We start from the raw sequence: 60,948 nt of genomic DNA, 5'->3' as shown, positions 1-60,948 counted from the left end.
AATATGCTACATTTGTTACAGATATCATTACTGCTAAAGGAGGCCGAGGAGTAACTAAACATCTGACACAATGAGCAAGAAAGTGCAGGAGGGACAGGTGAAGTAGCCATGGTGCTAACGGGTCGGCTACGAGCTAAGCTAGCGAAACAGTACAGAGACAGTGAGTGAATACTATAAATTAGGTAGTGAGTACACAGAAAGTGTGCTTCGGATGAAGCACGTGAAGATTATACTGTGACAAAAGAATGTATTTAAAAGTTGTTAATTAAACTGCTAAGCAAATAAGCTACTCAGAAACACCACTGTGTTTGAGCAGGAACAGGAAGCGATACTATACCACAGAGCGAGCGAGCGAACACCAAGTGACAGCGCCACCCGACAACTTTCCTCTGATTGGCTGCTCCTCGTAAACAGATTTAAAAGGATTCTGTGTAAATGCCCACAGCAAAAGTGACACGAGGAGACTTTAACTAGCAGTCCTTTTATTTCCTTTCAAACATGAACAACATGGACTACACACACAGTCCAGCATCAGTGGAAGTTATATAAGAGTACTTGAAGAAGAAAAATCATAGTTTTCACTGTTTCACTCCAGCGTATCAAAAACAAAGCGTATAGTCAGAAAAATATTGAATTACAAAACTCAAAAAAGCAAAGTGTTTTCCTTTGCCTCCTTCTAAGACTGGGCTGCAGGACTAGCTCAAAACTCTAGAGTCTAAAGGTTGACACAGTAAGAGAAGAGAAAAGGATAGCAAAAAGGAGACTCCAAAACCTGAGTCGAGAATAGAAAAATAAAGCTTTGTTTCGCCTAAAGATTGCCGTTTGCCTCATCAACACGCTCAGCAGGCTGACTACAGCAAAGACCGGGTAACACAAACTCTACTCGCAGTAATACGGGATTATATAGTTTCAGTATGGCTTCTCAGTTACAGACACAGAAACACACAAAACACACACAGACAAGATTTTTATAGTGCCACAAACGACCTGCTCGGGCCTTAAAAGCATCTGGAACTGTTCGGTGTAAGCAGTCAGAATAAGCACGATAAAGGTGAGTGTTTGTGCTCCTCTCAAAGGTCACACGCTTCGTGACGGGCTTCGGTTCATTAAAGGGGCATCTGCTTAAATGTAAACTCCTTCAGCTAAGCTCTGGCTGTGTTTATTAGGGGTGCAACGATACTCGTATCATATTGAACCGTTCATACAGTGCTTTCGGTTCGGTACGCATGCGTATAGAACAATACAATTTTTTTCTATTTTATTTTATCAACTTTCCTTCTGACGATGCTGTCTGTGTTGAGCGCTCAGTGGATCTGCGCTCGACTACTCCGCCTAGGCTGCACTGTCGAGCGCAGATCCACTGAGTGCAGCGCAAGCTAGCAGACAGAAGCTAAGCTCCTTGCAACCTGGCAAATTGAACCTCCCCCACCCTCATTCAGATCTGGCGTTTGGAACTATTTTGGTCTTCATGTGACGTATGACCCTGAAGGTAAGCGCGTCATGGACTAAAGTAAAACAGTATGTCGGATGTGCCACACAATGCTCAATTACATTGGTGGGAACTAGTGTGTTAGCGCAGTTAGCTCGTTAACGTGTTGGCCGTCCAGCCCCACGCACGGGGCGATCCGCGGTAGCTCGTTAACGGAGATTTGCCGTGTTGTGGCGTTAACGTCATTTCAGATTAACGCTGACAGCACTAGTGGGAACACAACGAATATGACTGCACATTTACTCCGACATCATCCTCGTGCAAAGACAAGTGGAAGCAGACAAAAACAACAAGCACGCATGCTACAAACTTTAGCCGAGTCATTTAGACAGCCGTTAGCACATGATTCTCCTTATGGGGACCTGATATGTTTAATATGCTGCTGAGAATATAGCCCAGAAGAAGCGTATAGTAGAGCTTTTATTTTGGAAAGAGACGTTTCTCTGTAATAAACTCTCTTTTCCAAAGAGGAGTGATTTCTCCATCAGATAGATTTATTATTTATTACTTTGTTGTTTCAGCAACATTAAATTTAAAAACTGTACTTTTGAGTTAAAATATATATTTATAATTTTAATAAATGACAAATTAAAAAGGCATGAACATTTTTTGTATCGAAAAAATATCGAACCGTGAATTTTGTGTATCGTTGCACCCCTAGTGTTTATGCAAGTGGAGTGGGTTTAAAAAAAGAAGAATTCTAGCTTTGAGGTTAGTTGTGAATATTTCCCAAATCCTGTCCAGCTAGCCCTAAAGTGATGCTGTGGCCTGTGTAGCATGTTTCCCCTGTTACAGTAGGTCTGGTTAAGGCAGCTGTGCGTCGAGCCTCATGTCGAACCACAGTCGTTATGGTTACCTGTGGTCCTGCAGCCGCGTATTTACACCAGTACACGATGACAGTGACACAGTACAAACTTCCTGCAATAGATGACGTCCTTCTTAAGCAGTGCAGTCACAATGTTATGTCCCTCTGAACCAGTCCGTGCTTTAAAACAGTGTCTGTGTGCAATGACACGCTCCCCTGCGCCGTGCCCCCTACACCAGTGCATAATCAAACTGACCCCTCTCTAGCCCCTCCTTGTGGTCAGTCCAGGATGATGCAGGCATGCGGCTGTAGGGGTCCAGAAGGATCCTGAAGCATCTGACCAGCAGGAAGACCAAGAAGAGCATGAGGAGGCCTACAAAGGCCAAAGCGGTACGCTGCTCCGTGTCCACCCCGACCAAGGCCAGAGGAGGGCTGCTGCTGCCACCGCCATGATTGCCGGTGAGGGAGGAGCTGGCTGGGGACAGCAGCAACTCGTAGTCAAGCGTGGGCACATCGTTCATCCTCCACGGGGCCCGAAGACAGGGCTTACACACTGACTGGATGGTTGGTGTGTTGGGTGGAGGTGCGGAGAAGGAAGGGAAGGCGTTCATTTAGGAAAGTTTTTAATACTGCAGACCCTGTTTATTTATTTTTAGAAGAATACCGAGCGAGAGGACCGCACAGCGTTCGTCTACGATGAGCGCAGTCCCATGGTCGCCACTTTATTGGATCAAATGTAGGCCAGTCAGAGTGACATGACCCAGACAGCTTTGACTCGCATGTGTTCTGACAGTGTGTCAAACACACACTTTTCAATTAATAAGGACTATTTTTTGTGTAACACATTTGCCTAAAAAGCCTAATGACGCTCAGCCGTTCCTATTTCAGCGCCTGCCCTCCGGCGCTCATGTTTTTAGCGTATTTATCGGAGCCACACCAGCTCTCATTCTCATTCTCACAGAGCAGACAGGATGTGACACCGCCTCCCGCTAACGCAAACGTCACTGATGGCGGTCAAGGTCAGCGTGCTCTAAGGGGGTTAATAGCGCGCAGATGGACTTCTAACACCAAGTTGGGTTCAGCTGTTTCAGTGCGTCTCCGTGTTGTGACGCTAAAGTGAAACGCAGACACGAGCGGCGCTCTAAAGCACCTGCAGCGGCCGGCAGCCCGGTGTGTGCGCGTCTGTGTGGGCACATGTGTGTCTGTGGAGCTAATCAGAGTGGGAGGTCAGCTGCTCAGTGGCCCTGAATATAAAACAATGCATAACCTTTCCTGAAGCTGTCTGCTAAATGCTAAGTTTTCCCTTCGACCGGCTGGAGCGTGATAAGTGGGTCAGAGCTGTCAAACGCTGACGCCACTCCTTTCCGGCGCCTCCTTCTGGGGTGATCGCTTCAGAAAAACGCCCTTCTTGACAAGCAGAGAAGCAGCGAGAGGTAGAAAATGTTTCTCTGATGCGTTAGGCTGTCGGTCACAAATGAAGAGCGTCTTCGTTCAGCAGATTGGCAGAATCTTTTTATGGGCTCGTTCCACTCCTCGGCCAAGCGACGTGAGATTGTCCGGATTAAGCTGAGCAGCCACTCCCACACCTGAAAGAAACGCCAAAGAAAGCCACCTGGTTAGAACATTGCTCCTCGTCTCTATAGGCTTAAAATCATGATATTCAAATTTGCACCAACAGGATGCTCCGTTTTTAATGTGAAGCATAACAAGATGAAGTCATTTTCCCACAGTGTGATTATTACAACCCTGTGCTTAATAAGCAGCAGTGACATAAACCATCTGTGAGGAGAACACAGCACCAGCTTCCCTATAATGACTCTCATTAGGACTCTGATTACGCTGCCATCACAGCCACATTAGCAGTAATGAATGCACGATTATAAACACCGATACCACGCTGCCTCGCCCATATTCGTCGGTGCACTGTTACACCAGCACTTTCATTCACAATGTGCTGAGGAGCCTCATCAATAATCTAAAATCTCCTGCAGCCGACCAGGTTTCAAATCATTGAGGAAAGATGAGACGAAAGCTTTTTACCTGCTCACCTGTGATGGGCGGCGGCTACGCTATTGGCTTAAATAAACATGATACCAAGAGAGGAGGGGTCACGTGTGGTTATTGAAATTGTCATTTAAGGGATTAAGAATTGTGCATTTCTGCACAGAACATTATGGCTGCGTTAGAGAAGAAAAACAAGCGAGCGACTCGGTGCACAGCGAGTCAAACAGGAGTGTAGGAGGAGCGAAAGATGGATGAACAGAGCAGGAGTTCCTGTGGCGAACAGGCAGCAGTACAGAGGAGAGGTTTGCTGGCACAGACCGGTCTGACTCTCCTCTGCGTGACGATGGCAGGACGCCTTTGCCGTGCGTCTCTCTGTGTGTTCAGTTTAAAGGTTTTCTATCTGCTGCTTCATCAGCCTGCTGCCCCAGACCGGCAGCACTGACACACTCGGGAGGCGCTCACGCCGTGAATGAACGTGCACGTCCGTGCGTGTACGAAACAGAGCTGCTGCTCCAGATTTTTGGCCTTTGAGTGACGCGATCAGCAAAAGTCCTGAAAACCTTGAAACGATTTCAAAGACGATGTGAACGGACGGCGCCACACATCTGAAACGCGGGAGAAGCTTTGAAACGGTCGTTACAGTTTTACAAATGTTGGAACTGGTTTATAATCCTGATGCGCTCGATCAGCCAGGCGAGGAAATCCCCGAACGTGGATTCATCTGGACGTCTTCAGCGTTTCGTAGGAGAAAAGTTCACAGACGCAACGTTTTTCGATATTCATATCAACACCTCTCAGTTTATTTGTGGCTCACTTATACAAACCACTTAACATACTTGGTGTATTTTGATGCCACTCAGAGGTGGGGCTGTTACACTGACTGCTGTCTAAACTGAAAAGACTCATTTCAAAGCTTTTGATGTCGCGGGTCAGTGCTTCTATAATGTATTTATAACGTACAGCATTTATATCTAACACGCAGCAGCAGCAGATTTCCAGCAGCATGATGACCTTCAACCAGCACGAGCAGCTGAATACACTCAAAAAATGACTATTTGCCCTCGTAAACATGAAGCAATCGTTCTGAGTAAAATGTCACTGAAATATAGGAAATCAAAGGTTGAGTCAGTCAAATAATTCATCTTTAAGGTAACTCTGCTGGATTGATAAACATTCAGTTTACATCAAGTTGGATTGGATAAATTTCCATTTTACTTTGTTTACACGTAAACGTTTTTCAGTTTCTTAAAGTCAACATTTTGGGCTTAAACATGTTTTTGTCATTTATTGTTCTGAAATAACTAGACAGCTGTTAGTAGAGACTGTAATTTTCATCATAAATATAATAACATGACCTGTTAATGACATAAATAACGTTTTTTGGTAGGAGGTCTGGGTAAAGCATATTATTGGAGCTTTTGTAGAAACGGGTGAGATCCAAGGTGAATGTAACAAGTTGCAATAAAGTAGCAGACAAACATCAGATGTCCAATGAAAGTGACTCTAATCCAGTAAAGTACTTGTTACATTGTTATTTATAGTAAGTGATAAAATTCAAATGTCATTAATCACATCGATGACTAAATGTAGACAAACAGAAAACTGCTGCAGTTTCACTAACGGCCACTTGAGACGCTGAAAGCAAGTCAACCCCGACAGACTTTAACCAGCTAACATGACCAACATGTTCTGATGACGTCAAAATATGTTTAGTGTCTCTGTAGCTTTCGTTTCCTGTAATAACAACTGTGCAGGGACACAACTCACTGCTACCTCTTTGAGCATTTTTCTACACAATAATCTGACACTTCCTGTAAGGCAAACTGTACTGACAGTCTGGTCTGTGCTCAGTGTTAACCTGCAGCACTGTTTATCAGTCCGTTAGCGCAGATCAGCAGGTATCAGCGCTGAAGCTATCCAAGCAAGCTAATGTTAGCTGATAGCTTAGCATTCCAGGCTCTCATCCAAAGCTAAATAATAACAACGTGAAGACGTCACAGCAGCTGGACTCCTGCATGGAAAAAGTCCAACATACAACCACAAATACACACGTGTATCATTCTGCTGCAGTTTAGGTGCATAAAAATATGCACGAATAAATATTATCGTGCATATTGTACCGTGTGTATATAGTACACGTTACCTTTGTATTTGATTCATTTTTGCACTTTTTTTTGTACCCTGTCTTTATTATTTTTTTAATTTTGCAATTTTTATTGGTTTCTAATAAATGTCTAATGGACTTTTTCTTCCTCGGCCTTGTGCTGCTGTAATTATTGAATTTACCCAGTGAAAGATTAATAAAGTCTATTTATTAAAGGCATGTAAAGTCTTACTTTAAACCTGAACGTGCATGCATGTAACTTACAAATAACCTCTTCATCTGATTCTAATCACTAAGTATTTGGTGAAAAAGAATTTTTTAATAAAAACAATTTATTGTATTTGAAATAGTGAAATTTATCATATCAGACAGCAGGTACCCGACTGCTCCTCTGTGGCTAATTTATATCGATTTATTCAAGCAATGAGCTGGACCGAAGAACGTGAGTGTAAAACATACAGGATACAGGAAAGTCGATTTTTTTGGCCACATTACTGTAGATAAGGTTTCAGTGTGTGTGTGTGTGTGTGTGTGTGTGTGTGTGTGTGTGTGTGTGTGTGTGTGTGTGTGTGTGTGTATATAAGTCATTGGGAGGTAGAGGGAGGACAGACAGAGATTGCTCAGCTTATTTTCCTCCTCGTTAAGTCTCACTCCCACCATCACACACACACACACACACACACACACACACACACACACACACTCGCGCACACACACACACGCGCGCACACACGTCCATCAGCCTCGTCTCGCTTTAGCTCTCGCCCACTCCATCTCTCCTCCAGGCAGTGACGAGACCCCTGAGATGAAGAGGAATGAAACGGACATTCGTCAGTCTTCGTCAAAAAGCCGTTAAACGCACACCTCTCTCACACAGACACACAAAGAGTGCACCGGCAAAAACAGACACTGCAACAGTGGGCAGACTCTTGTTCTCTTTAGCACCACTCAGACGAACACAGCATGCGTAGGATGAGGACACAGACAGACACTAGGGGGAAATATCTACAGCAAAACTATGACTCGTATAAAACTTGGAGTATTAGGCGGCCACACAAATGGGCGTCTGCGTTAGTGTCTCCAGCCACCACATCATCAGCTCTCTCTCTGTGTAATGTGGTGGTGAAGATAAAAGCAGGAGGCGATCGTGCTCAAGAGTTCGCCAGAAGGTTGCCGGTTCGAGCCCCGACAGTCTCGGTCGTTGTGTCCTTGGACAGACGCTTCACCCGTTGCCTACTGGTGGTGGTCAGAGGGCCCGGTGGCGCCAGTGTCCGGCAGCCTCGCCTCTGTCAGTGCGCCCCAGGGTGGCTGTGGCTACAATGTAGCTGCATCACCAGTGTGTGAATGTGTGGATGACTGGATGTAAAGCGCTGCACAAATACAAACATTTACTGTAGATTCAGTATTTAGATGAATAAAGACAAAATTAGTTACATTTTTATAAAAGGTGGCGAAGCAGCTGAATGCTGAACACAAGTACACGTTTAGTATCACGGAAGAATTCATAACTTTTCATATACTGATTATATTTTGGTCTCTTTGGACAGCAAAGGCAAACCTGCGGAGCCTTTCTGTAAGAATGAATCAGAAATGACGAGATTTTCTTCGCCCTGTGGTCTCCATCATCTTTCGGCTGCCGCTCTCCGCCCACGATACCCACTCTCATGCAAATTTCACACCCAAACCCAGCATCGACTTTTCAGCCGACACGAGTTGCACAGACCACAACCGTCCTATCGCTTCATGTACACAGATAGCCAGCCGTGCACGGCTCTAAAGGTTCAGTGCAGAGACAGCCTTGATTTGTCATTATTTATAGCCCGAGTAAAGCCACTCTCTAAAAGTAATTAGACTTTAGAAACAAAGAAAGGGAGGAGAGGGAGCGAAAGCGAGAGAGATGGTAAATGTTCCCAGCCACAGCCTGCTGGGAATTGAATTAACCCTTTCCAATTTGCTTCTTATGAAGATAAAGTGGAGCTGAAGAAAAGGCAAAGGGGAGCTGCTGAGATCCACCAGCTCAGGTGGGCATCCCCACTCCATCACTGCTGTTTCCATCAGAAAAACATATCTGCCTATAAACTGCACACATGCATATATCCAAAGAGCTGGAGGCCCTGAAGCACTGATGAGACACTGGTTTGGGGAACTTTTATATGTGCGCGACTGTCTCTCTTCATTTGTCGCCTAAGGGAGTTTACAATTGGCTAATGAGGACGACAGGGACCAGGTCACCTTGCATTGTGTACAACAACAAAAGTACTTCAAAAAAAATCCACCTTAACGATCTCGGACGCGTCTGCTTGAACCTGGAGTTCACAGCAGCTCCGGTCTCTTGTACATATGCAAGCAGACTAACATTTAATGACCCGCACACGACGGTCTGACAGGTATTTTTAGCATTTAAACAGCACAGAGCGTCTGTGCAGCTGTTGCACTCTTGGCCAGCACATAGCCCGTCATAATTGGGCTGGCAGACAGTCAGTGGCTACAGTAACGGTGATAAAGTCGGCCAATTAAATATTCCGCTGTTCCGACGCAGCCATTCGTTCGGCTCCGTGGACACACTTTGATGAGAAGGTGTGTATGTGTGTGCGAGGATGGATATAAAGACACAAAGTGAGAGAGAGCATCCTGTTCTTTTACTGAGTGGACATGCAAATGAGACAGCAGTGCACTCAGACTGCTGACCTCTGGAAACTAAAAGGTAGATGCAAATAACAGAGAGCGCAACACTTCATACTGAGGGAGCTGTCAGTCCACAGACACGTGCAGATACGTGCTCCCACACAGGAAACGTTCTTGGTGATGGTTCATGTGAAACCTTTGATGTAGTGAACCAGGAGAAACAAGGGATGAAGAAACAGGCAAAGACAAATGGAGCTGTGCACAGACGAGGGAGCAAAGGGGCAAAAACAGTTCTGTGATTCTCAGCAGCAGCTGAACAAATCCATCTTCAAAGCTGCGATCTATCATTTTATCACAGCACAGATGAGCACCAAGTCTCGTTTCTCTATCAGCATATTTAGGCCTGAAGGTCACCCCTGCATCAACAGTGAAATAACACAATATTCTTCATCACTGTTGATTCGTTTTTATTTTTAAAGACAGGTCTTCTGCGCTCGAGCACGGCGAGGCTTAAACCCCCGAGAGGCTCGTGTGCTGTGCACTGACCTGCGTGTTACTCCAAAGAAGTGGGATCTAGTCTACTGACATTAGGGGGAGGGGCCTGCTATGTACTTAGTGTCCGGCGTGCTGCGTCCTCTCTCCGGGATGTTCGTGTCACTCTGACAGCCTGAAGCTCCGTCTGACTGTCAACAGGGAATATTTTGAAGGAGTCGATCCTGTGGCTCAGTGAAGGAACGGGCTGGAAGTCCTGCTGTGATCTGGATCCTTTAAACATTCATTTGTGCAGATGTGAGGCGTTAACCGATACACATTCATACCAAATCAAGCTCTACAGACATGAACGGTGCATATTTACTGATAATGCCCATTATAGTCTACGTGTCCCGTCCACCTTTGACAAAATCGTGCACAACAACCCGCAATATAGATGTTGTTTCATGGTTATAATGCAGATCCAACTCTGAGCTGTAACAATGGTATGTTATGGGCTCTACATAACATATGGCTGTAGTTACTGTGACATCAACCACTGATTACTTCCTGTTTTAAAGCAGTGATTTTAGTACTGGGGCTGGGCCATATCATACCGTTCATGGTGATACCGGTGTAATGTTGGGCAACCATAAGAAAATGAAATATCGCGACAGAATATCGAGAGCGTCCTGACAGCAAACATCTGCACCTGGTTTGGGAACAGCACCAAGCAGGACAGACGAGATCTGCAAAGAGTGGTGCGCTCAGCCGAACGCATCATTCAATCAGAGCTCCCTGACCTGCTGTCCATCTACACCAAGCGGTGCAAGTCCAAAGCTAAGAAGATCATGATGGACCTCTCCCATCCCAACAATGGACTCTTCTCACTGTTGAGGTCTGGGAAGCGCTTCCGCTCCCTTAAGGCCAAAACTGAGAGAATGAGGAGGAGCTTCTTCCCCCAGGCTATTCGGGCCCTGAACCAGGTGTAGGACTGGACTCACACACACATCACCACACATTTCCTATAATTTATAAATCTTTATAATCTCTTTCTGCTATTTGCACATTTTTTACTGTAAGTTAATTTGTAAATTTTGTAGTAACCTGTAAATTGTAAATACTGTAAAACTTTTTTCTGTCATTTAATGGTCGGGCATCGTACAGCTACAAGCATTTCACCCCCATGTCATACTGTGTATGGTTGTGTGAGTGTGACAAATAAAATTAGAATTTGAATATGGGTAAAATGCGCGTGCGCAGTGCCTTTGTTTACATACGCACATGGCGGCGGCAGAACGAGAAGAGCGAAAGCGGATCATTGAATGAAACAGATGAACCTGAACTGGTTTGTAAAAATGCAGCTTCACTGGTGTGGAACTGGTTTAGCTTTCGTCCGTCAGATACACAACAAAGCACTATTTTTGGTAGCGCATGCTAGCGGGCCGTCGTTATTACCGTGTTGTTTGGAAAATACGGCGCACTTAAAATCAATCCTTTGATTTTTCTGAAAGTCGACAGAGCCCCTTATAATCCCGTGTGCCTTATGTATGAACTCTGGTTGTGTTTACTGACCTCGAAACGATTTTATGTGCACGGCGCTCGAAAATCTGTCAGATGTTTCAGGACGACTTTGCTAAGCTACGAAGCCGCACCCTTGATGGATTGTCGGAGCATTACGGCTATCGTAGGCGGAGCCTCGCGGAGTGATACGTACTGTGCTTCAACATAATGTTACCGTATTGTGTGCGTTTAACCTCTTTTTAAGTTTTGTGGATATTATACATGGTTATGCTGAGGATATGTCGGCCAGTTTCCACTGGAAATGCCTTTTGGTTAAACTGTCAGCAACGAATTTGCATTTGCACTGTTACATTTTATATAACTTTAATGCAGATAAAAAACAGCTGCTTGTTTAAGTGAAAATACAATGATGTTGTTCTTTTTTTTGCACTAATAAAGTTGTGGAGTTGTAAAGTATTTTGTCGTGTCAATTATATTGTCAGTTATATCGTTATCGCAAATTTTCAAACGTATATCGTGATAAATATTTTTGGTCATATTGCCCTGCTCTATTTAGTACTATGGTCAATGCTAGGTGATGTTTCGGAGGTTAGTACCCGGCAGAGTTCTTGGACGGGTTGTCATTACGGTTAACTAATCAAGTATTATTTGTGATACAATCCAATTAGAAATGCTGCGACAGAGACAAACGGCAAAAAACACAATCAAGAGCTGAAGTTCAGTGATGTGAATTAGCTGAAGTGATGGTGGGCAGCAGCTAGCACCTACAGCCACCTTCACACACACTTATTACTCAAAGGTCCAATTCCTGCTAACTTACAATCCATCCAACCATCCATTGACTTAACTGCTTATCCTACTCAGGGACATGTTGGGGCTGCAGCCTGTTGCTGTTGTCATCACGCAAAACACAAGTTTAACAAAACATGCTCCATAGAAAAGTGAGGAAGGGAAAATCATCTATAGAGACCGTCTATTCAATTTGATTTATCCAGCGCCACGACAACAGTCGCCTCAAGGCGCTTTATACTGTAAGGTCGACCCTACGATAATACATAGAGAGAAAAACCCAACAATCATATGACCCCCTATGAGCAGCACTTTGGCGACAGTGGGAAGGAAAAACTCCCTTTTAACAGGAAGAAACCTCCAGCAGAACCAGGCTCAGGGAGGGGCGGGGCCATCTGCTGTGATTGGTTGGGGTGAGAGAAGGAAGACAGGATAAAGACATGCTGTGGAAGAGAGACAGAGGTTAATAACAGATATGATTCAATGCAGAGAGGTCTGTGGTGAGTGACGGAGGCGACTGAAGTCTAATGACACTGTAAATGTCTTATTTTTTCTATATATGGGATTAACTACAAAATAAAGAAATTCTAGGACGTGCAAAGCCTAATAAGTTACTTTGTAACACGGGACATACTGTACAGATGGTTTATGTACAATATATGTACAAATACCTTTAATGCATGAGGAAAACACCTTAAAAGTGAACACTTAGTAAACGCCACTGTTTTCAACTACAGTTTCTGAAAGCTGGACATAAATACACCACTTTCCAGATTAGTGGGGATAAGCCTTGTATTTTATGGACTGTTTCACTGGAATTAATTAAATTTAAATATTAAAACACAGCTCAAGAAATGTAAAATATCAGTCCTACAGGGAAGGAATAAAACAATAGGAAAATCATGAGATTTATTAGCTTAAAAATATATTCCCAACTTTCCGGTGTTTTTGTGTGCTAATGGAAAGCGTTACACAGACAGAGTTGAAATATTTGGCCATGATTTCAGAGCATAAAAGACCTTTGTTTGGATATTAAGAGCATTACATGGTGTAATCAGTGTTTTATTGCCCTCCTCCACTGCTACATAAGGTTACTGTAAAATAAATGTCATAGAAAATATTAGCAGCTATAAAAGTATTACTAAAAACCCCAGAAAGATTAAATGCACACACTCACAGAGTGAATTTTATTTGACCAAGTCGTGACTCTCTAAGCTATAAATGTCATTTTCTCCTATTTATGAGACCTTTGGGGGTTCAAAGCAAAGAGACTCCTGAGAACACGTCTACCTCACCGATGCAGGTGTGCTGACAGGACGCTCCTGTTCACCTCCGCAGCTCTAAACAGGTCGAACCAGTCAGTGTGAATAAATGTCAGCCCAATCATATCTGCCTGGATCCTATGTTTAATTCACAAATCACAGACATGAAATATTCACACAATGATGAGGATGAAAGGAGACCAGTTCACAAGTTTGAGCAGATCAGCAGTGGGTGGACAAAGGCTCGTGAGTGGGCTTCTTAAACATTTTTTTATTAATTTAGAGAAAGGATAAGAGGATGAGAGATAAGTCGAAGAACATACAGCAGCTCACCTTGAAAGACCTCACAGAGAGAGCTGGAGGTGAAGTGAGGAGTGGTCAGACAAATGATGAGGAAAGAGAAAAGCAGGAAGGTGGCGGCGCCGATATCTGTGACTCAAGTCTGCAAGTTCACACAGAGCAGAGGTGTGTAGCTAACAGGGGGGGGGGGGGGGGGGAATCTGCAGGTAAGAAATGTGAAGGAGGTGAAAGAAGGGAAAAGCAAACAGATGAGGTGGAAGGTGTGCGAGTGCATGTGAGGAGCAGCATGGAGATGTCAGCACTCTTACAGCCAGAAGGCAGCACTTTCCTCCCATCACAGCCTTTCTGTCAAGCCCACTGGGACAGAACAGAACCTGTGCCAGCCAGTCAGCCGGCCCAGGGTGACGGCCATATATTTTACATGCCCTGCCCACACGACACTTGCTCAGATCCAAGGTGAGAAAGGGCTGAGAGTCAGCATAAAGAAGAAAGAGGCAAAAACTTTCTCCCGGACAGTAAAAGGAAAAGACCCTGAAAGTCAGAGTCCGGACGTAAAACAATGCTTTTCAGTCAACGAGGGAATAAAAACTAGCGGCCCCCACCCAACGCCGTGAAAGAATATCAGGGTGAAATGTTCAGCAAATCTGGTCTGCCTTTAAATAATGAGAGGAGTTTTAACTAGTGAGCAAAGTGCTGATTCAAACTGTGAAGCTGAAATAACTTTGCCCAGCAGGGTGCACACGGCTCTGATCCCCGGAGACAAAAGAAGCCCCGAGCCGGAGTCCTCAGCACAGAAGAGTCAAAGCAAAGCCTCGGACATCTGCTGAAGTGACGCTACGCTGTCCTGATCTGATTACCGAGCTAACAGTGAGCTGGGGCGTGGGGTCTTAAGCCTCCCAAATACCTGGGGCAGAAGAAAGGACAGCTTATGTGCACAGCGTGCATCATGAGCCATCGGCAGAGTCACTCCAGTAAGTGAACTGGTCTCCCTTTCTCTAACAGAATCGTGTGGGGGAGTTTGTGTCAGTGCTTCGAGCTGAAGCAGAGCAAATAAATCCCAGAGTCAGATACAGAAGGCTGATAAGTTATGGGCTTGATGAATATTTGATGGCTGTTCTTCAACGAGGAATCCAAGCCGGCCACGTCACTCTTACTGGTTAACGTTGAAGACCTACAGCGACTTTGCTGCATCTCCTCTGACACACATTTCTACCTTCCTGCTGGTTTTGCAGAAGATGTTTATGCTCACTGTGCTGTGGTGCTACATGATTAGGGCTGCCATGATTAGTCGACTAGTCACGATTACGTCGACTATCAAAATCGTCGATGACTGATTTAATAGTCGACGCGTCGTTTGAAGCTTTGTAAGATCCCAAAAGACGCAGGAATAAGTAGCAGGATTTAAGAGTGTAATAACGGACTGAAACAGAAGATGGCAGCACTGCATGTACAAAGATGCCAGCTGCCGTTAAACCCCGAAGAAGAAGAAGAAACTGTCCCAGAATTCATAGCGCGGCCCAGCTCAGTTTCCAACAATGGCGGCAGCTAGTTAGTTTTAATATTACTCTTATTATTCTTTCTGAGTCACAAAATAAACGTTTAACATATTTTCAGGCGAGAATGTAGCTGTGTAAACCTCAAATATCTGCTCAGTTTATCAAGACACCACATATTTTCAAAAGCGCTCCGACGTTTTCGGAGACGTCTGTTAGCCACTAGCTCGATAGCTAGCCGGGGGCTAGGCTAACTAGAGCCGTGAGAACACCGGACTCCCGGCTAATCGTCTTCAATCAATCAATCAATCTTTATTTATAAAGCACTTTTCATACAAAAAAAAAAAAATGTAGCACAAATGCTTTACATGGTTAAAAGCAGCCCCCCCCCCCCCACACACACACACACGCGCACACTTAAAAAGTAAAATTGGACTGGGTACGCATGAGCCAAGTGAGGAAACACTATCATGGGGAGCCGTCTGCACCGGAAGCCGGTCACAGACCGCAGCCTCCAGGCTGGGCACACAGCAGGAGGGAGGCAAAGAAGCCCCCCAGCCAGGCTGAGAGGACCCCCAGAGCCCCAGCAGCCACGGTCGATCACAGCCCCGGTGCAGAGAAAGCCCTCCGAGGAAACACTGGAGATATGACACAATAGGATATATACTGGGTAAAAAGATAAAATAAATAAGAACGGGATACAATATAAATATAAATAGAGTAAGAAGATTAAAAAATGAATAAGAATAAAATCAATAAATATTAGGTAAAACCTAAATTAACAATAGAATAACAGGATAGAATAAATAAGCGTAAAATAAATAAACGTTAAGTAAAAACCCACTGCTGTCTTTCGCTACTCAGGTTAAACATGATATATAAGTCACTTAGATAACTTAAAAATCTTATTGTTTGGCTTTTTTCAGTATTTTATTTGTTCCTGAGTAAATCGGTTTGGCTGAGATTAAAGAGATGCTCAAGAATATTCCGGTGTCCTGTTATATTTTAGATAGCAAGGAGCAGACAGCTGAGTTTATTAAATTCCACTGAAACAATCTGCAAATTTCATTAAAATTTAATAAACTATCATCTTGTCTTTATTTTTAGTTAGCACATACCTTAAACACTTAAAGCTGTAAGCTAATGATAGTTATATAAGAGCAGATGCTGCTGGTGCAATAAGCTGTACGTTTTACGTCCAATGGATGATGATCTGATTAGTCGACTAATCGCAAAAATAATCGGTGACTAGTCGACTATCAAAATAATCGTTTGTGGCAGCCCTATACATGATGTACAGTTCAAATGAATCATGCTTAGTGTAACATACAGGTGATTCAGGTTCACAGGAAGAAGTCGTTTCAGGAGTGAAATTAAAATGATGCAGCAAAGACACGCGAGCGACTTCGTCTCCTTATTCGGCCGATTTTAAACGAGGACCAAACAACGTAAGAAAGCAGCCACCCTGGTGAGCAACAGAGAGTAAATGATGTCAAAGCTAATAACAGTGACTGGCAGTGACACAGTGAGACACTAACGTGCTCCATGCTGTAGATCCTGACAGGTGAGGACGACGGGCTTAAACCCACCTGGGTTCTCTCTTTTCTTTCCATCGCTCGATGTCATTACTCGATGACTGTGGCGCTCAGCGTTACTACGCTGTGTTTTTATCTGAACTGGTAAACTGAGAGTAGCCACAGACCATTACTTCAGATTAATTTCTCCCTTTTTTTGTAAATTCCTCTTCATCCAAACTGAACGCTGCGTACAAACTCAACTCTTCCAGGTAAAAATCTTACGGTTTGCCTGCATATTCAGTCTGTATACAGGAGGAGAAAGCAATCCATGGCTCTCGATTGTCATGTTTGCTTTGCATGAAGGTGCCCTGCAAGCAAAACCAGAGAAAAAGTCTAAAAGCTGCAGTGCAGCGAGATACCAATGGAGTATTTAAGAAAAACAAAATGAAATATGTAACCATGCATTACAGCACGATGTCTGTCTGTACTTTAGACAAATGAAGCTGTACTTTGCTCACTGATATGCAGCCGCCAGCACAGTGTAGACACTGGAGAGTCTTTTTATTGGTTCTATTTTAAGCCAAGACAATTAAATAGCTCTTTTTGGGGTATCACTTACATTTTAATCTGAAAGCTCCAACGGGTCTCCAAAGCAGCGAACCTCTCTGCTCAGCAACCACCATCAGATACCCAAACTTGGACTCCTGATTACAGTTAGCGAGGCACGGTAAATTATTCAGCAGTTGTCACTGTAACAGGAGACAATACGGATGGAAGAAGCCAAGGAGGCTGTGGAGCATCCAATGGCTGACACAGATTTATACTTTGATAAGTTAACGATACGGTGCAGGACAGGCCAAAACCCACACGGGACTCAAGCTGCACGATAGCTGCACAGAGCCGATCAGCGTGCAGATGGATGGATTTCAAATATACGATGAAACCAACGTCTATTTTTATTCTGACCAACGTTGAAATGACCCCAGTTCTGCCATTTGTGTAGGATGTATGCACCTGTGCCATCATTGTCCTACCTGCTGTCCTGCAGGGCACTCAGGGAAACAACAACAGCCCATTTCAGCAGGATCATTCAGTCCATAGTTCCTGAAGCTGGCTCTCACCGGGCTACGAGCAGAGAATGAATTCTGTCTTTCAAGAGGACAGTCAGAGTAATTTCATGGTACATTGGGCCATAGGATGTTTTTTTCAAGCATATCCAGGTGAGCAGGTCACGTGGTTACTGATATAACGTTACCTTCTTAAAACTGCAAAAACTACTCTGCCTTATAAACATTTTTACGACATTTCCAGCAGATGAAACAATCAGACGATGATGGAAACGATGCAGCAGCGTCGGTGTTTGCAGGTTGGGTCGTGCGACCCTTCGATCTTCAGCCCTATTTATTCCCAAACCTACAGGAGCCTTTACTGCTGCTCTCTGGCAGAAACAGTGATCAGCTAACAGCTTTGGCAGGCTGAGCTCCAGGAGGACAGAGCAGAGAAAGTTTTGTCACAAACGATCGTCTGCGGACTTTTGAACTTGGAGCCTCGAGCGACACGACGACACACGGCAGTCTCGCACGAAGGCGTGAACATTTGAGCTGTGATTACTTAAATGATCGCTGCCTGCCTGCTGTTTTCAGTCATCACAGAGCTGCGTGCTCGCAGATCTCCGCCCGTCATACGACACCAACCTGATTCAGGTGCGCAGTCCGTGCGTCCGCTGCGTCCAGACAGCTGCAGCTACAAACTTTAGGATGTGCTCGGCTCTCCTCCTCCTGCACCTCCGCTCGTTCCTCCTCCTGCTGCTGCTGCTGAGAGTCGCTTTGCTGCGAGACTGGAGGCAGGCAGCGGCTCTTAAAGCTCCCCACCCACTCCGGCCTCCCGCAGGGCGAGCAGCCAATCACAAATGTGGTCTCAGCACAATAATACAAAGACGATTCATACGTGAGACAAGTTTGTCGTAAAGAAACACTTGAATGTGTCACAAGGAGAACATGAGAGCAAAGACCTGATCTGATCACTCAAACACAGACCGACGCAGGTGCAGGTGTGAAGCTCGTTATTTGTATGGAAACTGATAAATATTAGTAATAAGTCGGTGTTTATGTTTGCCTGTCAAATCACAAACCACTCTGCTGCTGAAGGACCAACAGAGATGCTCAGCTGAGCCAGTATGGAAGTTATCAAGTGCCAAACTTTGTTTAAACTACTTGACTGAGATCGAAAGCAAAAATCAATTTATAGCCACGTGAATCCTTTATTTTTTTTATTTCATGCTCCAGTACAAAAGTGATTCAGGCTCTTTCTGGTACCTTAAAGTCATCGGCAGCGTCCGGGGGGGATGAACACACAGCAGTCAGTGCAGTTCACTAAAGACTCGGGATTCCTCCCACAGGAAGACAAATCACGCCTCACTTTTGTTTTCTGAAGCCTTTTAACAGCCACGATGGTTTCCTTTCATTCTGTCACACTAATCCTTCCTCAGGTTCTTATTCTTACCAAAGCCAGTCTGATCCTCATGCTTCCACTGCTCTTCCAGTTTCAGGCTTCCAGGTCGGGGAGCCACCTGCTGCCAGGAGCTGCCGATGCCAGGCACAATGCCCACGTCCACAGGAGAGCAGGTCATGGCAGGTGGGAAGTTGGGACGAAGAGGCAGCAAATGTTACTTTACCATCTAGAGATGGATTTCTTTTCTGGTCCTGAGAGTTTATTTCTTTGCATCTTGGCAAACATGTAACCAACAAATAGGGGTGGGGGAAAAATGGATACTGTGTAGCATCGTGATATTTTGTTTGTAATAATGTATGGATACAGGGACAGCAGAAATCGATACTTTGTTACAAAAAGGTTTTTGTGCTCTGACTTCAGAGCATGTTGATCCTTTTTCTGAGCAAGAATCCTGACATTCCTTCACTGTCCAAATGTGTTTAATAAACATGACAGTTTACTTATTTTAATTTAAGACATGTTTTATTTTAATTAAGTTTAAAACTTTTTTATTTAATGTAAAATTATATTTTGTTTTAATTTACTTTCAAATTCTTCAGTTGCTGAAGGGGCTGCATAGTTTTCATAAACTGCATAGTTCAGAATAGCTATAATTGTACCAGATGGTTGATTCAGTTAAGTTGGACTAGACTGTAATACAAACCGTTCAGTTTGTCAACAATAAAACTGAAATGAGAGAAAGACTGAGTGTGAGACTTTGATATTAGAGAAAATGATGATTGATAAAGTTTACCTTTATGTACAGAATCTGAATATCGCAAAATATTTTTAAAAAGTGCAATAATATCGTATCGTGCGTTAAGTATTGTGATAATATCGTATCGTGGGATGTATGGTGATTCCCACCTCTACCAACAAAAAGGCGAAATGTGAAAATGTGCCCGTTTGTAAAGCACTGATAAACCAACCAAAGCTGAGGTTTAATGACTTTTTAAAAAAATCATTTCCTCTGATTAATATCCGCGATTTCTGTGCAGATGCCACCAAAACACAGGAAGGCCACGTTACAGAAACACGGTTCATCCGTGATGCTGGGAACATGTGGCCGACACAGAGCAGCTCACCTATTATCGCTGTGCTAATTTTAATGAAAGCAATTTTCTCTTGGAACAAAATGGCAGCTTCACATTAGGGGCTGTGAAACGTCCGCGTATGTTCGAGCGAGTGTTTGTCCCCCGTGGAGTGGCTGTGTGGGTGAGAGCGAGGACATTATGAATGTGGAGTGTGTCATTTTCCTGGGTGTGTGTGTGTGGGAGTGGGGACCTTTGATTGGAGCTAGAGAGCCCACATGTGTCATCCTGACTAGACTCTGACAGCTGAATAAATGTTTCTGTCCCATCTTTTTAACACAAGTTATTAATGCAAAAAAAATCTGCAGGCTAAGAAGTTCTATAGAAGCAAATTCTTGATGCTCTCGGTTAAATAAAACAAATCCTTGCAGGATTTAAGGGACCCTTGCAGAGCCTCTGTGTGCGAGGGAAGTGCCATCATTTCTACTTCTCTGTCTGTGAATGTCATTTAGGGTCCATGTATGTGTGGGTGGAGGGGCAGGCGGCCATGACTAATCAATACGCCTGATAATGAGATCTGAGCGGTGTCGTTGCGGCGGCCCCTTGGGCGAGTAACGCCTCCTGTACCGTAAAGAGCATCGTTGTCTCCTTCTCCTCCGACAGAGCACACAGCTCATTAACCTTTGGATTGGCACAACACCGACCAGACGCCGTTTACAACTCCCCGGGTGCTGTTCGCATTTATGGTTTGGCAAATAAAGCTTTTTCTTGTGTTGGAGGATATGTTGGTGTTTCTTAAATGGTCTGAAAAAGATGACGTGTCTGCTTTTTTGGGCTGCGGCTCGCAGGTTTTATCAGCTTTGTGCCGTATGGAAAGTTACTGTTGAGCTGGAGCGTTCGGCTGCATGTGATGCGCAGCAGATTCATCAGTTTAGAGACGTAGCGTGACGGGTTACAGTGGCGTGTTGGGCTGTAGGAGACCGAGGTGTGATCACGACGGGCAGAAATGAAAATTAACGTGATATTTAGGGTTGCATCACACTTTGTAGAGACACATGTGGCTGCAAACAAACTGAGCAGCTGTGATGACACAGTGTGTGTGTGTGTTTGGGAAATTCCACCCAAGCCGTGAAAGATTTCTCCTCATCCCTGCAGACAGGTGTCACTCAGGGCTCGTGGGTGTAACACGCATAAAAAGCGGCTGCTTTGAAAGTGAACGTGGGAGAGAGAACAGGGTGTGTGAAAGTCACAAAAACCTCTGGGAATCAGACTGTTTTGTAGCCACTGACCTTCAGAGCCGTGTCACTTCCCCTGTGGGGTGCTATTGTGTGTGTATGTGTGTGTGTGCACTTTACTGTGTGTTTGGCTGATTGATCACCACAGAGGAACCTTGATGACATCACAGATAAAGAGGTGCATTTGCAGCCGTGTGCCAGTTCCTCGAAATATTTCGAAGCAGCGTTATGAGGAGCTGAATGTGGGATTCAGCTAAATGCACAAACATTAATTGAAATTCGGTGAAGACTCTTCAGTGGATGAAGAACATTTCTGTATCAGCACATTTCCTCCTTTCTTCACCATCTCTGGACACATATTAGAAAAAAGCTGAGGTTATGCATCGATTTACATTAAGCATCAGTGTGGAGCTTCAAACAGAATCAGACACTCTGAACAAAATCACATCAGTTTTACTGGCTTTGCTGATTTGTGCAAATATTCAGCTCTGAGTCAACGAGGCTCAGAGCTGGAAAGCTGGTTTTTTAAATGTGTGTGTGTACAGTAGGCGTTTGTCTTTGTGTGTCCTCTGCTGAGAGCAGAGACTCTTTCCCCGGTGGTTTCCTTCAAGCTCCAGGGGAGGTGATTGGTGGACGCGGTTTAATCGTCCCCTTTCAGTCCTGGTTAGGGGGCAACATTCATCATACAACCTCACCCTGGCACTGGGACAATCCTGTAGTCCTTACAGAGTCAGGTGTGTGCGCGCACACACACACACACACACACACACGCACGCACATCAATCCCCAACCAGCTGAACTTCTTGGTCCGTTTGATTCTCTATTTTTCTTTAATTAAAGTGTGTCAGGGTTTCAGTGTCTGTGTTGTGACTCGATAACAAGCAGCTCACATGTAAACAGCAGCTTCACAGTTATTTGTATCATTTTATTCACTTCATCTGTTTTTGATTCAATCAATAATCTGAATTTTGAGCCACAAAATGCTTTAAATTTGTTTTTGGGGTTTTTCTTCCCCTGCTGTCGGTCGTGGCTGTTCCACAGACCTGTGAACATCAGTGCATCACATCCAGTACATGCAGCACGTACAGCTTTCATGTCAGGTCTACATCAATACCTAAGGAAGCCCATCACTCTCCTGTTACCTTGATGAGAGGTTATCACAGCCCCTGACCTCGGTGCGAACACTGTGAGGGCTTATTTTGAGAGAGCTGCGTGGTTAAATGCACGGCCTCAGCTATTCATAAGAGCTTTAATTATGCATGGATGTTCAATAGCAGTAAACAATCCCCGTGCAGAGTGAGAAAGCAAGTCCCCAGTAAAAGACTTTTTAACTGCTCGATGCGATTCGGAGCCCGAGGACATTCATTTCTGCCAGACGTAAATGATTGATGACCGTTTGATATCAGCTCTGGAAATTAAGTGTAAAGCTGTAAAGGTCTGATCACGCAGCAGCACGGCGACTGCAGGAGTTTGTCAGAGCGGGCTGCCAAAATCATTTTGTACCGCTACTCACGGCGTAATTTTACTTCTCTGAGAACAAGAGAGGGGGGAGCGGGAGCGGTGGGAGGGGGGCTGAATTAAATTAAAAGGAGAGGACACTTGGTTCAGATAACATAGTGTGATGGAGCCAGTTGACTGATGATGCACCGTTTCAAATTCTCTCCACGCGATTAACATCATCAGGATTCATTCTGGCCACATTTACAGTGATTGATCATTGCTGTAAATTAATGAAACAAATAATAAATATATTAGTAACGAGTGAAGGATAAGCCTCGCCAGAAAGGCAACCAGCCATGTTGCTGCAATGCATCAACTTCAAATTCGCTATTTGCATTTTTTTTACATGTAAGGACATTGCAAACACACACACACACACACACACACACGAATCTTGTCAGCACCCAGTTTATTTTCCTGTGGAGACTCGTGGACTTGATGCGTCCTGCTTAACCCGTCACTGCTCAACTTAAAAGCCAATGAGTCCATCAGACAGCGAAGGCCAGGAATCAGCCTCCTCCCGTCCATGAGGTGAGATGAAATATTAACGATGGTGCAGAATTTCTCTGATATCAGTAAAGAGATCAGGTTTTGATCAGTGCAGGATTCCCTCAGCAGAAGAAAGAGAGCTTGCAGCCTTTAAAAGACGTGCTCAGGTTTTTGCTGCAGTCTCTATGCAGAGCTCTACCGACTGCAAGAAACTTCAACTTCACTCACTGCAATGACATCATCTCAAAAAAAGCTATTACTTGAAGTCAGCTAATGAAAGGGGAACTTTTCATGTAATTACCATTCTTAAAGTTGATGCTGTAGCCGAGGACGTTAACGATCATTTATTAATACATTTTGTTCGTTTCGTGAGTCATACAAACCCTTCATACATTATTAAACTTACTTACAAATCAAGTTCAGTCCATTTTTGCGACTTGAAGTCAAAAACATTTCCGAGCACTTCTCAGCTGCCCACCTCCGTGACTCATTCGTGACACCGGCGACTCAGGAGGGAGCTCTGCTGTTCACACAGGAAGAGAAAAGCCTACACGCCGTTTAGAAAGTTCTCTTTCAATGTGACATCTTCAGGTGATTTATAGAGAGCCAGAGAGGAACGAATGCTGGCATTAATCTCACCCACCTCTGCTACAGGAATGTCGTCAGAGGAGGAAGCGTCACTGCCACAGTGAGCTGCATAGGGTGGCAGTACACACACATACTGTTGTTATAGAAACAGTTTCCAGCAGCTTAAGTAAAAAAAGAAAAAGTTTTTGACACTGATGAAGCCGTCGTGTCCCCGACCGGACGGATGTCGCTCTGCCAGGTTTGAAAATCGATCAACCTTGGTTTAGCTTCTGCTCTTTGAACCGTGACAAATGTGAACTGTGACAAAGTCACTTAGCTCTGCGTCTTATCTGTCTAATCATCTCCTCTTCTTCACCCCTCTTGTGTCATCTGCACTCCTTATCTCTCCTCCTCTCTCCTCCCCGTCCTCCTCACGCCTTCAGCAGCCAAAACCTCATCAAATCTCTCTTCTTTTTAATCTGGTGGTGAGATCATAAATGTATAGATTATCAATTATTTGAACACATGATTACAATGATTACAAAAAAGCTGGGATAGAATAAAAGCAGAATAAATTTATCTGGAAATCTCATAGGTCCACATTTTAATCACAACAGAGCACAAAAACATATCAAATGTTTAAGCTTTGGGAACTTTAGGTAAAAGAGTCACTTTTTAAAATAATTGGATGGCATCTCAAAAAAGTTGGGACACAGCCATGTTTAGCACCGCGTTTCTTAACAACAGTCCATAAATGTCTGAACTGTGGAGACCAGCTGCTGCTGTCCTGGGTCTTTATCGTTGTTTAAACTGAACTGCAGGCCGAGACTCTTCTCCTGCGAGGCCATGCTGTTGTAACACATGCAGTGTGTGGTTTAACATGGTCTTGCTGAAATAATTCAATTCAATTCAATTTTATTTATATAGCGCCAAATCACAACAAAAGTCGCCTCAAGGCGCTTCATAGATACAGAGAAAAACCCAACAATCATATGACCCCCTATGAGCAGCACTTTGGCGACAGTGGGAAGGAAAAACTCCCTTTTAACAGGAAGAAACCTCCAGCAGAACCAGGCTCAGGGAGGGGCGGGGCCATCTGCTGTGATTGGTTGGGGTGAGAGAAGGAAGACAGGATAAAGACATGCTGTGGAAGAGAGACAGAGATTAATAACAGATATGATTCAATACAGAGAGGTCTGTTAACACATAGTGAGTGAGAAAGGTGACTGGAAAGGAAAAACTCAATGCATCATGGGAATCCCCCGGCAGCCTACATCTATTGCAGCATAACTAAGGGAGGATTCAGGGTCACCTGGTCCAGCCCTAACTATATGCTTTAGCAAAAAGGAAAGTTTGAAGCCTAATCTTGAAAGTAGAGATAGTGTCTGTCTCCTGAATCCAAACTGGAAGCTGGTTCCACAGAAGAGGGGCCTGAAAACTGAAGGCTCTGCCTCCCATTCTACTTTTAAATACTCTAGGAACAACAAGTGTTGTATGTATGCAAGGCCTTCCATGAAACAGACGTCATCTGCAAAGGAGCATCCAGACCTGTATATGCCTTTCAGCACTGATGGTTTGCAGATGTGCGAGCCACCAGCTCCACAGGCAACGCTGCGCTGCCATCAGAGACGCAGGCGTCTGAGCTGAGTGCTCACATTAGGCCCAAAGGTCGTCTTTAGTTTGAAGGATACCGATTTCCACTTTGCCTCAGTGCGTTTTAAAAAAGCTGCGATGTTCCTGCATCATGTTCATATCTGACAGAGCCTTACACTTTTCACAGTCTTCTCAATTTTACATTGGTCACAATTTTTAGAGCCATTTGCTTCCAGCTCACAGTTTTTATACAACGGTCAGTTTACTCACTTTGATCCTTTGATATGTTTTCTATATTCTGTTGTGAATAAGATGTAGACTGTATAAAGTGTTATGTAAACCCAACTTTCATTGGGTTTGTATGAGCTGACAGGAGCACGCGAGTGGATGCTACGTCGTAATAATTCAGCACTGGATTTGTTTAACATTATTCTGATGCTTTTACGTTAAAGCGTCACATTTAAATATGTGGATGAACCTCTTTAAACAAACTGTAGTTAACTGCTGGATCTGATGTAGCCTACAACCTGAGAAAAGACAGTAAATATACTTGGATTAAAGACCTATGTGCTCGTGAGCGACTTCACGGGAGAATTAGCCTTTATCTTCAGGCACACAGCACCTGCTCGAGGAGGACAGTTTGCTCCACTTGTTTTATGAGAAAACTCAGAGATGTGGAGCCACAGAGGAAAGTTACATGCTTGGTTAACCTTAAATATTCCTTACAGCTTTTCAGCTGAAGCCTCTTTTTTTAAATGTCCCTGCAGGGATATTTTTAAAGGTCACAGAGCAGTTGGTAAAAGTATTTAGTAACATAAGTTATTTTGTAAGAGACAGAGATGCACACAGAGCGACACACGTGTTCAATGCTTTACCAAATGTATGTGTTCCTACACTTCGTATGATCTTTTCATTTAAAGCTGTTTGCTTGTTGGGAAGCTCCTGCAGTGCTTTGCAGACACATGTAAGCCGATACTGAACAAAGTGATAAAAACTCAGTTTTAGAGTTTCTTTGCCAAGAATGCTGGAAAAACAGCTCGATCCAACAGCTGCACACTGTCAGCCATATTTCAGTACCTCTGAACCTAAGCTCGTTAAAGCACGGCCGCTGAAATAGGGAGAAAAGTAGAACTAATTAGCGCCCCAAAGGCAGAAGGGGCTCTTGTATGAATGAACACTTTATTTCCATTTAAAAAAATATATGTTTATTGTTATAATTGATTGAATAAGTCAATTGGGTTAAAGAACCTTGATGCCACAAATACAAGAGCTTCTGTGACGCCACTTTCACCCCTTACATATGAATGAAAATGGTTTGGTCCACCCTGGACAAACAGACCCTGTAAAACTGTATTTTGTAAAGCACAGGTCATTTATTCTAGAGAGAGAGCAGACTGAGAGAAGTCACCTGTTAATAAATGTCTTTCAAAAGAAAGGTAATTATAGCTCAGCTAACAGGCTAGCAATAGGTTAGCTATCAGCTATTAGCTAACCTCTGATAGCTATTAGAGCTACCCTATTAGAGCACTTCGCTCCTGCTCTGCAGGCCTACTTGTTGTTCCTAGAGTATTTAAAAGTAGAATGGGAGGGAGAGCCTTCAGTTTTCAGGCCCCTCTTCTGTGGAACCAGCTTCCAGTTTGGATTCAGGAGACAGACACTATCTCTACTTTCAAGATTAGGCTTAAAACCTTCCTTTTTGCTAAAGCATATAGTTAGGGCTGGACCAGGTGACCCTGAATCCTCCCTTAGTTATGCTGCAATAGATGTAGGCTGCCGGGGGATTCCCATGATGCATTGAGTTTTTCCTTTCCAGTCACCTTTCTCACTCACTATGTGTTAACAGACCTCTCTGTATTGAATCGTATCTGTTATTAATCTCTGTCTCTCTTCCACAGCATGTCTTTATCCTGTCTTCCTTCTCTCACCCCAACCGGTCGCAGCAGATGGCCGCCCCTCCCTGAGCCTGGTTCTGCCGGAGGTTTCTTCCTGTTAAAAGGGAGTTTTTCCTTCCCACTGTCGCCAAAGTGCTTGCTCATAGGGGGTCATATGATTGTTGGGTTTTTCTCTGTATCTATGAAGCGCCTTGAGGCGACATTTGTTGTGATTTGGCGCTATATAAATAAAATTGAATTGAATTGAATTGAATTATTAGCTATCAGCAGTTAGCCAATATCAGCTGTAGCGGTATAGCTATCAAAATGAGCTAGCTCAGCTGAACAATGTGAAACCTGGTCCTTCATTTCAGAAAGCAGCAGCAGGCCTCACCCAAGCAATCGTATCCAGAACAGTTTCCGCTGAAAGCTTAGCATTACGCTTTACTGCATGTTAGCTCAGAGGCTATTGTGAGGAAGCTAGCGTGTTTCAGGCCAAGGAAATTTGAAAACACCACAGAGACATTTTTTTGTGTCAGGTCAAATGAAATAATCGACTACTCACAGAAAGCCCCCAGACTCGATTCAAACCCATACCAGAGATGGGCAGTAACGCGTAATCCGATTACTTTTTAATGAGTAACGAGTAAAGTAAGGGATTACTATTGCAAAAACGGTAATTAGATTACCGTTACTTTCCCGTAGGAACGCTGCGTTACTGCGTTACTGAAACCGTGATTTTTTTGCGAGAATGTCTCATGACAGTGACGTAAGCGAGTGCGACGTTGGTGACAACAGCTGTGTGCAGATCAACAATGGATCATATATCGAGTGCAGAGAGAGTATGAGCGTGCAGCGTTTAAAGCGTGGAAGTACTGACCTTACTTTGAGTTTGATTCCATAAAAAGTGACAAAAACATTAGTGTCCGTTGTGCGTGGGAAGAAAACTTCTTTTTACAGCGAAAAAAAACCCCTAAACTTCCAAACAAGCACCGAGTAGCTACGACGTAATGGGAAACTCACAGAGAAACTCGCGGATTCTTCCACTGACCGCTGCACACCTGCACCAGGGTAACCCTCCGCCTACCCCACTCCTGCTTTACAGGTGAAAATAGAGCAACAGGACCGCTAGTCTTTGACTTTATTTATTTTCTGCTGTGTTTTACTTGCATCTATTTGAAAGACTGAGTGTAAACACACAAAATATTTTATTTTATGTGCTGGAATGTGCAGAAAATAGGTTTAAATGTTAAACTAATTTCTTCCAGTCAGAGAATGTTGCAGATAATTAAATGTTTGCTTGATGCATAAAGTTAAAAGATTAAAACTAATAAAACAAGTTTTAAAAAGAGACTTTTCCATTTGATTACATTTTGTATGATGATTATGCAGAAAAAGTAGAATTGGGCTGAAAGATCTATCACTTTATCACCTATTCAGGCTGTAAATCGTGTTTTTAAGTAACTAAGTAACTAAAGTAACTAAGTAACTAAGTAATTAATTACTTTTGAAAATAAGTATATCAGTAAAGTAATGGGATTACTTTTTTGGGGAAGTAATCAGTAATTAGTAACTGATTACTTTTTTCAAGTAACTTGACCAACACTGGTCGCGAGCTGCCACATAGAAAAGCTCTCTTTTGATCTCACAGTAAGTCCATTTCTCAAATAGCAAACATATGAATGCATTACTGATTTAAAACAGAGTGTACAAGCTATAAACACAAGTTCCTGTGTGAAGGTGAGCAAGAAGCAATAATGTGATGAACAGTTCTTCTATCTGACAGGATGATCTCTGTTTTTCTCACTTGTAGTTTGAAGAGAACGGAAACGTTTTGGTGGCGTGTGAGGTTCAGGTGTATTCTGCCAGTGGGCAGGTATTGTATGGTTACCTTGGGAAAACTGTGAACAAGGCAATTATTCAGAGATGTATGGGTCACGGGCAGAAATGCTTCCTGTGGGAGCTCACCTGAACTGTGCGAGGTACAGCGAGTGCACGAGAGCCTTCCTGCTGAGGCCGGCGGGCATGCACAGAGCAGACGGTATGGCAGGGCCTGAAGGGGACTCATGAAATATTCAAAATCGCCTCCACGCTTTTCATCAGTCACTAGAAATGGAAGTTGGGGAGCAAGGGGGCACCACTTTTGATATTTTTGTCTGAGATTTAATTTCCTCTCTTTGCATATTTTATCCCCCCCCCTCCCCCCATCTCTTCCTCCCCTGCTGTCTTCTCTCTGCTATCCATCATGTGATCTGACTTTAATATGCTTTACAGAGGAATATAAGCCATTCATCACATTGTGGCGAGGCCCAGGACATCGCCATGCTGCACATTTCATAGACCAGTAAGCCCAAGGAGTAGCCTGGGCCAGCTGCAGAGCTGCTAATGCCTCTATTTATTCCGCCAGGCAGGCCTGGCACCATCCGTCACTGCAGCCGTGACTACGCCGACTCTGTGGCACGCCTTTTATGGAGCCACAAGCTGCTCCTTAGTAAACATCTCTCCAGTCACCTGATCGGCCTTTGGGAAGGAAAGATGGATGGGTAGTTAGATCCACAGAGAGGAGGAAAAGTTACGCTTGGGAGGTGGAAGAATGGGAAAGTGGAAAAATGTTTAAGCGAGCAAGCTGGAGAAGGAAAACAAGGAAGACGGGAGCAAAAATGGATGCCACAAATAGAAATGGCTCAGATCCTGTTTACCTTTCTAACATCGTGACGAGACGATGTGTTGGTCTCATGACAAAGAAACATCTATTTGTTAAAGATATGAATTCAATTATGAAGTCGAGATTTTAGTGTTATGTTTATGATTTGGATTAATATGAATTTGGCAGCTCAGCATGAAAACTGTTCTCTGTGAGGCCAAAAGCAGCTCAGTGTTAAATTGCACCACCTTACATGACGAACTTTGCGTGTGTCTCGTGTCTTTGGTCCGGACTTTTGCTTTAACGTCACCATAACGTTGACGTGTGTGATTCTGAGAGAATCGCCTCCTTTCAGGACAAATCATAATAATGTTCTTCCCATTAACAGGGCCAAACTTTAATTAGCTCAAACACCTGCAACTCCTCAGCTTGTCTTTGTTTGTTTGTAAACACCAGCACCAGCAAAGGGCTAGCCCAGCTGTGATGAGGTGGACGGCAGGTACACCTGTGAACAGGTTGCCCATCTGTGGCAGGCAGAGATGGGCAGTAATGCGTTACTTGTAACGCATTACTGTAATCCGATTACTTTTTTCAAGTAACAAGTAAAGTAAGGGATTACTATTGCAAAAACAGTAATTAGATTACCGTTACTTTCCCGTAGGAACGCTGCGTTACTGCGTTACTAAAACTGTGATTTTTTTGCGAGAATGTCCACTGACCGCTGCACACCTGCACCAGGGTAACCCTCCGCCTACCCCACTCCTGCTTTACAGGTGAAAATAGAGCAACAGGACCGCTAGTCTTTGACTTTATTTATTTTCTGCTGTGTTTTACTTGCATCTATTTGAAAGACTGAGTGTAAACACACAAAATATTTTATTTTATGTGCAGGAATGTGCAGAAAATAGGTTTAAATGTTAAACTAATTTCTTCCAGTCAGAGAATGTTGCAGATAATTAAATTTTTGCTTGATGCATAAAGTTCAAAGATTAAAACTAATAAAACAAGTTTTAAAAAGAGACTTTTCCATTTGATTACATTTTGTATGATGATTATGTAGAAAAAGTAGAATTGGGCTGAAAGATCTATCACTTTATCACCTATTCAGGCTGTAAATCGTGTTTTTAAAAAGTAACTAAGTAATTAATTACTTTTGAAAATAAGTAATCAGTAGAGTAATGGGATTACTTTTTGGGGAAGTAATCAGTAATTAGTAACTGATTACTTTTTTCAAGTAACTTGACCAACACTGGTGGCAGGGCTGAAATATAGAGACAGATAAGCAGTCACACTCACATCCACACCTGTGATCAGTCAAGAATCTGCAGTTAACCTAACATTCATATCTTTGGACTGTGGGAGGAAGCCCGAAGACACAGGAGCGTACGCACGCACAGGAGCTTCCTGCTGTGAGCCAATACCTCGCTGCGCTGTCGTTCTCCCGGCTTTCTGAAGGTTTTCACTCACTTTGAGTTCAGCTTGTGCTCCTGGCCTTTTTCAGACAAACATTGTTTTCTTCTTGTTTTTTTAATCAGTGTAAAGCCATTTAACACTGACCCGTGAAACATTCAAGCACTAACTCAAGGGACGGCCCAGGGTCGTATCTACACATAACAGAAGAATGAGTTTTAAATTCTTTGTAACCAGCAGCCTGCTGCCAAAGGCCATTGTTACGTTCCCCTGAGGGGTCTAGGTGGTGAGGGGGAAGTAACAAAAAGTGTCCGGGTCAGGAAAAGGAGTCAAAAGGGTTAAATTAAATAGTTTTATTAAAGTAGCTCAACTAAAAGAGACGGACAAGCTGCTATCACCATTTAAGGAAAACAAACAAAACTCAAGCGTTGGTCAATAAAGTCAAAAGTAAGTCAAAAAGAGAGCAGCTCACTAACTGCAAATACACTAATGGCACTCTGGCCCAGAGCTCACCTTTCTCTGGGCTTAAATCTCCTTGATTACTGACGAGAGTCAGCTGCACAAAAGGGAAAGGTGGCAGCTCAGGCAGAAGAGGTGGTGGGACACGCCCACACAGGCACCTTCAGGAGGACACCATGATTCCTTTGATCTCTTTAGTCAAATCTAACAGTTTCATGTAATAATATCTCTGGGTTTCCCAAAGAGCCAAGAACTAACCAAAGGTTTGGCCGGTGTGTCCTCAAAAGCTGCACCAGTAGAAGACAAAGCAGGAAGTGTTGGACCTAAAAACACATCTACAGCAGATGAAAAGTAATCCTGTCATTAAGAAACAGGGAAAATGGAGCAAAGACCTGAAGATGCATCTGGTTCTTCAATCGATCGAGCCGCTGTCCATCAGAAATGTCTCAGTGGACGATTGGCTGTCAAGAAGCGTTCTTAAGGGAAACGCCGAGTTATGCCAAATTACACAAGAACTGGACTGAAAATCAATGACGACGGGTCTCATGGAGTGATGATACCAATGTTACATTTTTGCTAATTAAATTAATAAATTATGAAATTATTGATCCACTTGGAGAAATGACCAGAAAGCCTGCCTGAAGGATAAAAGTGATTAAACTGAATATTGGCTTTCAAGCTTATTAGAATTGTCCAAACTCGTTCACTGTTTTTCCGTGTTTCAATAAATCGTTGCACCTATTTCACATTTTCCCAGCAAAATATATATATTTTTTTATATTTCTCTTTAAATATTTTTATTGTGAAGCACAAATAACAATCACAAATTGTCCCATAGACTGACATTGCTTCCTTTTTACAGTTTTGGAATCAAAAAAAGGGGGAAAACAAAGCGAACAACAACAACAGCAACAAAAAACAAAACAACAAAAACAGGAAAAAACAAAACGTACCAAAAAGGGCGCTCAAAAAAACAAAAACAAAAAAACCCCTCCTCCCCAGCAAAATATTTTAAAAGGGCTGGCTCAAGACTTATGCACAGTGCTGTACATTATATTTTCCAGATGACATTGATTTTGTTTGCCTACAAACCCAGCAGGGATAAAACACGGGGACAAAGTCATGTCCTTTATGTTTGCACGAGATCAGAAACCACAGCTTTCCTGCCACAGTCACAGTGGGGGCTGTGGGGGGGCTGTGGGATCAGTGGGAAACAGAAGACTGAGGGGACGATGAAATCATATTATCAAATACCATTCACGCATCACTTTTAAATGACTCCAATTATTCTTTGAAGCACGATTAGCCTGTGGAGGAGCCTCATGAGAACAGTGCGGTGGATTAAATATGTCAGCCTGACTCTGGTGTAGTTTGACAGGAAGCTGCGAGGACAGACTGCGAACTGGGCGACATACAAATGATGGTACACTGTTATTATGATTTATGCTGCCAGGTCTCAGACCATAATTATGACTCTTTAATCAATGAGCTGATTGATTAAAGTTCATTTCTGTGGAGAAGGCCAAATGAAAAAGAGCAGACTTGGACTAATTAGCCGTGTGAAACCTCGCCTTATCGCAGGTCATCCGATTCCTAAATCCTCGCGTAAGCTGACATCACTAATCCTTAATGACTGTTGATAATTCGTGTAAAGGGGACGTTCAAATATGTGACCTCTCTGGAAATGACTTGTGTGGCATTGCTTGGAAGAACAACTCTGTGCCCTACATTTCACAGCAGCTGGTGAAAGACGTCCTGAACGTGTATCACTGCGCCGCGCACAGGTGACTGTTCGTCCTTGGGTCAGTTCACACTATTTGATCTCTGATGTTCCTCCGTGAAGTTTTCTTCTTGAGTGCGCTCAGATTTCAGCACTTCCTGTCTTTCTGCCTCCAGTAATAAATAAGCTTTTGCGTCTGTCTCTCCGACCCTGACCTTGGTGACTATTGATGAGGGGACGCTGTTCACAGCCTCCTCTACCTGTCATGCTGATGGAGAGAGAACAGCAAGTCAAGCATGGCATACAGACACTCGTGCATGCTCACATCGAGAAGCAGCAGGTAAGAAGAGAAAAACCGTTTCATTTTTAGAAAAACAAACAGGTTTTATGTGCAAACGAAAAGCTTTTCATCCTGAAGGCGTCTGGTGTACACGTGGAGCCCGTTTGTATTAGATTGCTATGAATCAGACACATTTAGCAGCAGAATAATGTGAACTTTTTAAATTTGTTGCAGCGCTCTACACCAGAAACCCCCAAAATTTGGCGTCCAGCCTGTGAGATTAATCCTATAAACTAGTTCATGGGTTCACCTATTATTCCCCACACACTGTGGATTAGGGCGTGTCCTGGATTGACCTTTGATCTCTCTGAGGACATCCACAGAGGTCGCATTTAATGATAAGTAGTCTGTAATTTCTCTTACGCACTAACATTCGTTTCAGCAGCCCGCCGGGCTCCATGACTGATAAGACACGGCACCAGCGTGGAAAAGTTAATCTAACCTGGCCTCCATCATCATTAGAGTTATGGGAGAGGGCGGGCAGGCTCGCAGGGCGGTACCTGTAGCCCGCAACAGCTGTCCTTTGGCCTCAGCCCTGATCTAATTTACTCGTAATGATTAGCTGTCACTGAAGGTGAGGCGATCTGTCACCGTGTCGGCCCACAGGCAAGCACCGAGCGTGTAAAGAGCATATTAGAGGAAAAACACCAGAGTCCTGCTGTATTAAATATTTTAAATGAGTCGTTTTATTATGTTGAACCTCGTTTTATTCTCTGCTCATTGATCTGCTCTGAGCTACCACACAGTCGTGCCCACATACATCCAAGCCTGATACACAGGACCATTCCCATTTTTAAAAATGTCTTTAAGCTGCCACTTAAGATTTATGCTGCTTCTTATGTTTGTTTTTCATTTAAACTCCTCCCCCTTCACATCTACTACTATGTCTACTATGTCAGTATCCACGCCACTGAATCGTATGTATCAGACGTCTGAGCAGGAAAACTGGGCCGTTGCAGCGAGGACAGAGACTCTGGCTGATCAATAGAAACAGCATTTGCTTCCATTGTTTTCCCTCCTCTCAGCAGAATCGCTGCTGCCTGCAATTAGAGGGCGAGCTGACGGCGTCGTGGGGGGACGGGGATTCGATTTAGGAAGAGAGGTGGAGGTGGTGCTGTGTGTGCGTGTGTGAGCGTGTGTGTGTGTGTGCGTGTGTGTGCATGTGTGTGTGAGCGTGTGTGTGTGTGTGTGCATGTGTGCGTGTGTGTGCGTGTGTGTGTGTGTGTGTGTGTGTGCGTGTGTGTGTGTGTGTGTGCGTGTGTGTGCATGTGTGTGTGTGCGTGTGTGTGTGTGTGCATGTGTGTGTGTGTGTGCGTGTGTGTGCATGTGTGTGTGTGTGCGCGTGTGTGTGTGTGTGTGTGTGCATGTGTGCGCATGTGTGCGTGTGTGCGTGTGTGTGCGTGTGTGTGCATGTGTGTGTGTGCGTGTGTGTGTGTGTGCATGTGTGTGTGTGTGTGTGTGTGTGTGCGTGTGTGTGCATGTGTGTGTGTGCGTGTGTGTGTGTGTGCATGTGTGTGTGTGTGTGCGTGTGTGTGCATGTGTGTGTGTGTGCGTGTGTGTGTGTGTGTGTGTGTGTGCATGTGTGCGCATGTGTGCGTGTGTGCGTGTGTGTGCGTGTGTGCGCGTGTGTGCATTCAATTCAATTCAATTTTATTTATATAGCGCCAAATCACAACAAAAGTCGCCTCAAGGCGCTTCATAGATACAGAGAAAAGCCCAACAATCATATGACCCCCTATGAGCAGCACTTTGGCGACAGTGGGAAGGAAAAACTCCCTTTTAACAGGAAGAAACCTCCAGCAGAACCAGGCTCAGGGAGGGGCGGGGCCATCTGCTGCGACCGGTTGGGGTGAGAGAAGGAAGACAGGATAAAGACATGCTGTGGAAGAGAGACAGAGGTTAATAACAGATACGATTCAATGCAGAGAGGTCTGTTAACACATAGTGAGTGAGAAAGGTGACTGGAAAGGAAAAACTCAATGCATCATGGGAATCCCCCGGCAGCCTACGTCTATTGCAGCATAACTAAGGGAGGATTCAGGGTCACCTGGTCCAGCCCTAACTATATGCTTTAGCAAAAAGGAAAGTTTTAAGCCTAATCTTGAAAGTAGAGATAGTGTCTGTCTCCTGAATCCAAACTGGAAGCTGGTTCCACAGAAGAGGGGCCTGAAAACTGAAGGCTCTCCCTCCCATTCTACTTTTAAATACTCTAGGAACAACAAGTAGGCCTGCAGAGCGAGAGCGAAGTGCTCTGATAGGGTGATATGGTACTACAAGGTCATTAAGATAAGATGGGGCCTGATTATTTAAGACCTTGTATGTGAGGAGCAGGATTTTGAATTCAATTCTGGATTTAACAGGAAGCCAATGAAGGGAAGCCAAAACAGGAGAAATATGCTCTCTCCTTCTAGTCCCTGTCAGGACTCTTGCTGCAGCATTTTGGATTAACTGAAGGCTTTTCAGGGAGTTTTTTGGACATCCTGATAATAATGAATTGCAGTCGTCCAGCCTGGAAGTAATAAATGCATGAACTAGTTTTTCAGCGTCACTCTGAGACAGGATATTTCTAATTTTAGAGATGTTGCGCAAATGGAAGAACGCAGTCTTACATATTTGTTTAATATGTGCGTTGAAGGACATATCCTGGTCAAAAATGACTCCAAGGTTCCTCACAGTGTTACTGGAGGCCAAGGTAATGCCATCCAGAGTAAGAATCTGGTTAGATACCATATTTCTAAGCTTTTCAGCGCCGAGTACAATAACCTCAGTTTTATCTGAGTTAAGAAGCAGAAAGTTAGTGACCATCCAAGTCTTTATGTCTTTAAGACATTCCTGCAGTTTAACTAATTGGTGTGTGTTATCTGGCTTCATGGACAGATAGAGCTGGGTGTCATCTGCATAGCAGTGTAAATGTATGCTATGTCTTCTAATGATGCTGCCTAGGGGAAGCATGTATAATGTAAACAGAATTGGTCCTAGCACTGAACCCTGTGGAACTCCATAATTAACCTCAGTGTGTGAAGAGGACTCTCCATTTACATGCACAAATTGGAGTCTATTAGATAGATATGATACAAACCACTGCAGTGCAGTACCTGTAATACCTACAGCATGTTCTAATCGCTCTAATAGAATATTATGGTCAACAGTATCGAATGCTGCACTAAGGTCAAGAAGGACAAGCACAGAGATGAGTCCACTGTCAGAGGCCATAAGAAGATCATTTGTAACCTTCACTAAAGCTGTTTCTGTGCTGTGATGAGCTCTGAAACCTGACTGAAACTCTTCAAATAAACCATTCCTCTGCAGATGATCTGTTAGCTGTTTGACAACTACTCTTTCAAGGATGTTTGATATAAAGGAAGGTTGGAGATTGGCCTATAATTAGCTAAGACTGCTGGGTCTAGAGATGCTTTTTGAGTAAAGGTTTAACTGCAGCCACCTTGAAGGCCTGTGGTACATAGCCGATTATTAGAGATAGGTTGATCATATATAAGATCGAAGAATTAATCAATGGCAGGACTTCTTTGAGCAGTTTTGTAGGAATGGGGTCTAAAAGACACGTTGATGGTTTGGAGGAAGTAATTATTGAAGTTAACTCAGAAAGATCGATTGGAGAAAAAGAGTCTAACTTAACATCAATGAAACTAAGAGTAGCTGTAGATAATATTACATCTGTGGGATGATTATTGGTAATTTTTTCTCTAATGATAAAAATTTTATTTGTGAAGAAGTTCATGAAGTCATCACTAGTTAACGTTAAAGGGATGGTTGGCTCAACAGAGCTCTGACTGTTTGTCAGCCTGGCTACAGTGCTGAAGAGAAACCTGGGGTTGTTCTTATTTTCTTCAATCAGTGATGAGTAGTAAGCTGTTCTGGCTTTGCGGAGGGCTTTCTTATAAAGCAACAAACTATTTCTCCAGGCTAAATGATGATCCTCTAAATTTGTTACACGCCATTTCCTCTCCAGATTACGAGTCATCTGCTTTAGGGTACGTGTTTGAGAATTATACCACGGGGTCAGGTACTTCTGATTAGAGACCTTAGTTTTCACTGGAGCTACAGTATCCAGAGTTGTACGTAGTGAGGAGGTGAAATTATTAACAAGATAATCGACCTCTGTTGGGGTAGCGTTCAGATAGCTGCTCTGCTCTGTGAAAGCACGTGTGCGTGTGTGTGTGTGTGTGCGTGTGTGTGCGTGTGTGAGCGTGTGTGTGTGTGTGTGCATGTGTGCGTGTGTGTGCGTGTGTGTGTGTGTGTGTGCATGTGTGCGTGTGTGTGTGTGCGTGTGTGTGTGTGTGTGTGTGTGCATGTGTGCGTGTGTGTGTGTGTGTGTGCGTGTGTGTGCATGTGTGCATGTATGTGCGTGTATGTGTGTGTGTGTGTTTGTGTGTGCGTGCATGTGTGAGTGTGCATGTGTGAGTGTGCATGTGGAGGATAAACTTAGCCGGGTTATGGTCAGATGTGCTGGTTACTGTTTACTTGGATGTTTAATAGATGAAGCAGCAGGTTTAAGTCAAATGTGATTCAGAGCAAAAACAAACCTGAGTGCAAACATGATGCATTTATATGTTTGCAGAATATAGATAATTATACTTGTCTGTGGTGTCAGTCCCAGAAAGAAAAAATGACCGAGGACGGATTGAACGTCCACAGAAAGAGCTTGATGACCCGGGCTGGCCTCGCTGCCACGCAGACAGCGATCCAGCCTGAGTGAGACTTTATCAGCAGCAGCGCATGCAGTCACACAAACGTCTGACAGCGCCCGTCCTGTAAGAGCCATCGTCCCACGTTGATGCTGTAATGTGGACCCTGCGAGCTCCAGCACGTCCCGCTGGTCTCTGGACGAGCATGTTTGGGTGAGGGGGGGCTGGTTAGAGCGCTCTCATTGCCTGTTACTGCTGAACAGGCACATCTGACCCTCCATTAATTGGCCTGCTTCACCACTCATTTACAATGCTAAACGAATGCTGTCTGTCTAACTGTCAGCACGCTGCTAAACGAGAGCTTCAGGGGAAAAGCCGTGTTTCTTTTTCTTTGTCCTGAAAAGAAAAAGATTCTTGTTCTCTATGTTTTGTATTAATAAAGATATTCTACCCAATACTGAGCTTTTGTTAATGCACTGGTTTGCACGATTGTCCAGCAAAGTTAAAACTAACGGATCCACACAGAAACGTGCAGTCATGCAAACCGCACCTGGAAATCCTTCTTCATCTGGTTTTAAGAACAGCTGTTTTAAGAGAATTAAGACGTGTGGTGTAAATGCTGTAAATGACTCCTGTGTCTTTGAATACAGTCACAATACTTTTCTTACAAGAACTGAAAAAAGAAAGTCAAGGACAAAGTCATCCTCGTGACTTTGTCCTTGACATACATACTTATGACAAAGTGAAAGATGGCGACCAGGGTCTTTCTGGAACAAAGAGGCGTTTCCCCGGCAACTCCTTCAAAATAATGTAAACTTATCCAGTCTTTTTCTAACTGTACTTTCATGAACTCTAATGTGACCATGAGCCTGGTTCTTCCTGTTCAAAGGGAGTTTTTCCTTCCCACTGTCTCCAAAGTGCTGGTTCATAGGCAGTGTTGGGAAGGTTACTTTTAAAATGTATTCCATTACAGATTACAGATTACATGCCCTAAAATGTATTCTGTAATGTATTCCGTTACGTTACTCAACGAGAGTAACGTATTCTGAATACTTTGGATTACTTAATATATTATCATGCTGTTTACAACTACATGAATGTACTATTGCTGTGATTTATTACTGTTACTGAAGGTCCGCGGCTCCGAACCGTAGTAAAGGGACCTCTGACTAATACGGTGGGTTCTGTGTCGGCTCGTAGCTGAAAACTAGCTTTACTTTGTTGTCTGGGTCAACTTTGCTAGCAGAGACAGAGAGAGGCGTTGAAAGGCTGCTCCAACAGAACTTATTGTTTCAGAGGAAAACACGAACACGGTGTACAGTCGAGTCTTAATAGCTTACTTACAGCTGGACTCGTCAGGCTCTCTTCTTGGCTGCAGTGGTTATTATTATATTTACATGCTTCCAGCTCCCGTTTCTGCTCGATGACAGCTCGTACTTTTCCTTTTTCTCCCTCCCTCGCTCACAGACACATAACGGGTATGGCAGTCCATTCTCCCTGCAGCACGGACTACACTGCCCATGATGCTACATTCTTTAGAGCTATACCTGTAGCATTCTGCCTGTTAGCTTAGCACGACAACAACAACAGGCGCTCTCTCACCCAGGAAACACGCACAGAGAGAGCGTCACCCTGTAACCATGGCAACCGTAACGCTGCCTGGAACAACAGAACGTAGCTGTCAAACAAAACCCAAACAGTCCTGACCCGCCACAATATGAAACAGGGAAGTACCGCCGTGTAATCCATTTATTTCAACAAAGTAACTGTATTCTAAATACCACCTTTTTAAACGGTAACTGTAACGGAATACAGTTACTCATATTTTGTATTTTAAACACGTAACGGCGGTACATGTATTCCGTTACTCCCCAACACTGTTCATAGGGGGTCACATGATTGTTGGGTTTTTCTCTGTATTATTGTAGGGTCTACCTTACAGAACAAAGCGCCTTGAGGCGACTGTTGTTGAGGTTTGTTGCTGTATAAATCAAACTGAATTGTGTGAACTCAGACCTGTGAGTCTCACATGTAGTTCTTGGGTTTTTTGCATTTCTCTGAGCACTGCATGGTTTGGGAGGATTTGCTGGGATGTGCATTAGTGGGAAGGCTGTGCCAGCGTGTTAACGGCCAAAACAAAATGCATGTATGTAGCCGCTGATGGCTGCTACTTAACCTCTTAATTCCTATAGAAACGGTAAGGATGCACTTAGCTTTTCACAGACAGGCAGAGCCCTGATTTTGTTTTCTTCACAGGACTGTAGGTAGGAACCGTTTAGCGACTCAGTGAAGACAGAACGTCTCCTGGGACCTGAGGGTTCGCTTGGATGCTTATTTCTCTATTTAAAACAAGTCTGTCCTCATATGGAGACAATAAGTTTACTTCAAAGCACAACACATATACACTGATTGGTGTGAAATGTTAGCTTAAGAGGTCAAACATGCTATTTGATAGCCGTGAGCTATTTTATGGTTGCTTGAAGAATAAAGAAGCTTCTCACAGCAGCTGGATGCTGAACCATGACAGCGATGATTATATTGAACAGTCTCTGCAGTGCTCTTCCACGTCTCGATCTTCTCCCCTCTCCTTTTTATTAAAGGTAAAGTGATTCTCATCACACATGTGGTTCTTTCTCTGTGATATCTCTGTTCGATCTCAGGGGTGTGCAGCGTTATATGAATATGAGATAAGGATATATTGACCGCTGACTTTCATGAGAAGGACAGCTTCTCGATATTAGATCGCGAACACAGCAGCAATAACGAGGCCAGCTTTATGAAAAGATGAAGCAGATAACCTTTGGAAGAAAAATGTAATTTTAATGCGTGCCAATATCCTCAAACAAAAGTCTCAACAATCTATGATTGAACCGTCCTCACCCGCAGTTACATAAGACACTTTACGCTTGTGAAACAAATCGTGACAGAAACATTTCTATTAAAATTAAAAAAATTAAAATTGTTGGTTTTTGGGGAAATCATCACATCTCACATGATTCAGCAGATAATAAATGAGAACATTTACATATTTTTTCACTTGACTGTAACGGCAGCGCAGATGTTTTGGTTTTATTTTTCATTCAGACATTTCTCCTCCATCTCATTACTGCAGCAAATCGGGATTTAATTCCATGTTTGTGGAAATGAAGGAAAATCAGTTAAACAGCTCAGCGTGGATGTGTTTCACTGGGCTAATGTTCAGATTTATCCATGAGGAAGTCATCAGTTCATATAAGACGTAACAACTGCTGACAGAGCTTTTTCAGACGTGTTTCTGATCCTCAAACACATTTTAATATTAGACAAAGACGACCCGAGTGAATAAAAGATGCAGTTTTTAAATAAATATTACAAATAAAATAATTAAATTTTCTAAACCTACTTGAATTTCGTGGATTTAAAGATCAGCTGAACGTATCTTGGGGGGGAAATTACCTCGTGAAAAGAAAATAAAGAAGATAATTGTGAGTTTCTATTGTTAAACCTGATTTAACCTTGTTGTAACCTGCTGAGGTTTATTTTTGCCAGTCAGCTAATTAGAAGGCAACAAACGTGTGAGTGTGAAGGACTCACATGCACAGACAAGAACATGTCTCTGCTGAAATCCTCCAGCGGTTCGCATGTTCCCGTCGGATTTTGTGCCTTTGGGTGTAAACCCACGATGAACGTGGCTCACCAAGCCGACTTTAACATCTTTCTTTCATCTTTTCTTATGTTTTACAGTTATTAAACCTACATATCCTCAGTTTTAGCCTCTTTACCAGAGAAGAAAGGCTCTGACCTGGCGTCCAAGCACGGTGGTGTTCCTGACCAGAGATGGGCAGTAACGCGTTACTGTAATCCGATTACTTTTTTCAAGTAACGAGTAAAGTAAGGGATTACTATTGCAAAAACGGTAATTAGATTACCGTTACTTTCCCGTAGGAACGCTGCGTTACTGCGTTACTAAAACCGTGATTTTTTGCGAGAATGTCTCATGACAGTGACGTAAGCGAGTGCGACGTTTGTGACAACAGCTGTGTGCAGATCAACAATGGATCATATATCGAGTGCAGAGAGAGTATGAGCGTGCAGCGTTTAAAGCGTGGAAGTACTGACCTTACTTTGAGTTTGATTCCATAAAAAGTGACAAAAACATTAGTGTCCGTTGTGCGTGGGAAGAAAACTTCTTTTTACAGCGAAAAAAACCCCTAAACTTCCAAACAAGCACCGAGTAGCTACGACGTAATGGGAAACTCACAGAGAAACTCGCGGATTCTTCCACTGACCGCTGCACACCTGCACCAGGGTAACCCTCCGCCTACCCCACTCCTGCTTTACAGGTGAAAATAGAGCAACAGGACCGCTAGTCTTTGACTTTATTTATTTTCTGCTGTGTTTTACTTGCATCTATTTGAAAGACTGAGTGTAAACACACAAAATATTTTATTTTATGTGCTGGAATGTGCAGAAAATAGGTTTAAATGTTAAACTAATTTCTTCCAGTCAGAAAATGTTGCAGATAATTAAATTTTTGCTTGATGCATAAAGTTAAAAGATTAAAACTAATAAAACAAGTTTTAAAAAGGGACTTTTCCATTTGATTACATTTTGTATGATGATGATGCAGAAAAAGTAGAATTGGGCTGAAAGATCTATCACTTTATCACCTATTCAGGTTGTAAATCGTGTTTTTAAAAAGTAACTAAGTAATTAATTACTTTTGAAAATAAGTAATCAGTAAAGTAACGGGATTACTTTTTGGGGGAAGTAATCAGTAATTAGTTACTAATTACTTTTTTCAAGTAACTTGACCAACACTGTTCCTGACACACGTCGCCGCCCCTGCACATTCCCTCTCACACTGCTGCACCTTTCTGGCCTTTCCCCCTCGACTGCTGTCCGACCACCTGTGTGAATGAGCGTGTGCGTGATTATGAGTCAACACGTTGGCCCAGTGTCCCCCTGCACCGCTGAATCTGGGTCACAGCGAGCACCTGTGCAGCACGCCTGCAGACAGAAGCCTCCAGCACATTTGCTGTGCGCAGTGCTGAGCCCACCTGAAAACATCTGGTGGATAAAAACGCTGTTTTTCTCTCATCAGTGAAGTGAGCTGCTACAATCAGCTACAGAAAAACGCTCGACAGGGTTAACCTAGTTTAGCTTTTGTGGCAAATCTGTTAAAATGGATAATTAGATGAAAGAAGTGCAGATGCTAAAGGAAACGGGCTGTCAGGGGAGCTCAAGGACGGCATAGTTAATGGGGCATCACGCAGATGACACAGAGGAGAGGAAACAGGGTGGGTGTTGAATAAAGGGAGGCTGGCAGGCTCGGAGAGCTTAGCATGTGCTGAAAAATGTCCTTTTGTGATACAAAGATGAACAGGAAGTGTAACACCGCAGAACAAGAAAACAGCGTGTTCGGGAAATTAAAGCCAGCCTGTTATCTAAATGACATCAAGCTCCACAGTCGAGATTTCAGGCTTCATAATGTAAGATTTGGATTTACTGCTATCTTTAAATTACAGAGTACGATGGCGTTGAAAGGATGTCTTTACACACTAAAGATATCGGCTGAGTTGTGACTCATCGTGTTGTCTGAAAGTTCCTTTTCTTCCTGTTGTCGTCTCTCAGCTCGTTAGTCCTGCTGCAGCTGCCAACCTGGAGCCCAGGCAGGATGTCAGCACTCAGCCATCAAGCGAACGAGTCTATGTGACACTTGCGTCCTACTTTGTTGACTTTCTTCACCTGGCACCACCTCTGTCCGTGCGCGGACAGACGTTTGCATGAGTCGCCCCTTTTTATAATTTTATAATTCATAGATTCATTACATGAGTCGTCTTTTCAGGATTAATAAATATGAAAATAGATGTGTTTACATAAAGTAATGTTACTGTTTGGGACTGGAACCTAAAAAGGAGGTACCTCTCAGTTTAAGTATGTAAGTGCAATAGTAGCACGAAACCCTGCGTGAGGGGGCGGAGCATGGAGAGGTGTTCCGACCGTGTGCACAGGTACTTCTGGATAACTGCTTTGTTTTGGAATGTTCATGCTTATTTAGGAAGGAGTTCATTGTTACATCTTCAGCAGAGATGGGCAGTACAAACTGTAATCTGATTACTTTTTAAAGTAATGAGTAAAGTAAGGGATTACTATTGCAAAAACGGTAATTAGATTACCGTTACTTTCCCGTAGGAACGCTGCGTTACTGCGTTACTAAAACCGTGACTTTTTGCGAGAATGTCTCATGACAGTGACGTAAGCGAGTGCGACGTTCATGACAACAGCTGTGTGCAGATCAACAATGGATCATATATCGAGTGCAGAGAGAGTATGAGCGTGCAGCGTTTAAAGCGTGGAAGTACTGACCTTACTTTGAGTTTGATTCCATAAAAAGTGACAAAAACATTAGTGTCCGTTGTGCGTGGGAAGAAAACTTCTTTTTACAGTGAAAAAAACCCTAAACTTCCAAACAAGCACCGAGTAGCTACGACGTAATGGGAAACTCACAGAGAAACTCGCGGATTCTTCCACTGACCGCTGCACACCTGCACCAGGGTAACCCTCCGCCTACCCCACTCCTGCTTTACAGGTGAAAATAGAGCAACAGGACCGCTAGTCTTTGACTTTATTTATTTTCTGCTGTGTTTTACTTGCATCTATTTGAAAGACTGAGTGTAAACAAATATTTTATTTTATGTGCTGGAATGTGCAGAAAATAGGTTTAAATGTTAAACTAATTTCTTCCAGTCAGAGAATGTTGCAGATAATTAAATGTTTGCTTGATGCATAAAGTTAAAAGATTAAAACTAATAAAACAAGTTTTAAAAAGAGACTTTTCCATTTGATTACATTTTGTATGATGATTATGCAGAAAAAGTAGAATTGGGCTGAAAGATCTATCACTTTATCACCTATTCAGGTTGTAAATCGTGTTTTTAAAAAGTAACTAAGTAATTAATTACTTTTGAAAATAAGTAATCAGTAAAGTAACGGGATTACTTTTTTGGGGAAGTAATCAGTAATTAGTTACTTTTTTCAAGTAACTTGACCAACACTGATCTTCAGTTTGTAATACATAAACAGTCTTCAGGTCATAATGCAACTGGAAGCATTTCTTTGGGAACCAGGAACACGCGTCAGACTCCCTCTGTGAACTTGGTTTATTGGAGATTACCCTACCACGCCACCCATTCAAATACTGTTGGCAGAGCTTGTTTAAGGCTGGGAATAAGAGTTCTTGTTCTTATTATAAGCACAGTGGAGCTGTTTATTCACTCAGGTGTTCATGTGTGTCCTTCACTTCCACCTGAAGTAGTAGCATCAAAGTATAGTGCTGTAAACACAACTGGTGACTATTTGATGCTGCACACTGTGTGAGCTCATCGTCAACGTGATAGCATATGGAACAAACACAGATGAGTCGGGTCTTCTCTCGGTCAGCAGGATCTGTCCGACCCCGAGTGGGGAGTGCGAGACCACAGAGGTGCACTGTGAGCGATGAGCACAGGGAGCCTCAGCACAGCTTAGCAATAGTCAGGATTCATCATCCAGGACAGCGCTTGGACAGTGGAGGTGCTGGTCTGCATGTACAGACATGCAAGCCTGTTTATGAGCAACCACCAGCTGCTCTGTCAGCTTCTGTGAGCGACGCCGGACCAAATGAATGCAACGCTGCTCAGCATCTGTCCCGAGCTGCCTCGTTACTGCTGCAGACAACGAACATCTGCTGCGATCAGCATTTCATCCGGACTGAAAACATTTACTCATCGCCAACTTCACTGGGTTCAACTGCACATTAATGCAAATATGTAATCAGCTAATTCAGCACATTTATGCAGGCAGACGTGGTCACGGTGACCGTGAAGGTCACACTGAGTGTCACGATGTTCAGTGACTCTGAACATGGCGGCTTGTTGGCTCCAGACCAGCTGATCTGAAAGTTCCAGAAACTGATGATCTACTGGGAGTTTCCCACATGAACATCTGAGTTTACAGAGAGCTAGAAACCAACTCAAACTAAATTATTACTAACACTACTACTAATAAACACATAAATAGAAATATATGATTGAACACACTGAGCTAGCCCCAACAGCCCAAACTGACCCTGAACTTCAAACTGACGAGTCCAGCTGCAGCCTCGGTTTCTACCTGTTTGTTTTCTGAAGTAGGATCACTGTGTCGATCACGAGTGTCTTTGTGCTGGTTTCATCTTTGCTCCTGTCAGCTGTGTGTTTGAATACTGAGAGAAAGGTCGCTCGCGTCTTCATTGCGACAGGAATTTGCGTTGGCGTGCGGGACCATAGCCTCAGCTGTAATTCAGCTGAAGCACCAAAGTAATGTAATGAAATACTTTCTCCTGGGAGTAATTAAGTAACATACGCTGCTTAGGTGGCGGTGCATGTCACAGCGAGCAAGTGAGAACCCAACAGACTCAATAACAGAATCAATAAAGGATCAATAATTGATACCAGTAATGAATCAGAATCCAACTCCCATTCTGGGTCAGATCATGAAACATGAAAGTATGGATCCATCCTGCTTGTATCAGCAGTTCAGGTGTAATCCTGTGGATCTGACACTGTGGGCCCCTGAGCACCAACTGAGCATCGTTTAAATGTCGCAGCCGACCTGAGTATTGTTGCTGACCATGTCCATCGTTTTATGAAAACAGTTACCATCTTCAGCTCACTGCAGACCTCAGTCCAACAGAGCACCATGTGCAGCTGACACACTGACTGTAACTGTAACGCCGTCGTGTGGACCAGAACCTCTGAGGAACGTTTCCAACACTTCCTGTCTGTGCTGTGAAACAAAGAGGGTCCAATACAGTCCCAGCAAAGTGTACCTAAAAATATGTCCAGTCAGTGTACATCAGGAAAGCTGATAAAGATTTTGTTCTTTCATGAAACTGTCTGAAGGTGTTACAAAAGTTATTGAGCAGACACAGAAATAAAAGCGTAGAGATGAATTCTGGAGATGCTTCAGGTCCCACGTGGTCTTTCTAACCTCCACATTTCTGAGACGAGCTCCTGGGACGCTGACTTTACAACAAGGCACAGCGACGCCGGCACATCACAGCACTGAAGGCCGAGCAGTCGCACCAGAAGTCACTGAGGAGAAACACGAACGGCACGAATCGCGGATGCCGATGAAACAATCCGGTACACCCGACATCGTGACATCATCACACTGACACGGTCGCTGAGGTTCATCCGAACAAACGAGTGCTCAGCCTCCGCCCTGGAGATGCTCCCAAAGGAAATATGACATCAAACAGTGAAATCCCACACGAGGATCTAATTTTAAAAAATAATTAGCAACCGCCCTCGAAGGAGTCACATGATCTCGTCCCAAAATAAAGGCCGGCCGAACAGTTTGTTTCCAAAGGTGACCGTACATTTTATTTCTCATAATAAATATAGACTCTTACAGGTCAACAATCACACTGAAGTATTATCATACATACAAGGACGACAATCCTCAGTAACGATGGGAGCGCACTGATTGGCACTGGCGAAAGCAGCCACTGTTACCTTTTCCACCAGTCAGGTGCTGGCGTGCTGCGACTTCAGGACCGCCGTTCGCCTTAGTCCTGAAACGACCATCCCACACGCTTGAAAACCAGATATTCCATAGTGTTGTGCAACAAAGTTGATGTTTGGAAATAAAATCACGGCAGTGGTTTTGTTTTTTTCTGTAGCCCCTCCCACAGCCACTGGGATCAATGGTTCCACCTCTGGGCCCAGTAAGTTTATGGTGTGGAATAAAGGTATACGGTGACATCACGGTGACATCACGATGGCATCACGGTGACAGGATATGAAGGAGTCTGTTTGCCGACATTAGTTATGCATCTATTGGGCCGATTCCCACATAATTGTTTCCCATATTGATCAAATGTCATCATTTATCTTTTAAAAGCCAACAATGGCAGCGCTGCATCAAACAGAAAAGCTCCGCCTACAGGCTGCAAGAAGGACTTTGGATGGATGTTGTTGGTGGTCTACTGCCACCAAGTGGGAGCCTGAGGAACGGTCGGGAATCACTGACGGAGCAAAGCCAATAGATGGAGAAGCAGCTCGAGCTTCAGCAACACTACTCCAGGGTTTCCATAGCAAAGTCCGGCCCCCACACGTCCACCTGTGTGTGTCCCCGCCTCCCTGACTGTGAGCGTTTAGTGCACATCAAAGAGTCTTAGAGGATCTGCTCCGTGCTCGAGGCGGAGATATCCAACAGTCTCCAGGCAGCGTACGGGTTGAGCTCTTCCTGGTCTCGGCACAGAGCCCACACGTACATCATCCTCAGGACTTTTTCCTGGAGGAAAAATGACAGATGAGCGCACTTCACTTTAAATTCAAACAAAACAAATAACACTGATGATACATCTGTAAGCGACTGATTGAACACAAACATCTGTTTTGCTGCTGGCCTGATCGAGGGAGGGGCTCAGCCTGTGCAGAAAGCTTCTTGACATTTTCAGTTTCAAATATCTTTTATTAGGAGCAAGTATCATGGTTGTTACAATTGATAGAACTTATGCCCCTTTTTTCTCTAAGCTTACAAAACAGACAAATAAACAACATCAAAAGAAAGAGAAACAACAAAAAACAACAACACCCACTATGGGCCCCAATCCCCCGACTGCCAGAAAAAAAGAAAGTTTATATCTTCCCAAGGTATGTAAGTAAAGATTAATTCAAAGTCTTTTACATTATCATTCATGGTATATCTTATTTTTTCAAGATGAAGAGTATTTGTAAGTTCTGTAAGCCACATCTTTAATACAGGAGTCTCCTAGCCTTTCCAAAGCTGCAGGATCAGTTTCTTTGCAATAATCAATGCATATGACATAATTCTTTTTGAGAGTGTTGTAAATTTTGTGTTTCTTTGGAGATCCCAAAGATAACTACTATCAGATTTGGCTCAATCTTACTCTTAAAAATATTAGACAAGTAAGTAAAAATGTCAAAAACCCTGAAGCCTTGGACAAAGTGCAAAACAATGTAACAGATTTCCATAATGTATCATACATTTTTCAGACGGGGGAGCAGTCTGGGTACATTTTGTGAAGTCTTTCCCTTGAGTAGTGTAACCTGTGTATAATTTTGTACTGAATTAAACAGTGACGGGAATTAATAAAAGGCGTGTTTATGTTGCGTAAGACCTCCTGCCAAAAAAAAAAAATGCTTCTTGGCATTTTCAGTTTCAGTCAACATCCAGATGTCGCATTAAAAAGTTTGAAAGATGTAATGCATGGAAACAGAGACGCTGAGTCCAGGAGCCATAAACGGTCGAGTGTTTCATTTAATGCTCAGCTTATAAACTGCAGAGGAACAGGACATCCACCATTTATCCTTTGGCAGAAGCCTCGTATCCTGAGCACTGGGCATCTGCCAGCTGCACGGTACTGAACGGATACTTTGACCTCGCTTCCAACCACACGCGTCCCCGAGCTGTCCTCGGGGGCTGATTCACAGACCATAAAGAATAAACAAAGGCCTTGTCCAAACAGCTGAATATGACTCCACCGTCTCGTTATATTCACTTAATGATCAATTTAAAAGATCTCACAACCAGCCAGCTAAAGCTCTGTAATACTTCATGATCAACAACTCTGTGTGTGTGTGTGTGTGTGTGTGTGTGTGTGTGTGTGTGTCTTACAGGATCTCCTTCCACCACTTCTCCTTTGCTGTTTCGGATCACCATGACTAACTGAGCCTGGAAAGTGATGATCAGCACTGGACCCTGGTCCATCATCTTACCCATGGCCAGCTGGAGAACAACATGCATGAATATTTACTGACCAGAATTCGAGGATTTCCTGTCATCAGGTGAAACATTTACAAATATAAAAGTCTAATCAGTGATCAGAGTCGTTACGGCTCCTGTCAGCACACGTATGAACTGCAAACTACTGAAGTGTTGCCATCTTTAAACCTGAGAATGCAAAGAAGAGCCAGTAGTCTGAGTATCAGCCAGAGTCTCGTCTTACGTAACTTACATCAATACTGTCGATGTCCAGAATCTTGGAGTGGAACTGAAGCCCCATGGCCTTGGCTTGCTGGATTGGATGTGCCAGCTGGCTGTACGTCTGCAAACCCAGTGAAGGAGAAAATGCAGATCACATAATGACAAAGACACCTCATGAAAAACTGGCACCTGCAGATAATCAAGGCACAGCAGAGCCACAGAGCTGTCAGTCGACTTATTTAAACACGCAGTGTGTGCAAAAGGACATACCGCTTCATAGCACCAGTCCTTCAGAACCTCCAGCTCCCCTCGAATCATCGCCTGTGTGGAAAAAAAGGCTGAAAGTGGTCACAGTCATACTGAGTATTCTCCTTTTGCAGAGGTACACTTTAAAGATTTGAAAAACGAGCACTTGATGATATCTGCTGAGATTGGTGTTACCTCCAGTATGTTGGGGATGATGTCGCGCTCACACTGCTTGAGAAAAGAGTCTTTGTCAAAGGACGGGTCCACCTTCAAGATCTCTGTCAGTACTTCAGACATCTCAGTCTTTGAAAACAGTCCACCTTTATGCACACGGATGAGCAGGACAAAGATTTTTAAAAGATTCATCCAGTATATGATAAACAGCGATATAACCTCCAATAACATAAAGACTTTCATCTTCACATAAGTCAATCCTCTTTATCCAGAGGCTATCAGATGTCTGAATCACCTCAACCGGGTCCTTTGGATGTGGAGGCTGTTTGATACTAGAGCTGCCACAAATGATTATTTTGATAGTCGACTAGTCACCGATTATTTTTGCGATTAGTCGACTAATCAGATCATCATCCATTGGACGTAAAACTACAGCTTATTGCACCAGCAGCATCTGCTCTTATATAACTATCATTAGCTTACAGCTTTAAGTGTTTAAGGTATGTGCTAACTAAAAATAAAGACAAGATGATAGTTTATTAAATTTTAATGAAATTTGCAGATTGTTTCGGTGAAGTTTAATAAACTCCTTGCTATCTAAAATATAACAGGACACCTGAGTAAATTCTCGAGCATCTCACACTTCTGATAATCAGCTGTCTGCTTGATGTTTATTCAGCGGTGTAAAAACTATAACTTTAATCTCAGCCAAACCGATTTACTCAGGAACAAATAAAATACTAAAAAAGGCCAAACAATAACATTTTAAGTTATCTAAGTGACTTATATATCATGTTTAACCTGAGTAGCGAAAGACGGCGGTGGGTTTGAAAACTATTAGCCGGGAGTCCGGTGTTCTCACGGCTCTAGTTAGCCTAGCCCCCGGCTAGCTATCGAGCTAGTGGCTAACAGACGTCTCCGAAAACGTCGGAGCACTTTTGAAAATATGTGTTGTCTTGATAAACTGAGCAGATATTTGAGGTTTACACAGCTACATTCTCACCTGAAAATATGTTAAACGTTTATTTTGTGACCCAGAAAGAATAATAAGAGTAATATTAAAACTAACTAGCTGCCGCCATTGTTGGAAACTGAGCTGGGCTGCGCTATGAATTCTGGGAAACAGCTTCTTCTTCTTCTTCGGGGTTTAACGGCAGCTGACATCCTTGTACATGCAGTGCTGCCATCTTCTGTTTCAGTCCGTTAATACACTCTTAAATCCTACTACTTATTCCTGCGTCTTTTGGGATCTTACAAAGCTTCAAACGACGCGTCGACTAATAAATCAGTCGTCGACGTAATCGTGACTAGTCGACTAATCGTGACTAGTCGACTAATCGTGACAGCCCTATTTGATACAACGATATATATCACATGACGATATGAAAATGTCTGTTTCATATCGTTTACTTTCTGGTGTCGCAAAATAAACTGTTTATGGCAATATTTTTTCACCGTTTTGATTGTCACTGCAGAATTAGCTTCTTAAAGTTCTCTCTCCTATATTTAATATCACCACACTACAGATGGACAAGAGACTGTTTTTATGCGTTGTCGTTAGCAACAATGACGGTAAAACCACCGTCCACTTGTTTATTTTCCACATAAACCTTTCACAATAAAGCTGAAGATCCTGTTGAGGTTTTTCAAAATAAATTGAATCACGTGAAAGAGTATGCAGAGTGTTTACGGACGAGAAGCTAAAAAGAGCCCTCAGGTGCTAAAAAATAAACCTTAGACTCAAACGTTAGAACAGGCTTTTCCCCGCAGCACGCCGTGTAATAAATACTCACAAAGAAAACGGCGCCGTTACAACTTATGTCTAAAAATGTATCGTTTCATGCATCGTAAAAACACTCGACTCCAGCTACACGACGCGCAGCTGGAAACACTTCACGCAAGTCGAGCTGCTCGAGATTCACAGAATTTACAGAAAATGTTACATGTTTGTGATTTATATTGCTGTCGGACGATGGATGTCTTATATCGGGATATCAGATTTTGGTCATATCGCACAGCCCTGTGTGGAGGAGCTGCGCTCCTTATGAACGACTCCACTTCCCCCCCGAGGAGTGGGCTCTCCACCCTGTCCTGGCTGAGGACCATGGCCTATTGGTGGATCAGTAACGCGTATGTTACTAAAAACATCTCGACTAGACACAATATCAATGTCCACAAATACAAATTAAGTCTTTCAAGCATAAAAAGAGATACATGTAACATTTCTGTGTCACCGACAGTTCCCACAGCTGCTCACCTATGATGTCAGTCATCTTGTCAGTGACGGCACGGGACGCTCTGATGAACGTGTTGTCACTCTCATCATATTTCATCTTCATCTCAAAGAACCCTGTGATTATTAACAAAATCAGTTTGTCAGAGGTTTAAGATAAGGTTTAGGATAAGTTCAGAAAAGCAGTCCAAATATCTGACTTTCTAACAATAACTACATTATACAAGCAGCATGTTTGTTTATAGCATTTTGAGTCAAAACATTCACAAAAGTGTCAGAAAACGTGGGCGGAGAGCTTCACCTCACAGGAAGCAGGGCAAGAAAAGCGTGAAACCAATCAGAGCCCGTGTCTGTTAAAGACTCGTCGTGCATCCCAAACTGGAATGAAAGACTTTTATGGCAGCAGTTTGCCAGCAATGTTATTTTATCAAACACAGAAGTGAGTGATCAGCATCTTTAGTTTAGAAACGCTGACGGGGCCCAAACAGCTGTGAAAAAACTACACGATTACTTCGTGTAACGTCCCACCTGAAAGGCCATTTTTCACACGTCCAAACATTATTAATCATTAACAGCGTTTCCATAACTAATGCACATAAAATTAACCGAGTGGAGCTACATCTTCCATCACCGGCTCTTTCACAAAATGCTTATTAATAGATGCTAATAAACTGGAGGGTCAGTAACGCCATCGCCGGCCAAACACAAAAGGCCGGCTTTATGACTCGGGGTCAACAGTGACGTCATCACAGCTTTAGAAGATGCAGCAGCAGCATCACATTTAAGACAGCAGACTTATCATTGGTCCTTTCAACCTATAATTACATTGGGGGGGTTATTCCTTACTGTTAAAGACCACGTTGTTGTCTTTGAAGTCCTTCCACTGCTGGTACCACTTTGAGTCTTTGTGGAGCACCACACCCATAGCCTCCCTAAAGTGATGATGTAAATATACACAGTGATATAAAATGTGATAAATAAGCACGTTACAGTCAGATCAACAAACCAAATAGAAATGAAACACTTGAAATGATAATGGAGGACTGTAACAGCTGTTACAGTCCTCCAAACATCAGGCAACAGTTTGTGTGAAAACTGTCATTTGAGGGTGTTTGGCTGACGATACAAAAACCTGCTGAAGAAATAATATTAATGTCAGTTTCTTGGTATCTGATCAGACGTGAGCTCTCGCTGCTTTCAGCTTTGGCTGAGTTTCAATTCTTATATCTTTATTAATATTGGCCCGATCGATCCAAATATCGATCGTGAAGCTGAGGGGCATCTCCCCTCTTACGCCCTCACGTACTCGTTGGCCTCAAAGACCCTGCTTTCATCCGCTGCCCCCTTGGAGGAGAATTCAGTCCTCTTCCTGAGTCTGGTGGGAGGCCGATAGGGGCCAGTGTGACCCAAGTCACCGATCTCTTTCTTCACACTCTCCATTCCCTAAAAACAGAAAATCTGTCAGTGACACAAATTATTTCTAATAGTTAGCAAACGATGACCTCGTCTTTAATGACAGCTCTGAGAATAATGGTAACACGTTTATGCGTCATACATGCTGTATAAGAGACATAAAAGGTGGATCAGATTTAACTGTGACTGCATACCTGAGATATTGCTTTAAATGCGCCCGTCTTCCCCAGCATCTCTCCGCTCTTGGAGACCGTCTCAGCCGATGTCTTTGCTGTTTTGGCAGCTTCTTCCATTCCTTCTTTGATTTTCTTCCCAAAATCTGTCCGGCTGACTTCTTCCAGTCCCTTACAAACATGCAGAATCGTACCAGCTTCAGCAGCATGACTACAACAATCAGTTTATACGTGTACGCGTCATATTTACCTCTTTGACCGTCTCTGAAATGTTTCCCAACTTCTTCCTGAGAACCTCGGACGTCTTCACTGTTTCAGACTCTATATTTTTCTGGGAAAAGACAAGAAGAGCGTTTTCAGACCTGCTGCTAGTTTAAGTGACAGAAGTTCAGCGTGTGGCGAGATACTTACATATTTCCTCCGAGCTTGCTTCAGTGCCTCCGACTCCTCGAGTTTTTTGGCCTCTTCCCGAAACTTTTTGATGTTTTCTTTCATTTCCTTGTTCTTGTTTAGCTCCTGTTTGAGGTTATCCAAAAACTCTCCCAGGAAACCTCTCCGTCCACCACCCCGCTCTCCTGACAAATACCTTACTTGAAGAAGGGCTGACTGAGGCACCTTGAAGACACACAAAACCCCACCAGGTTAGGATGAATGCAAATATAGAGTTTGTATTTCTTGTGCCAGAGTTCTAAACATGTAAACCTGACCAACAGTTGATTTTTAGAGAGAAGAGAAAAGAAATCCCACCATCTATATCTATCTACAGTGTGCTAGACTTGGGCTAAAAGAGGAAAATTACCAAGCATTTGTATTAAAGTTTCAGCAAAGCCTTTCAGAAACTATACAAACGCAGGTAAACTCTAAACTACAAGCTGCAGAACGACTTCCCTGAATAAACTGCGACATTTTAGCATTTCAAAGCACCCAAGAATGTGTTAATACTAGAGGTGGGAATCACCATACATCCCACGATACGATATTATTGCAATTTTTTTAAAATATTTTGCGATATTCAGATTCTGTACATAAAGGTAAACTTTATCAATATTCATTTTCTCTAATATCAAAGTCTCACACTCAGTCTTTCTCTCATTTCAGTTTGATTGTTGACAAACTGAACGGTTTGTATTACAGTCTAGTCCAACTTAACTGAATCAACCATCTGGTACAATTATAGCTATTCTGAACTATGCAGTTTATGAAAACTATGCAGCCCCTTCAGCAACTGAAGAATTTGAAAGTAAATTAAAACAAAATATAATTTTACATTAAATAAAAAAGTTTTAAACTTAATTAAAATAAAACATGTCTTAAATTAAAATAAGTAAACTGTCATGTTTATTGCTGCCATAAACAAGTTAAACACATTTGGACAGTGAAGGAATGTCAGGATTCTTGCTCAGAAAAAGGATCAACATGCTCTGAAGTCAGAGCACAAAAACCTTTTTGTAACAAAATATCCATTTCTGCTGTCCCTGTATCGATACATTATTAGCAAACAAAATATCACGATGCTACACAGTATCCATTTTTTCCCCACCCCTAGTTAATACTAATGATTATATATGCCAATATAAACCAACAGTATATACACTATATGGCAAAGGCAGACCTAATCAGGGTCAAGTAGGACTTCTTATTCCAGGTGTTGTTACCTGTGGAGAGTGTGTGAGGAGCCCACGTATCGTGTAGACATTGGGTCTGTTGGAAAGCAGCAGGTAGGAGGAAGGGAAAGCCACCAAACCCCTTCTTACACATATCTGGACAAAGAAACACAAACTTCAGCAGACACTCGAGGCTGAAATAAACTCTTGAACTGAACGTGACGGTAAATCACGAAGCTTTGCTGTTTTTACAGGAAACTTCTTTATCGCTTCAAGTGAAGCAGCAGCAAACAAGCTAACGATAGAAATAAAGTTTTCCAGAAACAATGTTTGGAGCTTTTGGACTTTTCACTGATAAATTCCAACATTTTATATGCTCCCAACTCCAAGAGCTCCGACACCGGCTGCTTACCCCTCTATTCAAACGGCTAGCTCGGCTAGCTTACAGCACGTTTAGCAGGAAGTTAAACGAAATCGAGATTTTCGCCGTTTCGGGTAAAACAGGCCGTTGAATAAATGTCGTTTCAGTTCGTTCCCTCATCGTTTTGTGGTGTTTTTACGTGGATATTTTACACACATGGCCCAAACACTCACCTGATAACACCGACATAAGGGGGTCGCCATCTTGAATGTCGTGCTTGTGACCTTCTTCCGGTGGTGACCTTCCTCGTCCACGAGGGGGCGTGGCTACAGCTCATTGTAATAGCCAATCAGAGCTCAACAGGACAGTTCCACCGCCCCGCGTTTTCTGCCTCATATTTACGAGATGAACTTTGACCTGCAGTCTCACTATTTGGCTTATTAGCTTAAATGTTATGAAACGTGCGATCAGTGCACGAGCACCACAGTGAAGCATTTCAAATATTGAGGTTTATTTTATCAAAACACCTTACAGAACAAAAGCAATGACAGGAAGCATGATAGGACAAAAAATAAAAAATTAAAAGTTGGTCTCTAAAAAGTTTAAACAGAAGGAAAAACAAACACTTTGACTATCGACATGTCACTAAAGCCCGTTTCAGACATGCGTTTAGTTTTACTTTTGTAACAGCATCTGAACGTGCTGGCTTCCTGTCTGAATAACGACTTCTTAAAACTCAAGAAAGCAACAACAGCACGAGCTAATGTTTGAGTCATGTCTCCTGAGCTCACTGTAGAAGGAGAATAACATGAACATTAACAGCCTCACATCTCAACTTCTGAGCTGCAGTAAGATCTCTCAGACTGAGTGACTCTGACACACAGTGATCAGTCTAATAGTCCTCATAGCTTCATTCAAAGTCAAGCTAACCCATGTCTGAGTGATTTTAACATGTGACACATCCAATGTCTGAAAGGGCAAAAATAAAGAGTTTCACTGTTACATTTATCTAACATACACTGGGTGAAGGGGCAGGAGTACAGAGTGAGATCACGAACTAAAATAATGCCAGATGCAACACGGACACAAGTTATGCATTCCTGTCAATCCTAACATCAATTTCTCTTCCATTCAGGCGATAGCCGTTCATGGTCCGGCAGGCGCGCTCGGCAGTTTCGGGATTGTCAAAGCGAACCACACCGCAGCCCTTGGACTTCCCGTTCTCCATCTTAATATCAGCATACTGGACCATTCCTACAGGAGGATGAACACATGTCCAAAATGACTACAAATGCTGATTAACAGTGCTGATTTCATTTGATTTGATTTGAGTCTTACCGCATGCGTTGAAGGTATCCTTCAGCATCTTCCAGGTGAAGTCAAAAGGCAGCTGAAAGACAAAAACATCCAAATTAATTTAAAGTATAGACATACTTCTCCAGTGAATACGCCAAGCGAAACTGTGATTAACACTTACATTCCTGACAAAGATCTGACATCCCTTCCTGACATTGCTTCCCCCGGCTCCAGGACCTCCAGCCCCAGCTCCTCCAAAGGAATTGCCGCCGAATCCACGCTCCAAGTCACCAGAACGGTCGAACTGACCACCAACTCCTCCAGATCCCATCCGGTCAATTCCAGAGCTCATGCGGTCAAGGCCGCCAGATGGGAAACGGTCAAGTCCTCCGGCAGAGCCCATGCGGTCGAAGTTGCTCGCCATCCTGTCAATCCCGGTGTTGCCCATGCGATCCATTCCCATCGGAGAGCCAAAGTCCATGCCGCCGCCACCGCCGCCACCCCCCATGCGGTCCAAGCTAGATGGGCCCAAGCGGTCAAATCCAGATGGGCCGAGGCGATCCATACCGGAACTCATACGATCCAGACCAGGTCCCACCCTGTCCATACTGGGTCCCAGCCGATCCATCCCAGAGCCCATTCGGTCAAACCCGGAACCCATCCTATCTAGATCAGACACGCGGTCCATCCTGTCCATTCCCATCCGATCCATTCCACCCATGCGGTCCATGTTGGTTCCCATGCGGTCCATTCCAGAGCCCATGCGGTCCATTCCCAGCGAGCTTCCTATAAAAGTGAGCAAACAGAAGAGAGAGAGAAATGCATGAGTGGGAGTAAGCATCAGTGTGGCTTTCAAACAGAATCCTGTAAATACTAACCCATTCCTCTTTCAAAGGAGTCTCCAAAATTATTGCGAGACATTCCCATTTCATTTCGCCCAAATTCCCTGTCAAAAGCACCACCAATCCCACGGTCCATCTCTGACAATGCAAGAGATGAAACCATTAGACATCCAGCAAAACGTGAAACTGTTCCACGCTTGCTCTGGAGGGCTGAGTGGGTTTTCAACACTTGCTTACCGTTCATCCTGCCCATCCCTGAAGAGCCAAAGCGGTCCATGTTCATTCCTCCAAAGTTGTCCATCCCTATAAACAAAGAAGACATTAACATTACAGAAGGCACTTTTTTTGGGAAGACCAAATGTAGGTAGACTCAAAGTTGTACTACATACCTCCTCCTCCTCCTCCCATCCGGCCTCCCATGTTGGCGAAGCCCATTCCTTCCATACCTACAGGGACAGAGTGACAATGAGCCTCTCACTCCTCTGCTGGATTAAAAATAAATTAATGTGTTTTAAGAAGCTGCAGTTGGGTACCTCCAGGACCCATGTTGCCCATCCCTGCACCACCACCTCTGTTGAGCTGAGTAGCATCAATAGGTTGGCCCCCAGGTCCCAGTCCCAAACCAATACCACTCAGGCCACCTGGTTCAGAGACAACAGGTTAACTTTGAAGATTGTGTGTACACACACACACACACACACACACACTGATATAGTCAGTAGCATAAATACAGCTTTCAGGGGAAGCAGTAAACCAATGTCGACCTCCATGAAACAGAAAGGTCACATGACCCCAGGGGCTGCTGGGAAACCACAGACATGAAGCGCGAGCACAAAGTAGAGGAGATGGGCGATGTTTTGGAATATCATTTAAACAGTTACTGGGTTTCTCTCTCACCAGTTTAACAAAAACTATGGTAGCATGGATCAAAGTGGTCTTCAATGCAGCAACTCGAGTGAGACAAAACTAAATATTTCATCTAATTTAACAAAATTAATCATAAAAATCGGGACTTTAATCGACATGAATATTTAAAACTCTCAAAACCTTTTACACTCGAACAAGGCTCGGTGTAAACTCACGGGGAAGGGCAGCTGCTCTGTCCGGTGGTCCAAAATCTTTAGGAAGAGATTTCTCATCCTGTAAAAAAGGCAAAGGCATTATAACCACACTCATCGTCAGGCCATAGAGCTCTAATGTACAGTAAAGGCAACATACCAGTTTGACGTGCATCGTCCTGTTAAACAGGAGCTGTCCATTGAACATTGCTTTGAAATCATTAAGGAAAACATGCACACACACCTTGAAACCAATAATGAGATTCAAAAACATTCAATGGCTACCATAGAAGTGCTGAGGTTTTCTAAAGGATACAGACAGCCTGCACTGCTTCGATGGGCATATCAAATGTTACGGTGCCCATGCCTCGGCTTTTCCCGTCCTTGTCCTCCAGAATGTCCGCCCTCACCACCATGCCCGCCATGCTGAACACCTCCTTCAGCTTCTTCCAGCCCACTTTGTAGTCAAGCTGTAGGTACAGTTTCAGACAGGTAATTAGACAAGACTAAAGTTACAGTAAATGCAAATTATTAGTTTTGCAGGATTAGTTTGGATTTCTTTTACATTTCTTGGCCTCTTTAATAAGACAGCTCCATATACTCAGTATTCGTACACAGACTGAAACACGGATAAATCAGTAAGGCTCACATTAGCCACAAAGACAGTGCTGCCAATCCTGCCAGCCTGGAGACCATGGATGATCTCATTGGGGATGTTCGGGTTATTCAGGAGGCTCGGAGGAATGTTGACCATGGGACCATTTGGTCCAGGACCCATACGATCCATGCCGCCCATTCCACCCATGCCTCCCATGCCTCCCATTCCCCCCATGCCACCCATTCCGCCGTGACCTCCTGGAGGGCCTCCACCTTGGGCCTTGTTGATCTCCCGCTGGCAAATCACACCATCAGGGTCCTTACAAAGAAGCACAAAATAATGAGTCGGGAAAATCCACAAGTACAGCTTTTGTCTGTTCAGTGCGTCGGACAGCCCCCCCTCTGGGACCTACCTCTTTCACTTTGAGGGGCCGACCATTGAGGTTGTGCTTGTTGACCTTCTCCACTGCTTTCTTCATCAACTCTTCCGTCCTGAACTCAACAACACTGACAAAAACACATTTCCAGTGAGAATGTAAGTGTGTAAAACACTGGTGCATGTCTCATGTGCAGTTTGCACTATTTGCTTTTGACAATACGTTAAAGTCTACTTACGCA

The 60,948-nt window shown here is 43.5% G+C and overlaps 3 protein-coding genes across 7 annotated transcripts in view; all 3 read right to left on the bottom strand.

Moving 5' to 3' along the window:
* Positions 1 to 422: 422 nt before the first annotated feature.
* ctxn1 (cortexin 1) lies at positions 423 to 18,405 on the bottom strand. Of its 2 annotated transcripts, XM_085152909.1 has the most exons (3): positions 18,078 to 18,405; positions 2,959 to 3,880; positions 423 to 2,851 (listed from the first exon to the last, which is right to left on the bottom strand). In XM_085152909.1, exon 3 carries the CDS (start codon positions 2,813 to 2,815, stop codon positions 2,525 to 2,527), a length of 291 nt encoding a protein of 96 aa, XP_085009035.1. In that variant the 5' UTR covers positions 2,816 to 2,851; positions 2,959 to 3,880; positions 18,078 to 18,405; the 3' UTR covers positions 423 to 2,524. The 2 variants fall into 2 exon arrangements, with proteins under 2 accessions (XP_085009035.1, XP_085009034.1); XM_085152908.1 differs by having other exon boundaries at positions 423 to 3,880; positions 18,078 to 18,403.
* A 29,332-nt stretch (positions 18,406 to 47,737) lies between these two features.
* Positions 47,738 to 56,930, bottom strand: timm44 (translocase of inner mitochondrial membrane 44 homolog (yeast)). 2 transcript variants are annotated; one of them, XM_085151242.1, is made up of 13 exons: positions 56,771 to 56,930; positions 56,228 to 56,332; positions 54,984 to 55,187; positions 54,823 to 54,903; positions 54,594 to 54,743; positions 54,293 to 54,429; positions 53,833 to 53,918; positions 53,011 to 53,103; positions 50,775 to 50,899; positions 50,604 to 50,654; positions 50,365 to 50,454; positions 50,025 to 50,135; positions 47,738 to 48,677 (listed from the first exon to the last, which is right to left on the bottom strand). In XM_085151242.1, the coding sequence occupies exons 1-13, from the start codon at positions 56,798 to 56,800 to the stop codon at positions 48,558 to 48,560; spliced, it is 1,383 nt and encodes a 460-aa protein (XP_085007368.1). In that variant the 5' UTR covers positions 56,801 to 56,930; the 3' UTR covers positions 47,738 to 48,557. The 2 variants fall into 2 exon arrangements, with proteins under 2 accessions (XP_085007368.1, XP_085007369.1); XM_085151243.1 differs by lacking the exon at positions 56,771 to 56,930 and adding an exon at positions 56,589 to 56,761.
* A 98-nt stretch (positions 56,931 to 57,028) lies between these two features.
* hnrnpm (heterogeneous nuclear ribonucleoprotein M) overlaps positions 57,029 to 60,948 on the bottom strand; it is an 8,831-nt gene continuing 4,911 nt past the window's right edge. Inside the window, exons 1-13 of one of the 3 annotated variants that reach the window (XM_085151238.1) lie at positions 60,946 to 60,948; positions 60,744 to 60,837; positions 60,383 to 60,649; positions 60,050 to 60,203; positions 59,894 to 59,943; positions 59,758 to 59,815; positions 59,209 to 59,316; positions 59,070 to 59,121; positions 58,913 to 58,980; positions 58,712 to 58,813; positions 58,015 to 58,619; positions 57,876 to 57,927; positions 57,029 to 57,791 (exon numbers count right to left, since the gene is read on the bottom strand). The exon at positions 60,946 to 60,948 is cut by the window's right edge and continues 708 nt beyond it. In XM_085151238.1, the coding sequence (XP_085007364.1) occupies positions 57,628 to 57,791; positions 57,876 to 57,927; positions 58,015 to 58,619; positions 58,712 to 58,813; positions 58,913 to 58,980; positions 59,070 to 59,121; positions 59,209 to 59,316; positions 59,758 to 59,815; positions 59,894 to 59,943; positions 60,050 to 60,203; positions 60,383 to 60,649; positions 60,744 to 60,809 (1,746 nt within the window). In that variant the 5' untranslated portion in view covers positions 60,810 to 60,837; positions 60,946 to 60,948 and the 3' untranslated portion in view covers positions 57,029 to 57,627. The remainder of the gene's footprint in view (positions 57,792 to 57,875; positions 57,928 to 58,014; positions 58,620 to 58,711; positions 58,814 to 58,912; positions 58,981 to 59,069; positions 59,122 to 59,208; positions 59,317 to 59,757; positions 59,816 to 59,893; positions 59,944 to 60,049; positions 60,204 to 60,382; positions 60,650 to 60,743; positions 60,838 to 60,945) is intronic. The other 2 variants (XM_085151239.1, XM_085151240.1) reach the window with 2 other exon arrangements.

Source organism: Neolamprologus multifasciatus, chromosome 23 (assembly GCF_963576455.1).
Source record: "Neolamprologus multifasciatus chromosome 23, fNeoMul1.2, whole genome shotgun sequence".
Classification (NCBI taxonomy): Eukaryota; Metazoa; Chordata; class Actinopteri; order Cichliformes; family Cichlidae; genus Neolamprologus; species Neolamprologus multifasciatus.
Note: the sequence above shows the minus strand (reverse complement) of the source record. Positions and strands in the feature narration are given on the sequence as shown.

Excerpts from the sequence above, each read along its gene's own strand:
- timm44 (XM_085151242.1), bottom strand. The coding sequence starts at position 56,800 with ATGGCGACCCCCTTATGTCGGTGTTATCAG. Across the intron at positions 56,333-56,770 it reads CCTTATGTCGGTGTTATCAG|ATATGTGTAAGAAGGGGTTT; the intron begins GTGAGTGTTTGG and ends TTCTTTGTCCAG. Across the intron at positions 48,678-50,024 it reads AAGTGGTGGAAGGAGATCCT|GAAAAAGTCCTGAGGATGAT; the intron begins GTAAGACACACA and ends TTTTTCCTCCAG.
- ctxn1 (XM_085152908.1), bottom strand. The coding sequence starts at position 2,905 with ATGAACGCCTTCCCTTCCTTCTCCGCACCTCCACCCAACACACCAACC.